The sequence below is a fragment of the Tachyglossus aculeatus genome, chromosome 2 (genome assembly GCF_015852505.1).
Source record: "Tachyglossus aculeatus isolate mTacAcu1 chromosome 2, mTacAcu1.pri, whole genome shotgun sequence".
NCBI classification, from domain to species: Eukaryota; Metazoa; Chordata; class Mammalia; order Monotremata; family Tachyglossidae; genus Tachyglossus; species Tachyglossus aculeatus.
Window position 1 is genome coordinate 134,022,151 of NC_052067.1, and position 71,192 is coordinate 134,093,342.

At 46.9% G+C, this 71,192-nt stretch overlaps 5 protein-coding genes, 1 non-coding gene and 1 pseudogene across 6 annotated transcripts; 2 read left to right on the forward strand and 5 right to left on the reverse strand.

The window, feature by feature from the left end:
- The first annotated feature begins 3,846 nt into the window (after positions 1–3,846).
- LOC119942405 (olfactory receptor 56A4-like) lies at positions 3,847–5,249 on the forward strand. Its single transcript, XM_038763201.1, has 2 exons — positions 3,847–4,779; positions 5,187–5,249. Exons 1-2 carry the CDS (start codon positions 3,847–3,849, stop codon positions 5,247–5,249), a joined length of 996 nt encoding a protein of 331 aa, XP_038619129.1.
- Positions 5,250–15,326: 10,077 nt separating this feature from the next.
- Positions 15,327–16,274, forward strand: LOC119942412 (olfactory receptor 56A1-like). Its single transcript, XM_038763215.1, has one exon. It carries the CDS (start codon positions 15,327–15,329, stop codon positions 16,272–16,274), a length of 948 nt encoding a protein of 315 aa, XP_038619143.1.
- Positions 16,275–22,339: 6,065 nt separating this feature from the next.
- LOC119942417 (olfactory receptor 52E2-like) lies at positions 22,340–23,287 on the reverse strand. Its single transcript, XM_038763229.1, has one exon. It carries the CDS (start codon positions 23,285–23,287, stop codon positions 22,340–22,342), a length of 948 nt encoding a protein of 315 aa, XP_038619157.1.
- A 4,607-nt stretch (positions 23,288–27,894) lies between these two features.
- On the reverse strand, positions 27,895–28,021 carry LOC119924667. Its single transcript, XR_005449367.1, has one exon. It is a non-coding gene; the product is annotated as a U6atac minor spliceosomal RNA (small nuclear RNA).
- Positions 28,022–33,123: 5,102 nt separating this feature from the next.
- On the reverse strand, positions 33,124–34,035 carry LOC119942426 (olfactory receptor 52L1-like). Its single transcript, XM_038763238.1, has one exon. The coding sequence runs from the start codon at positions 34,033–34,035 to the stop codon at positions 33,124–33,126; it is 912 nt and encodes a 303-aa protein (XP_038619166.1).
- Positions 34,036–34,174: 139 nt separating this feature from the next.
- On the reverse strand, positions 34,175–46,304 carry LOC119942434 (annotated as a pseudogene).
- A 4,345-nt stretch (positions 46,305–50,649) lies between these two features.
- LOC119942444 (olfactory receptor 52E5-like) lies at positions 50,650–51,600 on the reverse strand. The gene has a single exon (XM_038763261.1). The coding sequence runs from the start codon at positions 51,592–51,594 to the stop codon at positions 50,650–50,652; it is 945 nt and encodes a 314-aa protein (XP_038619189.1). The 5' UTR covers positions 51,595–51,600.
- Positions 51,601–71,192: the final 19,592 nt, after the last annotated feature.

A 71,192-nucleotide genomic window follows, 5' to 3' on the forward strand; every position in this document is an offset into this window, starting at 1 on the left:
TATAAAGGGGGATGAGGCGAGAGGCCAGGAGACTAGTGTGAAGTCATCTAAATGTGAGAGGATGGTAATTTGAATCAAGATAGTAGGTACTTCGGTGGGTAGGAAGGGGGTGGATCCAAGAAATTTTGCTGAGGATGAGTCAGCAGGAATTAGCGACTGACTGAACATGAGAGTTAAATGGCAGTGAAAAATCAAGGATAAGACCAAAGTTGAACACGGAGGTGCTGTCATCAGAGATGGGAAAGGTTGAAGGACTGGGACTGGAGTGAAGAAGAGGTCAGTTTTTGTTGTGTTGAGTGTTGAGGCTGGCAGAACACCTCTCAGATGTGCTGGAGGCAAGAGGAAATGTGAAATTGTGCAGCAGGGGAAAGGTTGGTAGATAGACTTGGGAGCAATACCCAAAGGGATGGTATAACTGAAATTATACAAGTGGATGAATGCTCCAAGAAAGTGAGTGTAGAAAGGGAAGAGTGAGGGACCCAGAACCCAGCTTTGAGGGGCATCCATTGCTGGGGGATCAGCAGGGGAAGAAGAATAGAAATTTGTCATCAGAGAAGTAGGAGGATTCCAAAGAGATAAAAAGGGCTATTTGTTAAATGCTCACTATGGGTCAAGCAACACTAAGTGCTGGGTTAGGTACAAGATAACCAGGTCAGATTTGGTCCCTGTCCCATGTGGGGCTCGCAGTCTAAGCAGGAGGGAGAACAGGTATTTTATCCCCATTTCACACACAAGAAAACTGAGGCACAGAGCAGTTAAGTGACTTGCACAAGGTCACACAACAGGAAAATGGCAGAGCCAGGATTTGAACTGAGGTCACCTGATCCCCAGACCTGTGCTCTTTCCACTAGGTATACTGCTTCTCATTTAAGAGATCTTTTGGTCCATTCTCTGCCTTTAATAATACTAGAGCCACCCATCCTAGACAGATAGGGAATCAGATAGAGCTTTAAAAACCTGTAGAGAAAGAGATTCTAGAATTCCCATCAGATCATCATTTCTGGGACTACCAACCTACCTTTAAGGAAGACCTTCCAGCACCGCCCAGATATTCATTCGATCGTATTTATTGAGCGTTTACTGTGTGCAGAGTACTGTACTAAGTGCTTGGAAAGTACATATTGTCAACATATGGAGACGGTCCCAACCCAACAACGGGCTCACAGTCCTGCAGCTATGGATAAGGTTTTTCTTTCAGGACTGCTGCATTGAATGTGAGAGATCATTCTAATCCCCATTCCTAAATTTGAATTCCTCCTGGTGCAGATCGAACCCTTCTGTCCTGAGTGGAACAGAAAATTACCTCTTATTGTCACTTGGATGGCACTTTTTATATTCTTGAGGATAGTTTTTATGCCCCCTTCAGTTACCCCTTCTCCAGAATCCATCACATATTTCCCTTACGTTGAACACAAGCCATCCTGGTAGCTCTTCTCTGAATAGCTCTAGATTCTCCTTGTTTGGCTCTTGGTGTCTTTGAAAGGCAACAGAATGTTCCTGCCCAAACCAAATGTAGTAGTAATACTAGAAGAGGTAGATGTAGTAAGAGTAGTAGGAATCACAGTAGTAGTAGCAGTGGCAGTAGTAATAATGGTAGTAGAAGTAGTAATACTAAATACAAGTGCTAAGTACAGTACTCTGCACACAAGCACTCATTCATTCATTCATTCAATCGCATTTATTGAGCACTTACTGTGTGCAGAGCACTGGACTAAGCCCTTGGGAAGTACAAGTTGGCAAAATATAGAGACGGTCCCTACCCAACAACGGGCTCACAGTCTAGAAGAGGGGGAGACAGACAACAAAACAAAACATGTAGACAGGTGTCAAAATAGTCAGAACAAATAGAATTAAAGCTATATGCTCATCATTAACAAAATAAATAGAATAGTAAATATGTACAAGTAAAATAAATAGAGTAATAAATCTGTACAAACATATATACAGGTGCTGTGGGGAGGGGAAGGAGGTAGGGCGGGGGGATGGGGAGGAGGAGAGAAAAAAGGGGGCTTAGTCTGGGAAGGCCTCCTGGAGGAGGCGAGCTCTCAGGAGGGCTTTGAAGGGAGGAAGAGAGCTAGCTTGGCAGATGTGTGGGGAGAGGGCATTCTGGGCCAGGGGAAGGACGTGGGCCAGGGGTCGATGGCGGGACAGGCGAGAATGAGGCCCAGTGAGGAGGTTAGCGGCAGAAGAGCAGAGGGTTTGGGCTGGGCTGTAGGAGAGAAGGGAGGTGAGGTAGGAGGGGGCAAGGTGATTGAGAGCCTTGAAGCCGAGAGTGAGGAGGTTTTGCTTGATTCTTAGGTTGACAGGCAACCACCAGAGATTTTTGAGGAGGAGAGAGACATGCCCAGAGCATTTTTGTACACAGATAATCTCGGCAGCAGAGTGAAGTATAGACTGAAGTGGGGAGAGACACGAGGATGGGAGATCAGAGAGGAGGCTGACGCAGTAATCCAGTCAGGATAGGATGAGTGATTGAACCAGCAAGGTACAAGTTCGGATAGAGAGGAAAGGACGGATCTTGGTGATGTTGCAGAGGTGAGACTGGCAGGTTTTTGGTGACGGATTGGATGTGTGGGGTGAAAGAGAGAGCGGAGTCAAGGACGACACCAAGGTTGTGGGCTTGTCAGACACGAAGGATGGTAGTGCTGTCTACAGTGACGGGGAAGTCAGAGAGAGGACAGGGTTTGGGAGGGAAGATAAGGAGCTCAGTCTAGGACATGTTGAGTTTTAGATGGTGGGCAGAGAGCCAGATAGAGATATCCTGAAGGCAGGAGGAGATATGAGCCTGGAGGGAGGGAGAAAGAGCAGGGGCAGAGATGTAGATAAATACAATGGCACTCAATAAATGCCATTGATTGGAGTGCTAGTAGTAATAATAAATATGGTATTTGTTAAGTGCTTACTATGTGCCAAGTGCTGTTCTAAGCTCCGGGGTAGAGGCAGGGTAATCAGGTTGTCCCACATGGGGTTCACACTTTTAATCCCCATTTTACAGATGAGGGAACTGAGGCACAGAGAAGTTAAGTGACTTGCCTGAGGTCATACAGCAGACAAGTGGCGGAGTCAGGATTAGAACCCACATTCTCTGACTCCCAAGCTTGTGCTCTTTCCACTAAACCAAAACAGTCATATCAGTAGTAGTAGCAGAAGTAGTAGTAGTAATAGTAATAGTAGTAGTAGCATTAGTAGTAGTAGTAGCATTGACATTTATTGAGTTCAATGCACTATTTTGATCGCTTGGTAAAGAATAACTGAACCACACATTTCCTGCCAACAAGGAACTTCACTCTACTGGGGAAGTTGAACACAAAAATATTTATAAATAGTGGAATCCAAACAAATAATTAAATGGAGAGTTAATAATAATAATAACAATAATAATGGTACTTGTTAAGTGCATACTCTGTGCCTCGGTTTCCTCATCTCCCTCCTAGTTAGACTGTGAGCCTCATGTGGAAAAGGGACTGTGACTGAGTTGATTGAAGGGAAGTAGCAGGCCTAATGGATAGAGCACGAGTCTGGGAGTTAAAAGGACCTGGGTTCCAGTTCCGGGTCCGCCACTTGTCTGCCGTGGGACCTTGGGCAAGTCGATGAGCTTCTCTGGGCCTCAGTTATCTCATCTGTAAAATGGGGATTAAGACTGTGAGCACTATGTGGTACAGGGACTGTGTCCCAACCTGATTAGCTTGTAACCACCCCAGCACTTAGAACAGTTCTTGACACATAGTAAGCGCTTAACAAATATCATTCATCATCATTATTATTGTTATTAGGGGACAGGCCTCTAACTTCCATCAGGACACATCTCGATTGGCAAGGAAGTAACCTTTGCAGCTCATATACTACATGCCTCCTACAAACAGCTCCTCCACCACAATCTCCGACTTCCTCCTGAATTGTTTTGTCGAGGCCGGGAGCCATCAGCTTGGGCTCTCCGTGGTCCTGGCCTTACTCTTGATTGTGGCCCTGGGGGCCAACGCTTTGCTCCTGCTGACCATCTGGCTGGAGGAGTCTCTGCACCAGCCCATGTATTTCCTCCTCAGCAACCTCTCCCTCCTGGACCTCGTTCTCTGTCTCACTGTCATTCCCAAGGTCTTGACCATCTTCTGGTTGGGCTGGCGGTCCATCAGCTTTGCAGGCTGCTTTTTGCAGATGTTCATCATGAACAACTTCCTGGCCATGGAGTCCTGCACCTTCATGGTTATGGCCTATGACCGCTACGTGGCCATCTGCCACCCGCTGCAGTACCCGTCCATCGTCACTGACCGATTTGTGGCTAAGGCGGCCATCTTCATCGTGGCTCGCAGCACCCTCGTCAGTTTTCCAATCCCCATCCTCTCCTCCAGGCTACACTACTGTCGAACAAATGTCATTGAGCACTGCCTTTGTGCCAACTTGCCCGTGTCCAGGCTGTCTTGTAGTGATAGCACCCTTGCCCGGTTGTACCAGCTCATCGGAGGCTGGACCCTGCTGGGCTCGGACCTGATCCTGATCACCCTCTCCTACGCCTTCATCCTGCGTGTGGTGCTGCGTTTGAAGGCCGAGCGGGCAGCGACCAAGGCCCTGAGCACCTGTGGGTCCCATCTCATCCTCATCCTCTTCTTCAGCACCATCCTACTGGTCCTGGTCCTCACCAATGTGGTCAAGAAGAGAGTCCATGCTGACATCCCTGTCCTCCTCAATGTTCTGCACCATGTCATCCCCGCTGCCCTGAACCCCATCGTCTATGGGGTGCGGACTAAGGAGATCAAGGAGGGGATCCACAGGATCTTGAGGAAAGTGAGGGGCTGAGGGTGGAATGGCTAGGACTGGGGGGCCCTGGGACCAGGGAACAGTTTCCTCAGACCAAATACAGTAACCCAGACAGGCTGTGTGGGAGGTCAGGATAACAGAATCAGGTCTCGACCATCCTGATTATCTTTGCAACTGAGCCCCACTCCTATCACCACTGTGTTTACTAGTGGGGAAGTGATAGCGTCCCTATAATTCAAGGATTGGTTTATGTAATCAAGTGTGATCAGGTCTTGTAAACTACCACTACCGAGGGGTTAGAGAAAAGCAGCTGCAGTGTGTCTTTGACACCCTCCACCACCAGAGAGACAGCCACGCTGCCTCCCCGGGAACCGACACAGCCTCTCCTCTGCTCCACTGAAGCGACTCAATCTCACCCTGCTTTCCACCAGCAGGAAAGAGAAGAACACCATCAGAAGGCCACAGCATCTCAGGAAGACCTGGGGCTGTGGCAGTAGTCCCCGTGGCTAAGAGTGTGTCCTGAACTCTGGTCCCCGGTGAGCCTGAAATTCTGCTCCTCTAGTCACAGGAGCCTACTGATTATGTTTTTATTTTGTGTATTTGTGTTTAATGTTTCATCATTCCCGACCTATATGCCTCCAGACTCTTCCCACGTTTACCCTTAGATTGTGAGCCCAAGGGACAGGGACCTGTGGATTCTCTCCCAGGGCTAAATACAGTGCTCTGCACACAGTCCAATCTTAATGAATACTGTTACTACTCCAGACTTCTACAGAATGTTATCCTCCCTTCTTCCAGAAGGACCCATTCTCCAGAGTTTCTTCCAAAACAACCTGACTGCCCCTCCCTGTAGCCTGAGCGGTGAGCTAGTTTACAAGACCTGGACGATCTGACTTGATTACACAAACCAATCCTTGAATTACAGGGACAGACATCACCTCCCCGCTAGTAAGCACAGTGGGTAAAACAAGAACCTGGGAGTCAGAAGGTCATGGGTTCTAATCCCTGCTCTGTCACTTGTCTGCTGGGTGACCTTGGGCAAGTCACTTCACTTCTCTGTGCCTCAGTTACTTCATCTGTAAAATGGCAATTGAGACTGGAAGCACCATGTGGGACAGGTACACAGTCCCAACCTGATTTGTTTGTAACCACCCCAGTGCTTAGTACAGTGCCTGGCCCACAGTAAGCACTTTACAAATACCACAGTTATTATAATTATTAAGATCTCAGACCCTGAGACCTATCACTCCCCTGGCTCCTCTCCCTCCTACTGCTCTCAGCAGCTCCCAGTTCTGCTCCCTGGAATCAGATCTGAGGCTAGCCCTTTGCGGAGGCTTTAATAATAATAGTAATAACAATAATGATAATAATGATAATGGTATTTTGAAGTGTTTACCATGGGTCAGGCACTCTACTAAGTGCTAAAATGGATACAAGAAAATTGGGTTTCACTCATTCATTCAATTGTATTTATTGAGCTCTTACTGTATGTAGAGCACTGTACTAAGCACTTGGAAAGTACAATATGGCAATAGAGACAATCCCTGCCCACAACGGGCATACAGTCTGGGGGGAGGGTGCGGGGGGAGGGGAATCCAGTCATCAAAACAAGTAAACAGGCATCAATATAACTAAATAGAATTATAGACATATACATATATACATAAGTGCTGTGAGGCACGGAGGGGAGGAGAGCAAAGGGAGCAAGTTGAGGTGTTGCAGAAGGTTGGGGGAGCTGAGGAAAAGCGGGCTTAGTCTGGGAAGACCTCTTGGAGGAGGTGCACCTTCAGTAAGGCTTTAAAGGGGGGAACATGGCTTGACACAGTCCCTGTTCCATGTGGGGCTTACAGTCTCAATCCCCATTTTGCAGATATGGTAACTGAGGCACAGAGAAGTGAAGTGACTTTCCCACACAGTTGCCAACTCATGGAGCTGGGATTAGAACTCATGTCCTTCTGAATCTCAGGCCTATGCTTTTTTCTCTATGCCCTGCTGCTTCTTCTTTATAGTCATAGCTCCCCTGGAACACCTCCCCACCCACTTCAGGTGCAGCTAATTTGAGCATCTTAGTGCCAGGGACTAAGGAACGCTTCTCCAGAGGGGCTGTCTTATATACTGGTCCTACAGGATGAAGAACTGGTTCTGAGCTAGACCCAGCTTGAAGAGGGGTGGTATCTGGTTCAAAGGCATCAGCCATAAGAATTTGAAGTTCTAGGGGAAAATGCAAGCTTAGGTGGAAAGGTAAAATGTATTTGACCAAAGTGCCAGCCACCTCTCCATTGCCACTCTAGGAGGTCTGATCTCAGTATGCTCTGTGCACCACAGGCTACCCATGTGGATTTAAGGCACCACTGGCCATGCCTCAGACACCCCCAGGTACCAGCCATCTGCACATGACAGGTCTCAGGGCCCTCAGCATCCTCCTCTACACACCACCATGCTGCCTGCACTAGATCTCTGCCCCATCAAGCAGGACTCCTCACCCTGACCTGCCTTCCACCACCCCAGTGGGATAGAGAAAAGTAGGCAAGCCAGACACCGCCTCCATAAAACCTCAGAAACATGGTGGCGACTGCTGCTGTTGTAGTGGTCACCCGTGGTTGTGGTGTGGGCTCTGAACCATAGGAGCCTGAAATTCAGCTCCTTTATCCTCAGTATCCTACCCTACTGATCTTTGTTTTTGTATTCATGTTGTCTTAATCACTTGTCCCCTCTCCCCGTTTTTATTTTCAGATTGTGACTCCCCTGAGGGACAGGAACTGTGTCTATTTCCCACTTATGTATTATTTCATAGTGCCTAATGCAGTGCTCTTCACATAGTAAGTGCTCAATAAATACCATTGACTGATTGTTTGGTTGTTTGAGGAGGGTTAAGAAACCGACGGAAAAGGGCACGGCTGGTCTAGGAAAGCCAGGGTTGGGTTACTTGCCTGGAGAAATAACCAAGGCAGAGCTTCCAACTGCTATGGACTCCAGAAGCGATTTCCCCCCTGCTGCTGGGGATCACCACACCAGAAAGACAAAATACAAAGGATTAGAAAGAACAGAGTGTGATGTCCATTGCTTTTAGGTCTTCTGCCTGATTTTCTCTGGGCCTGGTCTGAATTGTTTTAGAACAAGTGATTGGGAACAAATGTGTCGGCATATGGGGGTAGAGGAGGAAATCTTAGCAGAAAGAGCCCAGTCCTTAGCGTCAGAGGAGCTGTGTTCTAATCCCTACTCTAAGTCTTGTCCGCTGTGTGGTCTTGGGCAAGTCACTTAACTTCTCTGCGCTTCAGTTTCCTCACCTGTAAAATGGGGATTAAATATGTGTCTCCCTTCCCTAATCTGTAGCAGTAGTAATAGTATTTATTAAGCTTTTACTGTGTGCAGACTACTGTACTAAGTGCTGGGAGAGAACACCCAGGTAGGCTTTAAACGTGGTCCCGTCCCTCAGAGTTCTCACTATCAAAGAATCTTTGCTCAAGGAACAATAGCAGTGTACCAAGCTGATATCTCCTCAACAACTAACTTCCAGTTGTCCTCTGGAGTGCAGCATTGTCGGAGACTTTGTCTTATCTTGTCCTTAACATGTTTCTGCTGCCCTCCTTGCTTTTGGTTTCCAAATCTTGCTTTCTATCTAGCAGCTGTTTGCTTTCATTCATTTTCTTCACACAGCCCACTCAATGTAAGCAGCATGGCTTAGTGGAAAGAGCATGGGCTTGGGAGTCAGAGGTCATGGGTTCTAATCCCAGCTCCGCCACTTGTCAACTGTGTGACTTTGGGCAAGTCATTTAATTTAGAGTAGGAGCATGGCTCAGTGGAAAGACCACAGGCTTTGGAGTCAGAGGTCATGGGTTCTAATGCCGGCTCCGCCACTTGTCAGCTGTGTGACTTTGGGCAAGTCACTTAACTTCTCTGTGCCTCAGTTACCTCATCTGTAAAATGGGGATTAAGACTGTGAGCCCCTCGTGGGACAACCTGATCACCCTGTAACCTCCCTAGTGCTTAGAACAGTGCTTTGCACATAGTAAGTGCCTAATAAATGCCATTATTATTATTATTATTATTCTCTGGGCCTCAGTTAAATGGGGATGAAGACTGTTGTCTGTTAAATGGGGATGAAGACTGTGAGCCCCACGTGGGACAACCTGATTACCTTGTATCTATCTCAGTGCTTAGAACAGCGCTTGGCACATAGTAAGCACTAAACAAATACCATTATTATTATTACTATTAATATGAGAATATCTTCATTGCTTATATGTTGAGTATAGTTTGCAAATGACTTCGCTGGACCTGCTTAAAGTGGCGGAGGTGGGATTAGAACCCAGGTCCTAATGACTCCCAGGCCTTCTGATTCCCAGGATTGAACTCTATCCTCTAAGCCACGCTGCTTCTTGGTAGAGCCAGAGCCAGGCTATCCTGGGTTTAGCAAGGACAGAGCCAAGGTAGCCTCAGAACTGAGGATTCAGGCCAAACCCAGAGAAGACCCTGATCTCCTGGTTGGCTCACAACTGCCCTAGCTTCCTGGGCCTGGTTCCCAGAATCCCCATAAAACTTTGTGAAGAGAGCTGTGATCTTCCCTTACCATTCTCTCCTTTTAGAGATTTATTTGAATTATTCATTTTTCAGCCCCACCGATTAACTTGTAACTACTTCAGGTGTTATCAGGTGTTTCCCCTCTTTGGGATATCACAGTCAAAGAGGTTGGCTCTGAGCTTCACATACACTCAAGACTGTGTCCAAACTGATTATCTTGTATCTACCCCAGCACTTTGTACAGGGCTTGGAACATGATAAGTGCTTAACAAATACTATTATTATTATCATCATCATCATCATCAACAGCAGCATAAAGAACAGCAAAGATGAAATTCTCCTGTTCCCATTCCCAGTCCATCCCTGTCAGACGGACTCATCTCTGAAGCCATGATGCCCACACCCTATGACTGAGACTCTGACATCAATTCCCTCTTCTCCTCCTAAGACCCCAGGCCAGATGTGGATTATGCTCAGTTTTGTCTCTTGGAGGGAAAAGCACATGGGGCAGTCTCTAAAGAAGGGGGATGGTGCTTTGGTCCCCAGGGACAGAGCTGCAAAGCTCGCTCAGCCACCAGAGGGTCCCAACAGGGTCCAAGAGCCATAAATAACCTCGCAGTGGCCCAGCCACAAGCCTTGGCCCGGGGAGCAGTCTCCATCCCAGAGGTAGATGCTGGAGGAGAGCAGGTAAGTTTGCAGCAGATCAGCCTGCAACAGTTCAGCTGGTAGCAGAGCAGCTTGCAGTGTCAGTTTGCAGCAGATCAGCCTGCAGCAGGGTCATCCTGACAGCTGGCCAGCTTCAGCAGGTCAGCCTGGTAGCACAGCAGCTTGCAGCAGGCCAGCCCGCTGCAGCTCACCTTGCAGGAAGTCAGCTGTCAGGAAGTCAGCTTGCAGTTTGTGCATATGGAGCCACTACAGAGGTTCTCCTGGCCAGATGGGACAGAGGGAGTGAAGGGGATGACTGGGGCTTAGATGGGAGAAATGGCTAGGTAGTGGAACTGAGGCAGAGAGGACCTCCAGAGAAAACTGGCCAGAATGGTTTAGAGACTGGAAGAAACAACCAGACCATTCAGCACGAGCTGAAAAGCACAATTCTGGGTCTCCTTCAGATGGAGGGCTCTCTTTTGGACTTTTCTCATGCCCCTGCCTCTGGGCAGCCAAGCCTTAGTCCTGTTCAGACAGAACAAGAATTGTAACCTGGAATCTAGAGGCAACAATGAGCCTAGGCTTGTTGCCAGTTGTGATGGTGGTAGGAGTTCTGAGGGCCGCTCAGAAAAACCAGAGTGGTCAATCAACAATCACTGGTTTATACTGGATACTTACTGTGTGCAGAACACTGTACTAAACACTTGGGAAAGTACAATAAACCCGTGGTCCACCCCCTCTGCAGATTCCAATTCCCCATTATAATTCATTCATTCATTCAATCGTATTTATTGAGCGCTTACTGTGTGCAGAGCACTGTACTAAGCGCTGGGGAAGTACAAGTTGGCAATATATACAGACAGTCCCTACCCAACAGTGGGCTTACAGTCTAGAAGGGGGAGACAGACAACAAGACAAAACATATTACCAAAATAAAATAAATAGAATAAATATGTACAAATAAAATAAATAAATAAAAAGAGTAATAAATACATACAAACATAAATACATATATGCAGGTGGTTTGGGGAGGGGAAGGAGGTAAGATGGAGGGGATGAGGAGTGGGAGGAGGGGGAGAGGAAGGAGGGGGCTCAGTCTGGGAAGGCCTCCTGGAGGAGGTGAGCTCTCAGTAGGGCTTTGAAGGAAGGAAGAGAGCTAGCTTGGCGGATGTGCGGAGGGAGGGCATTCCAGGCCAGGGGGATGACGTGGGCCGGGGGTCGATGGTGGGACAGGTGAGAATGAGGCACAGCAGAGAGATTAGCGGTAGAGGAGCGGAGGGTGCGGGCTGGGCTGGAGAAGGAGAGAAGGGAGGTGAGGTAGGAGGGGACAAGGTGATGGAGAGCCTTGAAGCCGAGGGTGAGGAGTTTTTGCCTGATGCGTAGGTTGATTGGTAGCCACTGGAGATTTTTGAGGAGGGGAATAACATGTCCAGAGCATTTCTGGACAAAGACGATCCGGGCAGCGGGTATTATAATGGCAACAATCTCCAGGATATCTCTCACCCCTTCTAGGGACCTAAAGTGCTAACTCAATCAAATTTATTGAGCACTTACAGTGTGCAGAACACTTTACTAGGCACTTGGGAGAGTACACTATAACAATCAACAGATACCCACCCTGGATCTCACTTGACCTGGAATGGAGAGATGAGGGGGTGCCAAGGAAGAAGTGATGAAAAAAGGGAGAGGGAGGGGCAGAGTTTATTTGTTCCCAGTTTACAAATTGCTAAAACTGGTGTACAAAGAGATAAAGGGAATCACCCATGGGCACCCAGTGAGTCAGAGGAAAATCCCTGCTCTTTTGATTCCTAGAGGCTCAAGATATTGTTTTTCCGAAGTGCAGTGAGGATGAGTGTGCAGGGGAAAGGAAGAGGAGATTCCTCTCCTGGAGTCCCCTCAGCAGAGGAGAGCTACCTGACCTGGAGAAGGGACTGTCCTGTTTGGAGGCAGGGGACTGGATAAGATGCCCACAGGTGGGCCAGTCAGCCCAAGGACTCTAGGAGTTTATGTTCGAATGAGAAGCAGAGTGGCCTAGTAGATAGAGCACAGGCCTGGAAGGTAGAAGGACCTGGGTTCTAATCCCAGCCCCACCACTTTTCTGATGTGAGACCTTGGGCAAGTCACTTCACTTCTCTGTGCCTCAGTTACTTCATCCTGTAAACTGGGTGTTAAGACCCTGAGCCCCATGTGGGAAAGGGACTGTGTCTGATTAGCTTGAATCTACCCCAAGGTTTAGTATAGAACCTGGCACATAGTAAGCGCTTAACAAATATCATTGAGAAAACGACATAGGTGACAGCTGCCTTTCCTCTTGGACACCATCTCTACCCCACTCTCATGTCTCCAGGCAAAGAGACCCAAGGCAAAGGCCCTGGAACTGGGCTCCTATTCCCAGGATTGAACCAGCCGTGGACAAGAGGTACATTTCTGCTGCTGTTCCGCCTCCTCTTCCTCCTCCTCCTTTCCTCCTCCATTTCGACCTTCCCTTTTCTTCCTACTTCTCTTTCTCTCCTCTTCCTCCTCAATCTTCTTTTCTACTTATTCCTTCCTCTCCTTCCTCCTCATCCTTTCCCCCTTCCTGCTGTTTTTCCTTCTCCAGAATGCAGTTGAGCTCCCCACCCCTTTCTCCCTTTCCCCCAACAGGAAAGAACCTGCTTCCAAGAATGAACTCAGGCTGAGAGGAGATGATCTTAAGAAACCCCAGGCAGAAGTGAAAGTCCAGCCAGGCCATTTCAGAGAGTGGCAGTCAGGGAAGCCTGACTCAGAAAGTGAAGGGCCAAGAGGAGAGAGGCTCAGAGGTGAATGGGCTTGGGACCGAGACTTGGGAAGGGAGAACTGCAGAGAAATAATAGTGGTACTAATTCAGCACTCTGCCTCATGGGTCTGTTCTCTTTCCACTAGGCCATACCACTTCCCTTTTGTTTATACCATTATTTATTAAGTTAATTTATCCCAATATATTTGCACTACTACCCTTCTTCCCACCACCACTCTCTGTAGTAATTTTTGTCCATTTCACTCCCTCAGTCAAAGCTGAGCAGTTTGAGGGAAGACAACACTTGTCTAGCCTCTGCTGTGCTCTCTCAGGTGCTTAGTATACACTCTGCAGTAAATAGGCCCTCCACAAATATCAATGATTAATTGATTGATGATTGATCAATTCTAAACTAAGATTGCTGTGGGCAGGGAATGTGTCTACCATATCTGCTGTATTGTGCTCTCCAAAGTGCTTAGTTCAGTATTCTGTGCACAGTAAGTGCTCAATAAATCCCATTAATTGATTGATTGATTACCTGTATTTTAAGCAGGAGAGGTTTCTTTTCCATGCTGAGTCTGATATTTTTAAATTTAGCCAGTTGAGCTAAAAGGAAGCAGAGCCAAAAAGCTAGCAGGGTCCAGTTGAAGGGAGTTAAGGTCTGTGTAGTTGGTTCAATCATGCTGAAGAGAAGCTAGTTCCTTAATCTGCTTCAATAGCTTTGTGTTTGCTCGCTAATAAGCTTTCCTATGAGTTATATCTGAGGGCAACCACTGGAAAACTGCTGAATAGGTTTCTCTGGTTCTGGACTCATAAGAATGAACAATTTTCTTTATGAAAAGTTTCTGGACTGTAAATTCATCCCTCTACACTGTAAGCTCATTGTGGACAGAGAGCACATCTACCAACCCTGTTGTACTGTACCCCCCCAGGTGCTTAGTACAGTGCTCTCCACACAGTAAGTACTCAATAAATACCATACTATTAATAATAACTACTACTAATAATAACTGTAACATTTGTTAAGCACTACATTCCGGGCACTGTAGTAAGCGCTGGCGTGGATGCAGTGCTTAGAACAGTGCTTTGCACATAGTAAGCACTAACAAATACCATCATTATTGTTATTATTACAAGAAAATTGGGTTGGACACAGTCCTTGTCCATGTGGACTCACAGTCTCAATTCTCATTTTACAGATGAGGTAACTGAAGCACAGAGAAGTGAAATGCCACCAAGTGTGCAGTCATCTTATTAGTATAATAGTGAGATTCAATCATTCTTTTAGAAGACTGTGGATAAAAGTTTGGAGGTATGCTAAGCGCCAAGGTGACACTTATAAAGTAGGAGATTCAGGCAGCACCTCTCTGGGCCCATGACTTTTCAGGGAAGGAATTTCTCATTTCTTAGCCTTCCTTTTCTTCATTAGCATCACTATTTACTGAGCACCTACTGTTCTGTACTGAGTGTCTAGTGTGTGCAAAGCACCCTCCAGGGTGCTTGAATCTGCTAAGTGCAGAACACTGACTTGTCTTATGCCATCATGTAATCTCCGACCCATAGCGACTCCATGGACACATCTCTCCCAGAATGCTCCTCCTCCATCTACAGTCGTTCTAGTAGTGTATCCATAGGGCTTTCTGGGTAGAAATATGGAAGTGGTTTACCATTTTCTTCTTCCGCATAATAAACTTGAGTCTCCACCCTCGACTCCCTCCCATGCCCCTGCTGCCCAGCACAGGTGAGTTTTGACTTGTAGCAGATTGCCCTCTAGTCGTTACAAGCCTAGGAATGGGTATGCCTCTCAATCAATCAGTCGTATTTATTGAGCGCTTACTATGTGCAGAGCACTGTACTAAGCACTCTCCCTCCCATAGCTAAAACTAGTAGAGTACTTGAAACTCTCCAGGCACAAACTTGAGGGGATGCAGAACACTGTACTGAATATCTATTGTGTGCAGGGTATTGGGCTGAATGTCTACATCTACTGTGTGTAGTGCACTGGATTCAACACCTCCTGTGTCTACCAATATGTATATTGCATATTATGTCTATTGTTATATTGCACTCTTCCAAGTGCTTAGTACAGCTGTATCCATACAGTAAGCACTCTCTAAATGCCATAATACTAATAATAAATAATAATAATAATAATTGTGATATTTAAGTGCTTATTATGTGCCAGGTCTTGGGTTGGGCAGGGTCCCTGTCTCACATGGGGCTTACAGTCTCAATCCCCCAATTTACAGATGAGGTCACTGAGACCAAGAGAAGTGAAGTGACTTGCCTAGGGTCACACAGTAGATGTGGCAGAGCTGAGATTAGAAACTATAACCTCCAGACTCCCAGGCCCATGCTCTTTTCACCATGCCATGCTGCTTCTCAAACCATTGATTGATTGACACTGTGTGCCAAGCACTGTACTGGTAGACACTGTGTGCATAGCAAAAGGAGTAAATACAATATGAGTTAGAGATACAATGTTCAGGAACCAAGGAGGGAGTTTCTGTGGAAGATTCAGCCTGGGCACAGGAAACCCTGGAGCAGGAGTGGGCGAGTCACTTGTTTGTGGCTACGGCAGATGAGGAACTTACATCTGTCTCTGCTCACCCAGGTTCTCAGGAAGAAGCCTGCTCCATTCAGCTGTTCCACCATGTCATCTCTCAGCAACAGCTCCTTCACTCAGCCCTCTGAATTCCACCTCATGTGCCTCCCTGGGGCCCGGAGCCATCAGCTCGGGCTCTCCATGGTCCTGGCCCTGCTTTTAATCGTGGCCCTGGGGGCCAACGCTTTGCTCCTGCTGACTGTCCGGCTGGAGGAGTCTCTGCACCAGCCCCTGTACTACCTCCTCAGCCTCCTCTCCCTCTTGGACCTCGTTCTCTGTCTCACTGTCATCCCCAAGGTCTTGGCCATCTTCTGGTTGGGCTGGTGGTCCATCAGCTATGCAGGCTGCTTCTTGCAGATGCTCATCATGAACAGCTTCCTGACCATGGAGTCCTCTACCTTCCTGGTTATGGCCTATGACCGTTATGTGGCCATCTGCCACCCGCTGCGGTACCCATCCATCGTCACTGACCGCTTTGTGGCTAAGGCGGCCATCTTCATCGTGGCTCGCAACTTCCTCCTCACGGCGCCTATCCCCATCCTCTCTGCCCGGCTACACTACTGTGGGAACACCACCATTAGGAACTGTATTTGTGCCAACCTTTCTGTGTCGAAGCTCTCCTGTGGAAATATTACCCTCAACCAAATCTACCAGTTTGTGGTGGGCTGGACCCTGCTGGGCTCGGACCTGGTCCTCATCACCCTCTCCTACGCCTTCATCCTGCGTGCCGTGCTGCGTCTGAAGTCCGAGGGGGCAGCGGCCAAGGCCCTGAGCACCTGCGGGTCCCATCTCATCCTCATCCTCTTCTTCAGCACCATCCTGCTGGTCCTGATTCTCACCAATGTAGTCAAGAAGAGAATCCATGCCAACATCCCCGTCCTCCTCAATGTCCTGCACAATGTCATCCCCGCTGCCCTGAACCCCATTGTCTATGGGGTGAGGACCAAGGAGATCAAGGAGGGGATCCACAGGGTCTTGAGGAAGGCTAGGGGCTGAGAGGGTTGGGAGGACACCCCTTGATAGCCAAAAGCAAAACATCTGGACAGATGGAGAGGGGGAAATTCAGGGGGATCAGTCTTCTCATCCTTTCCCTGAGCCTGACAAACTCTGTGGTCCTGGACGAGAAGCTCTCCCATTCAGTGCCTATGGTCTTACCATGTGGCTCTTCTTAGATTAAGTACTTACTCTGTGTCAAAAACTGCTTGGACCTGGGATTGATTCAAGATAATAATAATCATAACTGTGCGATTTGTTAAGTGCTTACTATGTGCCAAGCAGTGTACTAGGCTCTGGGGAAGACACAAGGTAATTGGGCCCCACAAGGGGCTCACAATCTAAGTAGGGGGAAGAACAGGTATTGAATTCCCATTTTGCAGATGATGCAATTGAGGCAAAGTGAAGTTAAGTGACTTACCCAAGATCACATAGCAGGTAAGTGGCAGAGCAGGAATTAGAACCTAGGTCCTCTGATTCTCAGGTCCAGGACTTTTCCACTAGACATCTTTGCTTCAGGATAATCAGATCAGCAGACAGGACACCCTGGGGTCACAGTCTAAAAGGGAGGGAGAGTGAGCAGGTATCATATCCCATTTTCCATATGAAAGTATTGATGCCCAAGGAGGGTAAATGATTTGTCTGAGTTCACACAGCCGGCCGGGGGCAGAGCTAGATTAGAACTCAGGTTTCCTAAGTATGAGTGTCTGTTATTTCAAGTTGCCCACCCAGTACTCCCCAGGCTTCACTCTCAATTCCTTCCAAGCTTAACTTTTTCTGGTGTCTCTCGCTCTCGACTCTCCTGACCCTGACACCTTTCTCACACCCTCTCCCCTGCCTGGACTCCCATCCTCCTTCAAATCTACCAGATCAAAGCCTTCCCCATCTTTGAAGCCTGAAATTTCAACTTCTCCAGGAAGCTTTCCCTAATTAATTTCCAGCCCCTGGATCATGTCAAGACAGAAGTCACTTATGCTAATACAACAGCCCTCGACCTTTTAGTATATATTACTTCATTCCTCCTTTATTCGCCTTTCCATTCTCCTGCTATTACCATTTGTAGCATTGTTGTCTCAGTCAATCCATCAGTGGTATTTATTGAGCACTTAGTGTGTGTAGAACACTGTACTAAATCCTGGAGAAAGAACAGTACAGTAGAGTTGATAGACAAGATTCTAGCCCACAAGGAGCTTACAGTCTACAGGGGTAGACATTGAGATAAAATGCAGACAGGGGAAAGAGTATGAGGTTATGCAGTGCTAAGCACTTAGTACAGTGCTATGCACACAGTAAGCACTCAATAAATACGATTGAATGAATGAATCAGTGCTGTGAGACTGGGGTATGTGTAAAAGTGCTGAAGGGAATCACAGCCAATTGCACAGGTGACACAGAGGGGAAGGCTCATTGGGGAAATGAGGATTTAATCAGGAAAAGCTTCTTGGAGAAGTGATTTTAAGAGGGCTTTGAAGCTGGGGAGAATGGTGGACTGTTGGATATGGAGGGGAAAGGAGTTCCAGGTCTGAGGAAGGAAAAGGGCAAGAGGTCAGTGGCAAGAAAGAGGAGATCGTGGTTTGTGTTAGATGAGTGAAGTGTACTGTTTCCCTTACTTTCCTGGAAATCAGGCTCTGTGGCAGATTGGTGAGCTCCAGGCTGCTTCCATCATGGAGCTGACACTGGTCCCTGCCCCCCACCTTCCTGTACAATGTCTGAACCCCAGGTATCACGGAGCCATGCACGGAGAGCTCAGTCTGCCACGGCGTGGTGGGAGAGGTGTCCCTGGGTCTGGTCCACTGGTGGAAACGAGGCAGGTGCCATCACCACACAGAGACCCTGGGCTGCTGTGGGGCTGGCACCTCCTTCCCTTCTCATCAGATATTTGAACGCTGCTTTTATCCTCCCTTTATCCCTTTTCCCCCACTCCATGTGTACTGGAGCCAGGAGTCTCAGTTCTCAATAAATATGATTGTATGAAAGAATGAAGTCTCTCCCAGTCTTCCTGCCCAGAACCCTGCATGGGACCCGCTTCAAGATGCCTCTGACATGGTGGCTGTCCCAGATGACCCATCAGTAATAACGACACAACATCAGCTCTGCTCTATTATTCTATTCCAAGCAACTAGTACAGTGCTTGGCACAGAGTAAGCACTCAATAAATATAATTGATTGATTGATTGACCCAGACTGCAATTATGGAACTGAACAAGTTTTCTTGATTCCAATCAATCAGTGGAATTTATGGAGCACTAACACAATCTGCTAGGAATAATACTAATAAACATAATAGTGATGATATTTGCTGAACACTTACTAAGTGCCAAGCATGATCCTAGACGTTGGGGTAGATACGAGATTTCTGGACTATGACTTTCATTGTGAGCAGGAATTTTGAAATTGGGCATTGTCATATTATAAGACTTAACAATATCTCTGCCGAAACTCTGTCCAGGGTTACAAGCCCTCATCAGGACATCCCCCCTGGGAACGTAGCCTGCACATTTGGGTGATTTATCCTGCTGCACATCTCCACTGGCCCCAGTGTTGTGTCTAAGCAGTCAGAGTACTCCCTTAAACACCCAGCGATCTTTTCTTCCCTCATTAGCCAACTATCTTTAATATTCCTGCTAAATCTGTCCACCACGTGAGATGCACTATGTGGCTCTTTGGTCAGAAGACTTCACCGCTGATGACCCAGCCCCAGAAGACACTCTCCTCCCTCTGGCTGTCTCAGCTCTTCCCACTGTGGTGAGATGCTGATTGGACCGCTTAATTTATGGGAATGGTGCCATTAAACAACTGACATGTGACCTGACGTGTGACCTAACAGTCCATCAGCAAAGAAACAGGATACGGTCTCAGGGCTGGAGAGAGCAAGTGAGAATGAAGCCGATTTGAAACACACTTTTATAATGTCACTTTTGTTGTTTTCTACAATGAAATTCTACCACTTCCACCGCCTAGGTGGAAGGAGAGCAGTCCTTAACCCCCTTTACTCCATGAGTCATAGGTTCTTCCAACTCATTTTTTGCCATTCATGGATTCCTTCAGGAGCCTAAACCCTCTGACAGGTTGGTTCACATCTCTGTACCTCAGTTACCTCATCTGTTCAATGGTGATTACGACTGTGAGCCCCATGTGGGACATGCACTGTGTTCAATCTGATTACCTTGTATCTGTCCTAATGCTTAGAACAGTGCCTGGCACATAGTAAGCACTTAACAAATACCATAAAAAAAGAGAACTAGTTGTCTTTGTTTTTATTTTCTGGAATTGATTAGGGGGTGGGGGATTCACAGTAGGTCAGGAGCACTCCAGCACTCCATCACCTTGCCCCCTTCTACCTCACCTCGATTCTCTCCTTTTACAACCCAGCCTGCATACTTCACTCCTCTAGTGCTAACCTTTCTCTCTGTGCCTCCATCTCTCCAGTCTCGCTGCCAACCCCTGGCCCACCACCTGCCTCTGGCCTGGAATGCCCTCCCTCCTCAAGTTCGATAATTACTCTTCCTTCCTTCAAAGCCTTCCCATCTCCTCCAAAAGGCCTTCCCAGACTAAGCCCCACTTTTCCTCATCTCCCACTCTCTTCTACGTCACTCTGACTTTATCCCTTTGTTCCCTGTGAGCTCTTTGTGGGCAGGGAACGCCACTGTTATTGTTATATTGTACTTTCCCAAGCACATAGTACAGTACTCTGCACACAGTAAGTGCTTAATAAATATGATTGATTGAATGACTGAATGAATGAATGAATGAATGAATGAGTGCTGTGGTTCAAAAACTTCCCACTGATACCATCTTCTATTCCCCTCCAAATCAACCTTGGGCTTTTAATTTGATTTTGTTTTCAGTTGTTGCTCCTCATCCCCTAGCCAGTCATCCAGCACGCAAAACAGGTGTTGCACCCCAGTGTTTAGCACCCCAGTGTTTAGCACAGTGCTGGGCACAGAGTAAGCACTTATCAAACATTACAATTATCATCATTCTTCTCACTCTGGATCTGGGTATGTCAGAGGCAAGTTTTTTTTATAGAAGCAGCATGGTGTGGTGGATAGGGCATATAGGCCTGGGAGTCAGAAGGTCATGAGTACTAAATTCCAGCTCTGCCACCTGTCTGCTGTGTGACCTTGGGCATGTCAATTTACTTCTCTGGGCCTCAGTGACCTCATCTGTAAAATTGGGATTGAGACTGTGAGCCCCACGGGGGACAGGGACTGTGTCCAACCCGACTGACTTGTCTCTACCCCAATTGGCTTGTTTCCACCCCAGCATTTAGTACAGTGCTTGGCACATAGTAAGCACTTAATGAATACCACAGCTGTTATTATTATTCTACTAGTGTTTCTCTTAGCATTTGTAGGGAATGGTTGGTGGTTGACAGAAAGAATTTCCTCTTCTAGTCAAAGCCAGCTCAACTCTATGCAACAGGGCTTCCATACATACATTTGACTCAGCATCCACAAGTGATCAGAGTACAATATGTCATACGTATTTTAAGATGGGCAGCAATAATTTCCAACTTGGGCAATTTTCTGCCATGATTTGTTCTCCTGGAGATCAAATACTACTGATAAGTGGGCCAGGGGTCCTGACTTCACTATAGGAGGAGCAGCTTCATCCTGTCATGAGTTGATATGCTATTCTTCCTGATAAAACAGGCAAAATAGACACAGGGAAGAGGCTATGTGATGTGCCTATCTTGAATAATCCATTCAGCAGTACTTAGTTTTCTTGTTTTGAGGCAATCAAGTGGGTCTAGAGGTGAAACAGCTCAGAGGGGAAGGTCAGAGAGAGAAGGGGGCAAATGCAAGGTCTGATCCCTCTACTTCCACACTGCTGTGTGGCTTCTTTCAAAGGTGGCAAGGCCGATGCTCTTCTCAAAAATGTCTCTTTTGTGACTTCTCTCAAAGATGCCATGATAGTGGGCTTTTCAAAGATGGTTATTGCATAGTTTCTCTCCAAGATGGCTTGATGGGTGAGGTGGCCTTGGAGGAAAATCTTCCGCAAAGTGTCACACATGACATCACTGCATTACATTTCTGGTGCAGTATGATATGGTGGTGTCATGAAGAATGTGGGGGTGGTGGATCATCTGAAACTGACCCTGGGCTAGAGTTCTTGCCTTCAAGTCAAACGCCCTTTCTTCTGGACTTGAGGAGGACTTTCAGGACCCAGAAATATCCTCCAAGGTATTTCAGTTCTGCCTGGTGTGATCTCTGTGGACTCAAAGCAGGTGATTCCTCTCTGCCTATTGGGTCACTTGCCTCCATTTAATTGTAGTTAGACTGCAAAGGCCTAAGGATTCCTGAGAAATTGTTTCCCTGAGTCATCTCCCTTCCTCGAGCAACAGCCAATTTCTGGGACCTGATAAAAAGTTCTTTCCTTTCTCTCCACCACCATCACCACAGGCCTCATCATTCTCTCTTTCCAGAATGTGCACTCCCCTCCCAACCACTTATTGGCAGCTGGAAGAACCAAACATAAGACTAAGATGGAAGGAAAACTTTTTTTTTACTAACACCCTCTCCTCCAATGATCAGGGAGCCTCTTCTTAGTGCTTGTGGGTCTGCGGCCACCCCTAGAGTGGGGGCTGCTAGAAGGGGATCCCTGTGAACCTGTGTATTATCCCCATGATTGGACTGACTTTCCAAAACCAAACACATATGTCCTCGCTGCTAGAACACCACTAGGTATCCACCGGGAATGTGGAACATAACCATCTTGGTAAGTGCTGGAAAGTCACCACAAAGTCACAGTTCAGAGGGGGAAACACAGGAGGAGGGAATGGAGGAGGGAAGAGAAGGAACAGCTGGAATGGCAGGGGTAACAAGGAGAGGGGGAAGGAGGTTGTAATTTTTACCACAGGAGATGAGTTTCCACAGATTGCTGCAACCTCTAGATAGGTCTCAGCTATGTAATGTAAGTCCTCCAGTGGCAGGTCTTCCCTCACTTCCTCTGAAGTTCTTCCTATATTCCTACACACACACCCATCTCCCTTCGCTCATCCGCATACTCTCCTACATCCACCTTCCCCAGAAGGCAGACAGTCAGTGAACCTAGTGGAACTGAAATTAGTTGCTTCTCTTCTTCTGGAAAGTTCTCAGGATGCTCTCACGAATCTGCTTGGTTTTCACACCATAGATGATGGGGTTGAGCATGGGTGGCAGGACAACATAGAAATTCGCCAGCAGGATGTGGACAAAGCGGGGGACGTGGTGGCCGAAGCGGTGGGTCAGGAAGGAGAACAAGGCTGGAGTGTAGAACACCATCATGACGCCGACATGTGAGCCACAGGTGCTGAAGGCTTTGATCTGGGTGTCTTTGGTGGGAAGTCTCAAGACTGCCCGGAGAATCAGGGAATAGGACAGCCCAATAAGGACTAAGTCCACGGCAAGGATCAGCAGGGCTCCAGTTAGTCCATATACAACATTTACTTTGATATCCGAGCATGCCAGCTTGGCGATGCCCATGTGCTCACAGTAGGAGTGAGGGAGAACGGTGGCTTTGCAGAAGTGTAGTCGCTTGATGAGCAAGACACAAGGAAGGATGATCAGCAGAGACCTCACGAGGACTGTCAGTCCCAGCTTGACCACAAGCCCATCAGTCAAGATCACTCTGTATCTCAACGGGCGGCAGATGGCTATGTAGCGGTCGAACGCCATAACCACCAGGATCCCAGATTCCACTGCTGTAAACAAGTGGATGAAAACCATCTGGGCGATGCAGGAGTCGAAGCTGATCTCTCTAGCCTGGAACCACATGATGGCAAGCATCTTGGGGATGGTCGCTGAAGACAGCAAGATGTCGGTAGTGGCCAGGAAGCAGAGGAAGAAGAACATAGGGGAGTGGAGGCCGGGTTCCCTCTCGATGACCAGGAGCATGATACCATTGCCTGCTAGGGCCGTGATGTACATGAGACAGATGGCAAAGGCGATCCAGATGTGGGCTGCCTCCAGGCCCGGGATGCCCATCAGGATAAACGAGGTTGGGTGGTGGCTGCTCTGGTTGGGAGCCGACATGTCGGGTGCAGAGGTTCCCAAAGTCTCTCCTGTTTCCTATAATAATTATGGTACTTGTTGAATGCTTACTGTGTGCCAAACACTGTTCTAAGTGCTGGCATAGATATAAGTGCATCAGGTTGGACACAGTCCCTTTCCCACATAGGGTTCATAGTCTCAATCCCCATTTTACAGATGAGGTAAATAAGGCCCAGATAAATGAAGTGACTTGCCCAAGGACACACAACACACATTTGGCAGAGCCTGGATTAGAGCCCATGACCTTCTGCTTCCCAGGTCAGAGCTCTATCCACAATGCATCTGGTTCTGTTTGTCAGGCCCAGATTCATCAGTCAATCAATGGCTTTTATTAAGTGCTTGCTGTGTGCAGAGAGCACTATACTTAGCGCTCGGGAGAGCACAGTACAACACATCTGGTAGACATGTTCCCTGCCCACAAAGAGATTCCAGTCTAGAGGGAGAATTCATGTTACCAGATGGTCAGGCTGGGTCTTCTGGAGATGACCTTTCTGTCCCAGGGGCCCATCTCAGACTGCCTCTGTCAGCCTAGCTCCGATTGGGAATTTGGAGGTGCAAAGCAGTGCCGTCTGGGAGAGAATTTTTCCTGGGTACCAGGCTAGGGGCATCTAGGGTGCCCCTTTGCTTCAACTTCAACCTTGATCTCTCCCTCCTTTATCTCCCTCCGGCCCCACCTACTCTTTCCACAACTTTCCTTGGCCCTCTCCCGCAATCCACATCTCTGGAAGGATTATGACTGCCTTGCCCAGCTGGCTCCTCCCTGAGCCTGCAATCATGTAAAATTAATTCAGTCTTTCCTCCCTCAAACTCAGATAGCAACTCCTCCTCCATTTAGCTCCACATAACCCACTCCCAACCAAAAGGTACCAAATTGTTAAATATATTTATTTCCCAATCGCTAACTGACAACCCCTCACCTTTTCATTTTAATTTTCCTGAGCCCTGCAGGGCACACTGTTTCAGGCAGGGGCTTAGAGAGGAAGGAATCCATTCTGGGCAGAGGGTTGTCAATTCCTCAACAAATTCAAAGCCATGTCAACTCACAATCCCACTGCTACCACATTAATCCAATCAGTTATCCTAACCCTCCTTGATAACCATACCTGCCTCCTTGCTGACCTCCCTGCCTCCTATCTCCCCACTTCAGTCCATACTTCACTCTGCTTCCCGGATCCTTTTTCTACAAAGATGTTCAAGCCACCCCCACTTCTCAAGAAACTCCACTGGTTACCCATCCATCTCCACATCAAAAAGAAACTCCTCACCAATGGCTTTAAAGCACTCCATCACCTTGTCCCCTCCTACCTCACCTCGCTACCCTCCTACTCCAACTCAGCTCACACACTTCACTCTTCAAATGTTAACCTTCTCATTGTTCCTCCGTTTTGTCTCTCTTGCCAGTGACCTCTTTCCTACACCCTGCCTCTGGCCTGGAATGCCCTCCCTCCTCATATCTAACAATTACTCTCCCCTCCTTCAAAGCCTTGTTGAAGGCACTTCTTCTCCAAGAGGCCTTCTCTGACTAAGCCCTCCTTTCCTCTTCTCCCCCACCTTCTGTGTCACCCTGACTTGCTCCCTTTATTCATCTCCCCTCCCAGCCCCACAGCATTTATGTACATATCTGTAATTTATTTATATTAATGGCTGTCTTCCCCTCTAGTCTGTAAGCTCACTGTGGGCAGAGAATGTGTCTGTTATATTGTTAAATTGCATTCATTCATTCATTCAATCATCATCATCATCATCAATCGTATTTATTGAGCGCTTACTATGTGCAGAGCACTGTACTAAGCGCTTGGGAAGTACAAATTGGCAACATATAGAGACAGTCCCTACCCAACAGTGGGCTCACAGTCTAAAATCAATCATGTTGATTGAATGCTTACTGTATGCAGAACACTGGAATGAATTGGGCCTGGAATGCCCTCCCTCTGGCCATCCGCCAAGCTAGCTCTCTTTCTCCCTTCAAGGCCCTACTGAGAGCTCACCTCCTCCAGGAGGCCTTCCCAGACTGAGCCCCTTCCTTCCTCTCCCCCTCGTCCCCCCTCCATACCCCCCATCTTACCTCCTTCCCTTCCCCACATCACCTGTATATATGTATATATGTTTGTACATATTTATTACTCTATTTATTTTACTTGTACATATCTATTCTATTTATTTTATTTTGTTAGTATGTTTGGTTTTGTTCTCTGTCTCCCCTTTTTAGACTGTGAGCCCACCGTTGGGTAGGGACTGTCTCTATATGTTGCCAATTTATACTTCCCAAGTGCTTAGTACAGTGCTCTGCACATAGTAAGCTCTCAATAAATACGATTGATGATGATGATGAACACTGTAATAATAATGATGGTATTTGTTGAACTCCTTGTCTTCCCTCTCAGACCCTGCCCTCTCCCTGACTTTCCCATCTCTGTTGACGGCACTACCATCCTTCCCGTCTCACAAGCCCGCAACCTTGGTGTCATCCTCGACTCCGCTCTCTCATTCACCCCTCACATCCAAGCCGTCACCAAAACCTGCTGGTCTCAGCTCTGCAACATTGCCAAGATCTGCCCTTTCCTCTCCATCCAAACCGCTACCCTGCTCATTCAAGCTCTCATCCTATCCCGTCTGGACTACTGCATCAGCCTTCTCTCTGATCTCCCATCCTCGTGTCTCTCCCCACTTCAATCCATACTTCATGCTGCTGCCCGGATTGTCTTTGTCCAGAAATGCTCTGGGCATGTTACTCCCCTCCTCAAAACTCTCCAGTGGCTACCAATCAATCTGTGCATCAGGCAGAAACTCCTCACCCTAGGCTTCAAGGCTCTCCATCACCTCGCCCCCTCCTACCTCACTTCCCTTCTCTCCTTCTACAGCCCACCCCGCACCCTCCACTCCTCCGCCACTAATCTCCTCACCATGCCTTGTTCTCGCCTGTCCCTCCATCGACCCCCAGCCCACGTCATCCCCCGGGCCTGGAATGCCCTCCCTCTGCCCATCCGCCAAGCTAGCTCTCTTCCTCCGTTCAAGGCCCTACTGAGAGCTCACCTTCTCCAGGAGGCCTTTCCAGACTGAGCCCCTTCCTTCCTCTCCCCCTCTCCATCTCCCCCATCTTTCCTCCTTCCCTTCCCCACAGCACCTGTATATATATATATATGTTTGTACATATTTATTACTCTATTTATTTATTTATTTATCTTACTTGTACATATCTATTCTATTTATTTTATTTTGTTAGTATGTTTGGTTTTGTTCTCTGTCTCCCCCTTCTAGACTGTGAGCCCACTGTTGGGTAGGGGCTGTTTCTATGTGTTGCCGACTTGTACTTCCCAAGCTCTTAGTACAGTGCTCTGCACACAGTAAGCACTCAATAAATATGATTGATTGATTGATTAATTGATTGTTAAGCACTTACTTTGTGCAAAGCACTGTTCTAAGCGCTGGGGGGGGAGACAAGGTGATCAGGTTGTCCCACGTGGGGCTCACAGTCTTAATCCAAATTTTACAGATGAGGGAACTGAGGCACAGAGAAGTTAAGTGACTTGGCCAAAGTCACACAGCTGACAATTGGTGGAGCCAGGATTTGAAGCCATGACCTCTGACTCCAAAGCCCGTGCTCTTTCCACTGAGCCATGCTGCTTCTCACTGTACTAAGCACTTGGGAGAATACAATAAACAGTAAACAGACACATTCCCAAGTGCTTAGTATAGTGTTCTGCACACAGTAAGTTTTCAATAAAGACAATTGACTGTCTGACTGATTGAATCCCCTTCCCTGGACTCTCCCAGTTGAAGGAGTTTCAGAGCCTTACTTCAACCCCAGAATCTTCTCTCTCTATATCACTTTGTCTCCCCCCATCAGTGTGGCCTACTGGAAAGAGCGCGGGACTAAGAGTCAGAGGTCATGGGTTTTAATCCTAGCTCTGCCACTTGTCAGCTGTGTGACTTTGAGCAAGTCATTTAACTTCTCTCTGCCTCAGTTACCTTATCTGTAAAATGTGGATTTAGGGCTGTGAGCCCCACATGGGAAACCTGATTACCTTGTATCTACCCAAACACTTAGAACAGTGCTTGGCACATAGTAAGTGCTTAATAAATACCATCATCATTATTATTATCATCATCATCTTCATCAATATCATTAATTGAATACTTATTCTTGACCGGTCACTATGATCAGTATTTACTGATCCCCTACTATGTGCAGCTTATTGTACTTGGTGCTTGCGGGTAAACAATAAAGATTGAAGATGTGGTCCTTGCTTTGAAGGAGCTAATAGGGTAAAAAGGGAGACTGAAATTGTGTCCCGGCAAAAGAAATAATAGTAAAATATTGATGTCAATGGTAAAACTAAAAGTCAACAGAAAAATGAATAAATAAAGCAACCTCGCCAAGTGGCTAGAGAACGGATTCTAATGCCGGCTCCATGTGTGATCTTGGGATTAAAACTGTGAGTCCCATGAAGGACTCACATTCATTCATTCATTCAATCGTATTTACTAGGTGCTTACTGTGAGCAAAGAACTATACTAAGCCCTTGGGAGAGTACAATAAAACAACAGTCACATTCCCTGCCGACAATGAGCTCACAGTCTAGAGGGCTAAAAAAACTTGGTTAGATGCCTTGAAGAAGGTAGCAATGCCTTAACCTTATATGTGTTGTAAAGACCACTAGGATCTCTTCCATCCTTCTTAAGGGGAGTCTAATCTTCTCTCTTTTCATACTACTCATTGACCGTGTTCAACATAATAATCTTGTTTCTACTCTAGAACTTAGTAGAGTGCCTGGCACATAGTAAGCATTTAACAAGTACCCTAAAAAACATAGATAAATGGAATACATAAATCAACACATCAGTGTTAAACATGGTTGATGGATTGGTATGATCTGTTGGGGGATGGAAGATTATTCAGGGGATAGCTCCTGGAGGAAGCATCCAGAAATGTGTTGATCATGCAGACTCTGAACTACTTGTTAGGCCTAATGGTTTCTTACATCAGAGAAGCGGCCTCCCTCTAAAGCTCTAACTCAGAAGTCTTTCCAGGTTAATTATAGAGGCTCTGTGATAAGAGATTTAGAAAGTGGGGCAAACTATGGTTTGCCAGTTTGAGGGGCGAGAAGGTTCCATGAATGACATGAACAACAGATTGAAGAAAGGTGACTTCAAAGCAAAGTACAACTAGCAGGTGAGCTAGGGTGGGGGAAAGAATCATTACTGGGATGGAGTAGAAGAAGAAGGGGGAGAAGTGAGAAAGAAACAGATGGGAGGGAGTCTTACATGAAATAATCAGGAGTTTTTGTTTGATTTAGAGAAATGTGGATAGCTACCAGAGGTAGTACTAATAATAATGATGGTATTTGTTAAGTGCTTACTATGTGCCAAGCACTGTTCTAAGTGCTGGGGTAGATACAAGGTAATCAGGTTGTCTCTTACGGGGCTTTCAGTCTTAATCCCCATTTAACAGATGAGGTAACTGAGGCACAGAGAAGTGAAGTGACTTGCCCAAAGTCACACAGCTGATAAGTGGTGGAGCTGGGATTAGAATCTGTGAGCTCTGACTCCCAAGCACATGCTCTTTCCACTAAGCCAGAAGCACAGAGTGTTGTTTTGTTCTGAATACTATTTCAGGAAGATGATCTGAGCAGTAGAATCTAGACTAGACTGATGAAGGGAAAAGCTGGAGGCAAGGAAACTGGGAGGTGATGAAGATTTGGACCAGGGAGGGGAACATAAAGGTGAAGAGAAAGGGATTGCTCCATCTAATATTGTGGAGGAAAATGGCAGGAATTAAAGACAGGCTGAATATGAAAAGTGAAAGACAGAGGGAAGTGACAGATTTTGAAAACCCTCCAGGGCAGGGTCTGTGGCTAATTCCTACTTGCATGTTCTTTCCAATGCTTAGCACAAGGCTCTGCATACAGTGAGCACTTAATACATACTATGACTCCTACTAAATCAACAGTGACATCAAGGTTGCGAGCTTTGGAGACAGAAAGGATGGAGGTTGTGGTGTCTGTGATGGGAAAGGTAGGAGGGAGTTGCTCTGCGGGGGCAAAGAAAAGTTCAGTTTTTGCCTTTGTAATCTATTTCAATGTCTTTCTTCCCCTGTAAATTGTAAGCTCCTTGTGGGCAGGGATTACAACTACTGACTCATTTGTGTTGTACTTTTCCCAATGCTTAGTATACTTCACTGTACACAATAAAGAGTCAATAAAGAGTCAACTCCTCACCCTGGGCTTCAAGGCTGTCCATCACCTCGTCCCCTCCTACCTCACCTCCCTTCTCTCCTTCTACAGTCCAGCCCGCACCCTCCACTCCTCTGCCACTAATCTCCTCACCGTGCCTCGTTCTCGCCTGTCCCGCCGTCGACCCCCGGCCCACGTCATCCCCCTGGCCTGGAATGCCCTCCCTCCCCACATCCGCCAAGCTAGCTCTCTTCCTCCCTTCAAGGCCCTACTGAGAGCTCACCTCCTCCAGGAGGCCTTCCCAGACTGAGCCCCCCCTTCCTCTCCCCCTTCTCCCCCTCTCCATCCTCCCCACCTTACCTCCTTCCCTTCCCCACAGCACCTGTATATATGTTCGTACATATTTATTACTCTATTTATCTTACTTGTACACATCTATTCTATTTATTTTATTTTGTTAATATGTTTGGTTTTGTTCTCTGTCTTCCCCTTCTAGACTGTGAGCCCACTATTGGGTAGGGACCGTTTCTATATGTTTCCAACTTGTACTTCCCAAGCACTTAGTACAGTGCTCTGCACACAGTAAGCGCTCAATAAATACGATTGATTGATTGATTAATTAATACCAGTGATTGACTAAAGAGTGAGAGAATGAAGAAGAGCTAAGAGAAGGGTCTGAGAAAGAGGAGTCAGAGAAGTAGGAAGTAAAGCAGGAGAGAGTCATGCCAGTGAAACTAATTCTGAACAGGGTGTCTGAGGGGAGAGAGTGGTTCACGCGCACCCACACACACAACTGCACACACATACACACATACACAATGGCATACATACCCCACAAGAGTGCTCTAACCCTAGCCACGCTTCTTCCTCACAGAGGCCAGATAAGCAGTGTCTTCTTTCAGCTGGGCCCTCTGCCCCTGCTCTTGGGAAGATCGTCTTTCCTTGGGGCTCTCTTTGATCTAGCGTCTTGTCTAACATTCCACTGAGAAGGACTCACATCAGCCCTCCTTTCAGTTAAGCCTTCAGCAATATTCGAAATATCCTGGAACCATCCGGACAAACAAGTTCTACTCCAACTCTTTCACCCAAATCCATACGCTTCTGAGCTGCACTTGGCCCTATTCTGGTTTTTGTCCCTCACCTGACTGGTCCCAGACTGACCTGCTGAGATATGAGGGGCAGGAGAGGGTGGTTGAGTCAGACTGGAGCCGGCATCACCGCACCCAGAACAAATGGGAAGGTTTATAGAGCAACTTTGAATTGTCAAGGGAGGAAGGTGACCACAAGGGAGCATAATCCCTTCCCACAGTGCTCAGGAACTGAGAAGGAAAGAAGGAAACAATCCGAGTTGGGTGGGGGGAGGAGTGGGGGAAACCAGAAAAGAAGGTTGGCTCAGTGGAAAGAGCATGGTGCTGGTAGTCAGAAGATCTGGGTTACAACCAGCTCTACCACTTGTCGGCTGTGTGATCTCGGGCAAGTCACTTAACTTCTCTGTGACTCAATTGCATCATCTATAAAATGGGGATTAAAACTGTGAGCCCTATGTGGATCAGGGACTGTGCCAAAACCGATTATCTTGTGTCTACCCCAGTGTTTAGTTCAGTGCCTTCCACATAGTAAGCGCTTAACCAATACCATAAAAAAATGGGGAGCACAATTCCTTCCCCCAGTGCCCAGGGACTGAGGAAAGAGAGGAGTAGCCAATCAGAGATAGTGAGGCCAGAGAGAAATGATGCAATGTGTTGGTTGGTAGGGGCTCTATTCCAGGGGCTCTGTTCACTAACCACTCCTGCAGGAAGGTTTCCCAGCTAGCACAACCCAAGAAGACTCAAGTAAATCACTGCCGTCACCATCCCCTAACTTACAGTGAGACCTCCCTGCTGCCAAAGGTCTGATCTCTGCCCCTTCCCCCCATACCTTATTTGATTGGCACGGAGGCCAGGGACACCTTCTGTATTCCTGGCCTGGGCTGTCAATCTAGCCATTTGGGTTGTAGGGTTGGTGTCCCACCCACACTTCCAAGTTCCACTTTGCTGGCTTGGGCAGTCACAGGATAGCATTTGACCTTGAGATGTTGGGTACCCCGGTTCACCTTGGAACAGATGGATACAATCAAATTGGGTTGGACACAGTCCCTTTCCCACATGGGGCTCACAGTTTTAATTTCCGTTTCACAGATGATGTAACTGAGGCACAGAGAAGAGAAGTGACTTGCCCAGAGTCACACAGCAATCAAGTGGAGGAGCTGGGATTAGAACCCAGGTCCTTCTGATTCCCAGGCCCATGCTCTATCCACTAGGCCAAGCTGCTTCTCATCATGTTCTTCATTCCACTGAACCTCACTTTCTAAACACTCCTCACTCTCCACTCTCCTGCCCGCAACCTTTCACTTGTGCAGTTCCCCCCTCCCAGAACTCCCTCCCTCCACGAATCCTCCATATCACAACTCCTCCTAAAAAAAAAAACCCTCATCCTGGAAGTCTTCCCTGATTAATTCACAACGATCCAGTCCCAACAGCCCAACACCAACCACATCATTTATAAGTACTTTTATATTATTCCTCTGCACAGTACTCATGTGTCGATTTCAATTAATTATTCAGCTATCTCATCTTGATTCGTTTCCAGTACTTAGTACAGTGCCCCATTGCTTACTACAGTGCCTGGTACATAGTAAGCACTTAACAAATGCCATATATTTTTTTCTTTTTCTCTACACCCTGTTATATCCTTATTCTTCCTCTTGGTTGCACAGTTTGAAACTTATTTTGGTTTATCTGTTCACTCCATTCGATTGTAAGCTCCTCGAGGTAGTGATAATGTGTCTTCCTTCTGATGTACTCTTCCAAGTGCTTAGTACAGTGTTCCACCCTCGTGGTTTCTCAGCAAGTGTAATGATAATGATGATATGATGATGATGATGTTATGGACAGGGAATGTGTCTGCTAATTCTACTTTTCCTTCTCTCCCAAGCATTTAGTACACTGCTCTGTACATGGTAAGTGCTCAATAAATGCCATTGATTGATTAACTGATGATGATATGATGATGATGATGACCACATGCATACACACAAACACACTTAAACATGAACTAACACATACACAGACCCCAACCCAAATGACATAATTCCACCTGTATTTCTAAACCCAAATCCTCATTGTAGAGTAAATCCTTGACCTATCTAGTTGTTCATATTGGAAAACACCACTGATGATGAGATTCACCTCTAAGTATGTATGTGGCTAAAGAGGCAAATGCAGGACATGTAATTCCAGACACATTCGGTACACAAAAGGGGTGTCCCTTGTTATGTTGAAATCCTCAAATAATAATAATTTTAATTATGGTATTTATTAAGCACTTACTATGTGCCAGGCACTCCAACTAAACCCAGCTCTTATAATGATTACATGACAAGGGTCAAGGTGACTCTAACCTTAGCTCTGAGACTTATGGCTACAGTTCTTATTCCCAGTAGCTGATATAGTGAAGGGCTGGCAAGGGCTGAATTGACACCCTGGTCCCAGATCCCCTGAAATCAGAAAGGTCAACTCAAGACAAGCCTAGAGGAGGAGGGCTGGATGGTCCTCCGGGACCTCAGATGTGGATCGGGGACCCTGGGGTGAGAGTAGGAAGTCAACTCTACCTTTGGACAGAGAAGGTTCTGGCCAACGTCTGGTGGATCTGCTTGGTCTTGATCCCGTAGATGATGGGGTTGAGTGAGGGTGGAACCAGGAGGTAGAGGGTGGCCAGCAGGACATGGATGTGGTGGGGGATGTTGTGGCCAAAGCAGTGGGTGAGGATGATGCAGATGTGGGAGCCGCAGGTCCCCATCGCCTTGAGCCAGGCATCCTGGGAGGGGATGCGGAAGATGACCTGGAAGATGAGGATGTAGGAAGCCACGATGGCCAGCACGTCCAGCCCCACCACCAGCAGGGCCACCATCAGCCCATAGAAGCGGTTCACAGTGGAGTCAGAGTAGGACGGCTTGACCAAGGCCATGTGCTCACAGTAGGAATGAGTGACGACGGTGCCCTGGCAGAAGGAGAGCTGCTGCAGGAGGATGGGGAAGGGTGTGATGAGGACCAGGCTCTGCCCCAAAACCACCAGTCTAATCCACCCAATCACCATCGTGTTCAGGATGGCAGTATGCCATAAGGGGTGGCAAATGGCCATGAAGTGGTCCAGCGCCAGGGCCACCAGTATTCTGGACTCCATGGAGGAGAAGGCATGAATGAAGAGCATCTGGATGAGGCAAGCATGGTACTCCATCTCCTGGGTGTGGGTCCAGAAGATGGCAAGCACCTTGGGCATGGTGGAGGTGGGCAGAACAAAGTTGATGACGGCCAGCATGTTCAGGAACAGGTAAATGGGCTGGTGCAGGGTTGGGTCAATTTTGATGATGAAGAGGATGATGCTGTTGCCCAGCAGTGCCAGGATGTACCTGATGCAAAAGGGCACCACCACCCAACACAGAATGTCTTCTATCCCAGGGATGCCAATCAGGAAGAAGGACCGTGATCTCGAGCTGGAGTTACTGCCGGCCACAGTCATGATATGTGAGGTGGTCCCACTGGGAGATGGAGGCATTAATTTTCTGGCAAGGAAAAAAGAAGGCTGAAGAAGGAAGTCACAGTGATATACCAGCTAGGAGGGTCTCGGAGCAAAAGGACAGGAAACCTCTATGGGGAGATTAAAAGGGAATGAACTTAAACTGCAACAGAAAGGATTTAGTTTGACGCAACCTTGGTCCTTGGATCCTTTTGCTGATCTGCTGGGTTTTGATACTGTAGATGATGGGGTTCATCAGGAGAGGGAAAAGGATGTAGATGTGGCCCATGAGCACGTGGACCAGAGGAGTCAGATGCTTTCCGAAACGGTGAACCATGCTCAGGCCGACAGTGGGAATATAAAAGACCAAGATGGTGAGGATGTGGGAGGTGCAGGTCTGGGGAAACTTCAGCCATTCCCCGCATGAGGCCACAGTCAGCACGGTCTGGAAGATCAGGATGTAGGAGGCCAGAATAAGCACAGAGTCCAAGATGAGAATGATGATCATGAGCCCAAGGGCATAGAAACTGTTGAACTGAGTGTCAGAACAAGTCAAGCGGAGCAGGTCCTGGTGCAGGCAGAAGGAGTGAGAGAGGACATGGGGGCGGCAATAGAAGAAGAATCTCAGGCGAATGATCACGGGAAGGGTCAATAGCTAGCTCCTGGTTAAAACAATTGTTCCAATTTTGATGATTGATGAGCCAGTTACTAGGCAAGTATAGTGCAAGGGGTTGCAGATGGTGAGGAAGTGGTCCCAAGACATGGCCAGCAGGACACCAGACTCCACACCGGACAGTCCGTGGATAAAGGACGATGGGGCGATGCAGGCGTCAAGGCTGATCTCCTGGTGAAATCCCCACAGGTTGCCCAGAACTGCGGGCAGCATTGAGAGTCCCTAACTGAAACATGGCTGTCGCCGGACGACACGGTCTCTTCTGCTGCTCTCTGCAGTGCAGGCCTCTTCTTCTCCCACTCCCCCAGACTCACCGGAAAAGGAGGAGGTGTCGGTTTCCTTCTCGCCCCCCAATGTCGCTTTCGCACTATCCCTCCTTCCCCTTCCCTTTCCTTCCCTTCCTTTGAAGCCCACATTATTCGCCTCTACCACCCCCTCCAGATTCTTGTAGCCGTCATCTACCGCCCTCCGGGCCCCACTTCCAACTTCTTTAACGACTTTGACCCCTTCCTCACATTCCTTCTCTCCTTCTCCATGCCCACTCTGATCCTCGGAGACTTCAATATCCACATGGATATCCCTAACGACTCCTCTGCCGCCCGCCTTCTATCTCTCCTTGACGCTGCCAACCTCTTCCTCCACCCCACCTCACCCACTCACCAACTTGGTCATACCCTCGACCTCATCATCTCCTACCGCTGCACTGTGTCCACCCTCACCAACTCTGTGATCCCTCTCTCTGATCATAATCTTCTCACCTGCCTCCTCACTCACACTCCTTTCCCCTGTAAATCCGTATTACTCCCTCACAGAGATCTCCGCTCTCTGGACCCCACCCATCTTTCGGAACGCCTCACACCCCACCTCGCCGCCCTCTCCTCTCTACCCAGTCTTGATGATCAGATTACTGCTCTCAACTCTACCCTTTCTACTCAGCTAGACTCGCTCGCTCCCCTTTCCCTTCGCCGCTCTCGCACCACTAACCCACAGCCCTGGATCACTGCCACTGTCCGCCTCCTTCGCTCTTATGCTCGAGCTGCCGAACGCTGCTGGCGAAAGTCTAAACACCATGCCAACCTCGTTCACTTCAAGTTTATCCTTTCCTGCCTTAACTCAGCCCTCTCTTCTGCCAGACAAAACTATTTCTCCTCCCTTATTGACACCCATGCCCATCACCCCCGCCAGCTCTTCCATACATTCAACTCCCTTCTCAGGCCCCCGGTTCCTCCCCCTCCTCCTTCCCTCACCCCCAACGATCTGGCCTCCCACTTCATTAACAAAATTAAATCCATCAGGTCCGACCTCCCCAAAGTCTCTTCCCCCCTTTCTCCAACCCCCCGGCTCTCAACATTCTCTGCTACTCTCCCATCCTTCCCAGTGGTATCCTCAGAGGAACTCTCCTCCCTCCTCTCAAGTGCTACTCCGGCCACCTGTGCTTCTGACCCCATTCCCTCTCATCTTATGAAATCTCTCGCTCCATCCCTTCTCCCCTCCTTAACTTCCATCTTCAACCGCTCACTCTCCACTGGTTCCTTCCCCTCTGCCTTCAAACATGCCCATGTCTCTCCCATCCTAAAAAAACCCTCTCTTGACCCCACCTCACCTTCTAGTTATCGTCCCATATCCCTCCTACCATTCCTTTCCAAACTCCTTGAACGAGTTGTCTACACGCGCTGCCTAGAATTCCTCAACAACAACTCTCTCCTCGACCCCCTCCAGTCTGGCTTCCGTCCCCTTCATTCCACGGAAACTGCGCTCTCAAAGGTCACCAATGACCTCCTGCTTGCCAAATCCAACGGCTCATACTCTGTCCTAATCCTCCTCGACCTCTCAGCTGCCTTTGACACTGTGGACCACCCCCTTCTCCTCAACACGTTATCTGACCTTGGCTTCACAGACTCCGTCCTCTCCTGGTTCTCCTCTTATCTCTCCGGTCGTTCTTTCTCAGTCTCTTTTGCAGGCTCCTCCTCCCCCTCCCATCCTCTTACTGTGGGAGTTCCCCAAGGTTCAGTGCTTGGTCCCCTTCTGTTCTCAATCTACACTCACTCCCTTGGTGACCTCATTCGCTCCCACGGCTTCAACTATCACCTCTACGCTGATGACACCCAGATCTACATCTCTGCCCCTGCTCTCTCCCCCTCCCTCCAGGCTCGCATCTCCTCCTGCCTTCAGGACATCTCCATCTGGATGTCCGCCCGCCACCTAAAGCTCAACATGTCGAAGACTGAGCTCCTTGTCTTCCCTCCCAAACCTTGTCCTCTCCCTGACTTTCCCATCTCTGTTGACGGCACTACCATCCTTCCCGTCTCACAAGCCCGCAACCTTGGTGTCATCCTCGACTCCGCTCTCTCATTCACCCCTCACATCCAAGCCGTCACCAAAACCTGCCGGTCTCAGCTCCGCAACATTGCCAAGATCCGCCCTTTCCTCTCCATCCAAACCGCTACCCTGCTAATTCAAGCTCTCATCCTATCCCGTCTGGACTACTGCACTAGCCTTCTCTCTGATCTCCCATCCTCGTGTCTCTCTCCACTTCAATCCATACTTCATGCTGCTGCCCGGATTATCTTTGTCCAGAAGCGCTCTGGACATATCACTCCCCTCCTCAAAAACCTCCAATGGCTACCGATCAATCTGCGCATCAGGCAGAAACTCCTCACCCTGGGCTTCAAGGCTCTCCATCACCTCGCCCCCTCCTACCTCACCTCCCTTCTCTCCTTCTACTGCCCAGCCCGCACCCTCCGCTCCTCCACCACTAATCTCCTCACTGTACCTCGCTCTCGCCTGTCCCGCCATCGACCCCCGGCCCACGTCATCCCCCGGGCCTGGAATGCCCTCCCTCTGCCCATCCGCCAAGCTAGCTCTCTTCCTCCCTTCAAGGCCCTGCTGAGAGCTCACCTCCTCCAGGAGGCCTTCCCAGATTGAGCCCCTTCTTTCCTCTCCCCCTCGTCCCCCGCTCCATCCCCCCGCCTTACCGCCTTCCCCTCCCCACAGCACCTGTATATATGTATATATGGTTGTACATATTTATTACTCTGTTTATTTATTTATTTATTTATTTTACTTGTACATTTCTATCCTACTTATTTTATTTTGTTGGTATGTTTGGTTCTGTTCTCTGTCTCCCCCTTTTAGACTGCGAGCCCACTATCGGGTAGGGACTGTCTCTATGTGATGCCAATTTGTACTTCCCAAGCGCTTAGTACAGTGCTCTGCACATAGTAAGCGCTCAATAAATACGATTGATTGATTGATTGATTGACTTCCTGGATACAAAAACTGCTAATTGCTAGGATAGATTCTAAAACCACGATGTGCAATCTCCTGCCCTGTAGGGCCTATGGCTATTTGGGATGATTAAGGATTTAAGAGCCAGTCCAGAATGGAGGCAGGCAGATGACCTTAGTGAACTTTGAAAGACCATTCTAAGCCCTTTAAAGAGTCTTCACTACTAAAATTTAATAGTGCCGACATGAAGGCATGTTTGTGCCTGTACATAAGACAACCAAATTCTGGTGATCATCTGGAAAGGTTTCAAAAAGAAAACAAAAATAACAGAGTTTTACCATGGTACAGAAGCAAAATTTGCACCTTGAATGCCACTAGCAGGTCTGCTTGCCTCATCTTTGGAAAGATGTGGATAGCTGGAGAAGGCACAGGGAAAGATATGGGGGAAGGCCAACCATCGCTGTCACCATGGCAACAGAATGACTACTGGATCCTTGCTGATAAGCAATCCCCCACAGTCTGTCAATTGAGTGATTCAGCCAAGAGCCCTCTGCCACTATCTGCCAGAACTCTTCTGTATATACAACATGGCACCTCCATATTTAGGCTCCAAATCTTTTGCATGCAAGAGAGTCCTGTGGACTGTAAGCTCATTGGGGGCAGGGAACATGTCCACCATTTCTGTCATATTGTACTCTCCCAGGTGCTTAGAACAGAGTACTCAGCACAGAGTAAGCACTCAATATATACCATTGATTGATTGATCGATTGATTGATGCAGGACCCAACCTCCTCCTGGGCATGATATTACACATTTTTGTACTTGCATTATTTATATACACTTTAAATTGATATATCATAACACCAAACAACACCCTCTACCCATCATGCCTAATGAACTTCTGAGCATTCCCATAGACTACCAGCTCCTTGATCCTTGATCACCTCTACCAAGTCTACTATAGTGAACTCTCCTCTCCCCAAGGGCTTAGTGCAGTGCTCTGCATGCAGTAAAATTGATGATCATAAACATTTTAATTCTACTCTCCTTCAGCCCCTTCAGTTACTGAGACTGTCTGTCTGGGAGCCATAATTTTCTTATATGAATGAGAGTACGGGACACAAGACCTCACTGAGGCTTCCAGTGTCCTAACTCTAATGTTGTGCTATAGTTGTATTGGTTTATTATCCAGTTGGGCTGGTCTCATCTGGGTTGCTGCCCTACGTAGGATATTGTACGTGACCTACTGGGATTTTTCCACATACAATAGGCATGGTTCATGTTGCCCTGTGAATGTGTTGCTTGACTCTTCTGCTCACTTCCAAACACTGGCATTGATCTATGCCTCTATGCCTCTAGTCTTCACCCTTTCAATTTTCCATTACTTCCTAACAAAAAGTTACCAAATTGATCAAGGGGATGGAGTAGCTTCCTTACGAGGAGAGACTGAAAAAATTACACTCTTTCTTCCAGAAAGATAGTGACTGAAATATAATTAAATTGAAATTGCTCCTTATCTAGCGCTTAGGTTTATATGTATGTTCAATTTTGCATTCAATTCTTTGTTTAGATAATTCTGGAAATACTGTTAATGTCTATTTTCCTCAGAATGTAAACTCCTTGTAGACAGGGAATATGTCACTTACTTGACTTGTACTTGCAGAGGACTTGTACAATGCATTAGTAGGTTTTCAATAAACAATTTTACTACTACTACTACAACTACTATTATTATTACTACTACTACAACTGCTATTGCTACTACTGTTACTACCACTACTTTAGAGAGGTGGACCCAAAATTATTATTTACCAAATCCCATTCCCTTAATAAAAGGGACACTCATTTAAGCTAGAAGATGGTAGGTTCAAGACATATCGTAGGAAACAATTCTTCAAGCAGTGGTGGGAAGGTTTGGATTTATTCCTGCAGGGTATCAGTCAATTTATAGTATTTATGGAGTATCCACAGCATGCAGAGCATAGTGCTGAACAATTGGGAGAGTTTGATAGAGGCAAAAGACACAATCTCTACCCTTAAAGTGTTTAGAGGTTGAATGGATCATTGATCTGAGTCAGAATGACATACTTACCTGAGTATAAATGCATAAACATGCAGGTATCTGTGTTATGTTCATGTATGATTTCTGCGTGCAAGTGTAAATAGGTACATGTGTATGTGGGTCAACATTTGAATCAGGTGAAACAAGAGACTGTGGGAGCCATACACCACCTTACTAGCTCCCTGCCTGAGCAGTGTAGAACGTTTTGTTGGTCCCATGTTTGTCTTTTCGGTCACAACTAACCCCCTTCCCCCACAAAACCAACATGATGACTCGGTTGTTATTATTATTATTATTATTATTAATAATAATAATAATAATAATAATAATAATATTTGTTAAGTGCTTACTATGTGCCAAGCACAGTTCTAAGTGCTGGGGTAGATACAGGGTAATCGGGTTATCCCATGTGGGGTTCACAGTATTAATCCCATTTTACAGATGAGGGAAGTGAGGCAAAGAGAAGTGAAGTGACTTGCCTAGGGCCAAACAGCAGACTAATGGCAGAGCCGGGATTAGAACCCATGTCCTCTGACTCCCAAGCCCGTGCTCTTTCCACTGAGCCACGCTGCTTCCAGTGCCAACCCTGTATTAAATGGAGAAGCAGTATGGCCTAGTGGAAAGAGCCTGGGCCTCCGAGAGTCAGAGGACCTGGTTCTAATCTTGGCTCCACCACTTCTATGCTGTGTGGCCTTAGGCAGGTCACTTAACTTCTCTGTGCCTCAGTGACCTTATCTATAAAATGGAAACTATGACTGTGAGCCCCATGCAGGACCTGGATGGTGTCCAACTAAATTATCTTAAATCTATCCCAGAGCTTAATATAATGCCTGACACATAGTATGTGCTTAACAAATACCATTAAAAATACCACACAAAACAAGGACAATTGTATGTGTGATTGTAAATATATATTTGTGTGTGTGTCTATGTATGCATGTTCAGTCAATATGAAAAATACCCTCTTTATCTGAAGATTCTTGAGTGCTCCCCTCTCCAGTTCACTATACAGTGCAGACAAACCCGGGGTCTGAGAGCTTCCTGACCCTATTGCCTCTTAGCACCAGAAATTGCCAGACTTCCTACCCAGCTGTCTGTCTGGGAAGAATTTCATGGACTAGAGAGGATTTGCAAGGAAGGCAGGAATTCCTCTTACAGAAAGCACTTTATCTTTTCCTCAAGAAAAGCTGGGCTCTCTGACCCTAAACTTAATTATCGAGTCCACAAATTTGTCAAGGATACGAGAGAGACTCACCAGTCTATAATTCTGAAGACCACCTCTAGGTCCTCACATGGGCAATCCGCCAGTCTTCTGGCACATTGCTGTTCAAGCAATGAGTCACACATGTTCACCATGTGTAGCATGTGTTCCAAATGTTAACATGTTTGGAAGGGAAATTCCAAACATCTCCAGAACTCTTGGCTAGATGCCATCCAGGTGGCAGGTAGAGAAGCGGCGTGGCTCAGTGGGAAGAGCACGGGCTTTGAAGTCAGAGGTCATGGGTTCGAATCCCAGCTCTGCCAATTGTCAGCCGTGTGACTTTGAGCAAGTCACTTCACTTCTCTGGGCCTAGTTGCCTCATCTGTAAAATGGGGATTAAGAATGTGAGCCCCACGTGGGACAACCTGATCCCCTTGTATCCCCCCAGCGCTTAGAACAGTGCTTTGCACATAAGTGCTCAATAAATACGATTGAATGAATGAATCCAGGTGGGTGCCATATGGTTCAGGTGAGTGGTTTATATCGAGTTTATCAATTGAGTCTAGAATACCCTGTGCATTAACCCAATTTGAACTTTTGCCCTATGGGGACACCATCTTCCAAGAAGCTGCATGGCTCAATGGAAAAAGCATGGGTTTAGGAGTTAGAGGTCATGGGTTCTAATCCCAGCTCTGCCATTTGTCTGCTGTGTGACCTTAGGTAAGTCACTTAACTTCTCTGTGCCTCAGTTACCCTCATCATAAAATGGGGATTGAGACTGCAAACCCCATGTAGGACAACCTGATTACCTTGTATCTACCCCAGTGCTTAGAACAGTGCTTGGCAAATAGTAAGTGCTTAACAAACACCATCGTCATTATTATGAGAAGCAGTGTGGCTCAGCGGAAAGAGCATGGGCTTTGGAGTCAGAGGTCATGGGTTCAAGTCCAGGCTCTGCCAATTGTCAGCTGTGTGACTTTGGGCAAGTCATTTAACTTCCCTGTACCTCAGTTACCTCATCTGTAAAATGGGGATTAAGATTGTGAGCCCCACCTGGGACAACCTGATCACCTTGTATCCTCCCCAGCACTTAGAACAGTGCTTTGCACATAGTAAGTGCTTAATAAGTGCCATCATTATCCAGTGCTTCCAGGGCAAAAGAAGGCTTTTATATTCCACAACAATTTTCAAGACTTTGTTCTACAAAACATTAGTGAAGTGTGATTCTTCAAGATGACCCCATTAAGCAGCTAGCAAATGGGGAAGTGGTGAAGTGGCTTTCCTAGCCACAGGAGGCATTTTGGATGATGTATATGCAAAATGATCACCCTTACACTCTCTCCAAACTCTCCTCCACCTCACTTCAAAACATCCAGAAGTATGTTCTGGTCCTGCTATGTCCAGATGCTCTTTTCAGGTTCTCTCTAATCTGGGCTCTCCTGGGCAACCTTAAAGTCTCCAGTAGCCCCTTCTCAGTTCTGCTTACCACTACTTGCCTGCCCTCAACATGGGCCCCCTATAATTCCTAATTGTGGCAAAGACAGAATTCCACATATTGCCATCGCCACTCATTCTCTTGTTCACCTCACTTTGTTGGACTACGCACATGGCAGACTTCCAATCCCAGCATCTCAGAGTTGTTCCTGATTCCAGATAGGCCTCCTCCTCCCCCTACTCCTCTTCCTTCTGCTCCTTCTCTTATTCCTCTTCTTCCTTCTCCACCTCGTTCTATTCATCTTCCTCCGCCACCTCCTCCTCTTTCTCCTCCTCTGGCAATGTTTCCACTGGAGCAAAGCAACAATTTACTTAGCTCCTCTCAGGGCAGGGGGCCCAGGGAAGTTTTGAAATGCACCCAGATATCAACCCTCCTCCCTGTCCCTGCTGGTGTTGCTAAGCATGTCCCTGGCAGCACCAGAGGTTATGAATGTCCAGAAGCAGAGGTAACAGATCTCCTAGGAGGCCTGGATGGAGGCACACACTGGCAGAAGAAAGGCTCAGGCCCCACAAGACCTTCAGCCTGCTGTTTCTGCCTCATATACCTGGTGGCAAATCCTGAAATTTATTTCTAAGACTCTAGTCACCATCCCTTCCTCTGTGAATTGCCACCAGATCTGGGGGCACCAGAGCAGCTGTTTGGGAGAGACCCAAGGAGCTGCCCTGGAAGATTTCTTGCCTACGCTGGGATTATTCTTTCTGAGAGGTAGTGTGACCAAGGGGAAACAACAATAACGATTTTGATCATTTGTTAATGATCAAATATAATATTTATTATATGCCAAGCACTGTATTAAGCACTTGGGTAGCTATCCAATTCAAACATATTTATTGAGAGCTTACTGTGTGCAGAGCACTCTACTAAGTGCTTGGGAAGTACAATTCAGCAACAGGGACAATTCCTGCCCACAAAGGGCTCACAACCTAGAAGGGGGGAGACAGACATCAAAACAAGTAAACAGGTATCAGTAGATATAAGATGAGAGCCTGTGTCTGGGATTCAGAGAGCTTGGATTCTAATCCTGAACATGGCACTTACCTGCTGTGTGACCTTGGGCAGGTAACTTAATTTCTCTGTGCCTCAGTTTCTTCGATTCATCTCCAGATAAAGCTCTCTTCTTCCCTACTCCCTCTCACTTCTCTGTCACCTTTGCACTTATAATAATGATGGAATTTATTAAGCACTTACTATGTGCAAAGCACTGTTCTTGTATCTGTACTGTATCTTGTATCTGCACTTGTATCTGTACTATTTTAACTTGATATTCACCCCGTCCTCAGTCTCACCGCACTTATGTGCATATCCATAATAATTTCTATTATTGTCTGTCTCACCTTCTAAACTGTAAGCTCCTTGTGGGCAAGGAATGTGTCATCAACTCTGTTGCATTGCTCTTAGTACTAGTGCAAACAGTAAGCACTCAATAAATGCCATTGATTGATTGATTGATTTATCTGTGGACTAATTTGCTCATTTATTCATCTCTCCATTCAGAATTTGTTTGCCTCTATGGCTTTGATCTGTCTGCTGCGTCAGGGCTGCCCACTTCTGTACATAAAAGCAGGAGGGTGCCCATGAGATTACCTGTATATGGCATCCAGCAGTGTCCCGTGTACAGAGCTGGGCTAAGGAAACCCATGGGTGCTGGTTAAGTGATGATGGATTCAAAAGGGAGCCGTAGTAACTAATAGTGGCATTTACTGAACTCCCACTAGATCTGATGCACCCTACTAAGTTCCTGGGAAGTCCAGAATGATGAAGTTACTTCTTCCCTGCCTACCAGGAGCTTACACTCTAATAGGCACAAGTAAGATCTCTAAGGATCCACTTAGAGAAGAATTCAGGGGAGTCACTTTGGTGAAGAACAGTTTTAGAGGATATTCTGATTTCTCAGGTCCACTTCCCTTGGTTGTATCTCAGAGTTATCTCTGTCCGTTGCTTGAGGCAGGGACAGGTGGGGCGACGTGCCATACTTAGAGGGTGTGCTAAGGGAGAAAGCCCGTACAGATTTTAGGGACAATAGTAATAATGTCTGGAATTGTATAGAACTTTGATTGCCTCAGAGCATTTTGACACTACATCATTTTGTCTTCATAACATTTGCATGGGATAGGTGAAGAGAGCTCCGTTCTTCCCATTCAAAAAGAGGGAACTGAGGCACAGAGAGGTTGGGTGACTCACTGCAGAATAGCAGCAGGTCTGGGACTTGAACTTGGAACTCCTGAATCCCAGCTTCACACTCTTTCCCGGAGACGATGCTCCTTCACTAGAGGAGGCATTGTTGGATGTATACTGGGATGGATGGGTGTGTGTCGGCTGTGGGAGCTGGCCAGCAGAAGGACCAGTTCAGCTCGGACACTGGTCATGTGAGGAGGAAGAGTGGTGGAGATGGTGGGGGGGAAGCTGGGGGTGACCTCGAGACAGTAGAAAAATTGATCAATAGGAAGGCGAGTGGAGAGAGATATGAGATTTTGGAGTAGAGGAATTCCCGGGATTGGAATGGACTCAATGTTGTCTGGGAGAGGTGGTGGAGAGATGACTGGATTGTGATGTGACCCTTGGGGAAGGGAAGTGGGCTGATGGAAGAAGTGGATGGCGGTGATGAGTGGAGGCTTCATTTTGTGAGATCACTGAATGTGGTAGCTGAGACCTCTGAGGTTCCATGAGGGGGACACAAGGGCAAAACATTTGCCATCCCTTCGTCAGCAGGGCTGGGTAGGCATTTCTTCTGAGGTGCTACAAAGATGATGAATATTATTTCCTGAGCACTTTTATTTTTCCAAAATGCCTGCATATCAATTATTCCTTTTCACAATCACAACATACCTGTGAGATAAGGAGAGACAACATTTGCTTTCTCCATTTTACATGAGGAAACTGAAGTCCACAGGGGGCAAGTGACTTGCCCAAATTGATGCAGGAGATTAGGGACAGAGTTGGGACTAGAACCCAGGTTTCCAGACTCTCAGATCATGTGTCCTTTTGAGGAAACAACTCTATCTCTCCATCTGTGTACTCAGAGGCAGGGGAATGGATTTGATGACCACATTATTATTATTATTATTGTTGTTTTCAGTAGCAATAATAATAATAATGGTAATAAAAATAACTGTGATATATTTGTAAGGCTCTTAGTATATGCCAAGCACTATACTGAGAACTGGGATAGATACAAAATAATCAGGCTGGACACAGTTCCTGTCCCACGTGGAGCTCACACTCTAAGTAGGAAGGGAGAACAGGTGTTTAATCCCCATTTTATGGAGGAGGAGACAGAGGCACAGAGAGGTTCAGTGACTTGCCCAAGGCCACGCAACAGGCAAGGAATAGAGAGCCAGGATTAGAATCCAGCTTCTCTGACTCCCAAGCCAGTGGTCCGTCCACAAAACCACACTGCCCCCTCCCAGCTATGTGGTTTCCCAAGATCTGAGACAGCTGTTCCTCCATCCATTCACCTCCCCTTGGAGATGTGTTGGGAAACAAAGCCACTGTGTCTTGTCATCAGGGAGCCTAGGTGTTTTGTAGCAGGAATACCTTGGTCTGTTTTTCACTGAGTGGACGTTGGGATGGGCACAACTGTGAACCATCCTTCTGTGCCCCTTCAACATCCATCTCGGGTCCAGAGGGACCACTATCATGCCCCCTACCCCCCACTCCCACTTCCCCCCAGGGTTACATCGGTGTCTTCAGATGAATAATAAATAACAATGGTGTTACTTCTTAAGTGCTTCCTGTGTGCCAGGGACTAGCACTCAGGGACTATTGAGAGCTAGGGTAGATAAAATTTAAACAAGTCAAACATAGTTCCCATCCCATAGTCTAAGTAGGAGGGAGAACGGGTATTGAACTCCATTTTTCAGATGAGGAAACTGTGGCACAGAGACTTAACTAAGTGACATGCTCAAGGTCACACAGCAGGTAGGGGCTGATCTGGGATTAGAACCAGGCCCTCTGGCTCCTGGCCCATGCTCTTTCCACTAGGCCATGTTGTGTCCCTGGTGGGGGTTATCATGGTGGGAGGGTTGCAGTGATGAGTTTTACCCTCCAGTCCCAACTCCTCCTGCAGAAGCTTTGAGTGTGTATGGCCAGCCACGCCTCTCCCTAGTGGTCACAAGTTAAAAATGAGGAGCCCGAGGGATTAGTGAGCCAATTCTCCTGAGGAGCTTGCTTGACCTGGGAGGCGGGGCCTCTCCTGTCAGCAGAAATCCTTCCTGGAGAGTGTCCCTCCACAACTCCAATCCGGGCTTTCCTGCTCAGAGCAGTGTTGAGCCCTTGGGGTCCAGTCTGACCAGAATTTCCAGGTCTAGGGATTTTCCCTTGTCCATGGATCGGTTTATACTCAGGCACAGAGATGCAGCTCGATCACTGATGGCCGTGGAAAATTGAGAAGGAAAAGGGAAAGAGATCTCTTCAAGGTCTCAAATAGACCAACAAAACATCATTCCCCTCCTCCTCCTCCTCCTCCTCCACCTCCTCCTCCACCTCCTGCTCCACCTCCTCCTCTCCCTTCCCCTCGTCCTCCTCCACCACCCCCTCCTTCTTTTCCTCCTCCTCTTCCTCCTCTTCCTCCTCTTCCTTCTTCTTTTTCTCCTCCACCACCTATTTCTCTTCCTCCTCCTTCTCCTCTTTGTCATTCACTTCTTACTTTTCTTCCACCTTTCGCTCCTCCTTCTCCTCTTTCTCCTTTTACTCCTTGTCCTTTGCTTTAACTTCTCCTAAACCACTGTTATCACTGCCCCCCACCCCCACTTATAGCCTGACCATCTACTTTGTTGGTAGAATTGAAATCAATAGGCATGAACTTTCCCAAATCTGCTAATCATTCCTTCAACATTCCTGCTCCCTCATCTTTCTCCTGCTTCTCAGCAGTTTCTCAAGAGGAAATATCTCACCTACTCTATAAGGCTATCCCTTTTACTGGTACCTCTGACCCTCTTTCCCCTTACATCTTACAATCACTCCTTCCTAGTCTCCTCCACTTCCTACTTGCCATTTTCAGCTTCTTACTCTGATGATTCCTTTCCTTCAGCCTTCAAACATGTTCCGGTTTTCCCCATTCTAAAAAAAGTTCTCTTGAACTCTCAGGCTCTTCTCATTATTGCTCCATCACCTTTCTCCCATTCCTATCCCAACTCCAAAAATAGATCAGATACACTCGATGCCCTAATTTCCACTCCACAATTCCTCTTCTCGAGTCATTGCAGATAGGTCTTTGATCCTTCCACTTCCTGAAACTGGCTTTCTGAGATCTTCATTGACCTCCTTATATAGTCAAGCCCAAAATAATTTACTCCATCCTGATCCTCCTCTCAGTTGCTTTTGATATTGTTGCACACTCCCTCCTCCTCAAAACATTCTCAAACTTCAGTTTCCCTGGCACAGTAATAACCCAGCTTTCATCCTACCTTTCTGACTGCTCTGTTTTTTTCCCTGCCTCTCGACCTTTTACTGTAAATGTCCCATGAAGGTCTGTTCTGGATCCCCAAGTCTTCTCACTCTATACTCCCTCTCTTGGGGAGCTCCTCTTCTCACAAGGCTTCAGCTGCCATCTCCACAAGGATGACTTCCACATATATTTCTGTAGCTATGACCTCTCACCTGGCCTTCACCTTCACCTGGCCCACTTCTTCTCTTCCTCTAGGATGTCTCCACTTGCTGACCCCTCAAACTCCATAGGTCTAAAACAGAACTAATTATCTTTCTCCCTAAACCCACTCCTCCTCCTACCCTTCCCATTTCAGTCAACAACCCCACCATCCTTCCTGTACCAGAAGCCCACAACCTCAGTGTCAGTCTTGATTCCTTGCAGTCTTTCAGCTCTCACGTTTAGTTTACTGCCAAATCCTGCAATTTCTTCCCACACACCTCCCTAATTTTCCCCTTTCTTATCCACAACATCTGCCACTCTGGTACTAGCACCTGACTAGAATATTGCATCAGCCTCCCAGCTAGTGTCCCGGCTTCCATCCTCTCCTCACCACAATCTATGCTACCTGGTGCTAGGTGGATCATCTTTTTAGAACTTCATCTCTTCTCTCCCAAACCCTTCAATGACACTCCAGTATCCCTCTGCATCAAACCAAAAGTCCCCATAATCAGCTTCAAGACTCCACCAACACTTCCCACCTTACCTAGCGCTCTCTTCCCCAACTCGCTCTTTTCATTGTTTCCAGTCAGGCTTCTCACTGCCCCTTGCCCTAGCCTTCCTCCTTCCACCTTCCACCTCTTCACTCATGTTATCCCCTTGGATTGAAATTTTATATGACCCCAAGTCATTAGGACATTAGGATTCTGTCCTAATCCTCCTCGACCTCTCAGCTGCCTTTGACACTGTGGACCACCCCCTTCTCCTCAACACGTTATCTGACCTTGGCTTCACAGACTCCGTCCTCTCCTGGTTCTCCTCTTATCTCTCCGGTCGTTCTTTCTCAGTCTCTTTTGCAGGCTCCTCCTCCCCCTCCCATCCTCTTACTGTGGGGGTTCCCCAAGGTTCAGTGCTCGGTCCCCTTCTGTTCTCAATCTACACTCACTCCCTTGGTGACCTCATTCGCTCCCACGGCTTCCACTATCATCTCTACGCTGATGACACCCAGATCTACATCTCTGCCCCTGCTCTCTCCCCCTCCCTCCAGGCTCGCATCTCCTCCTGCCTTCAGGACATCTCCATCTGGATGTCCGCCCGCCACCTAAAGCTCAACATGTCGAAGACTGAGCTCCTTGTCTTCCCTCCCAAAGCTTGTTCTCTCCCTGACTTTCCCATCTCTATTGACGGCACTACCATCCTTCCCGTCTCACAAGCCCGCAACCTTGGTGTCATCCTCGACTCCGCTCTCTCATTCACCCCTCACATCCAAGCCGTCACCAAAACCTGCCGGTCTCAGCTCCGCAACATTGCCAAGATCCGCCCTTTCCTCTCCATCCAAACCGCTACCCTGCTAATTCAAGCTCTCATCCTATCCGGTCTGGACTACTACACTAGCCTTCTCTCTGATCTCCCATCCTCGTGTCTCTCTCCACTTCAATCCATACTTCATGCTGCTGCCCGGATTATCTTTGTCCAGAAACGCTCTGGACATATTACTCCCCTCCTCAAAAACCTCCAATGGCTACCGATCAATCTGCGCATCAGGCAGAAACTCCTCACCCTGGGCTTCAAGGCTCTCCATCACCTCACCCCCTCCTACCTCACCTTCCTTCTCTCCTTCTACTGCCCAGCCCGCACCCTCCGCTCCTCCACCACTAATCTCCTCATTGTACCTCGCTCTCGCCTGTCCCGCCATCGACCCCTGGCCCACGTCATCCCCCGGGCCTGGAATGCCCTCCCTCTGCCCATCCGCCAAGCTAGCTCTCTTCCTCCCTTCAAGGCCCTGCTGAGAGCTCACCTCCTCCAGGAGGCCTTCCCAGACTGAGCCCCTTCTTTCCTCTCCCCCTCGTCCCCCTCTCCATCCCCCCGTCTTACCTCCTTCCCTTCCCCACAGCACCTGTATATATGTATATATGGTTGTACATATTTATTACTCTATTTATTTATTTATTTATTTATTTTACTTGTACATTTCTATCCTACTTATTTTATTTTGTTGGTATGTTTGGTTCTGTTCTCTGTCTCCCCCTTTTAGACTGTGAGCCCACTGTTGGGTAGGGACTGTCTCTATGTGATGCCAATTTGTACTTCCCAAGTGCTTAGTACAGTGCTGTGCACATAGTAAGTGCTCAATAAATACGATTGATTGATTGATTGATAAGCTCATAAGCTACCTCAGCACTTATGAACATACTCATACCCAGTGCTTATTCATTGGTACATTTAATGACTCATTCTGACTACTCTAGTTGCAAATATTTGAGTCTCGCCAGTTGGTGTGTAAGCTCTTTGAGGGCAGGGAATATGTGTCTTCCTTCTGTTATACTCTCCCAAATACCACTGATTGACTGGTCAGTCGTTGTCCCTTGGGGATCAGGAATCTTTTGCATGGAACATTCTCAGCACCCGCTCCAAGATCTGCTTGGTCCTGACCCCATAGATGACAGGGTTGATGGCGGGTGGGACAACAACGTAGAGGTTGGCCAGGAGGATGTGGATGTAGAGAGGGATTTTCTGGTGTCCAAAGCGGTGGGTGAGGAAGGAGAAAAAGGCTGGGATGTAGAAGGCTAAAATGACACAGACGTGGGAGCCACAAGTGTTGAGAGCCTTGAACCGGGCGTTCCAGGATGGGAGGCGGAAGACGGCCCGGAGAATCTGGATGTAGGAGAAACCTATCACAGAGGTGTCAAAAAATCTCACGGAGAAAGCTACGAGGCCATAGATAATGTTGGTTCTGATGCTGGCGCATGCCAACCGTGCAATGCCCATATGCTCACAGTAGGTGTGTGGGATAATGTGGTTCCCACAGAATGGCAGCCTGAGGATGAGAAAGATGAATGGTGTTATGAAGACCAGTGATCCAACCACGCTCATTGCTCCTAAAACAGCCACCACTTTGTTATGGAGGATCGCGGTATACCTCAGCGGGTTGCAGATGGCGACAAAGCGGTCAATAGCCATAATGGATAACACCACAGACTCCAGGCTAGTGCAGACGTGAAGGAAGAACATCTGGGTGAGGCAGCCCCCAAAGCTGATCTCCCGCAGGCCGAGCCAGAAGATACCCAGCATCTTGGGAATGGTGGTTGTAGACAAGCCCAGGTCGATGGCGGCCAGCATGGCCAGGAAGTAGAACATGGGCTGGTGGAGGCTCCGCTCGGTCTTGATCACAAACAGGATGGTGCAGTTCCCCACAAGTGAGATCAGGTAAGCGGCACAAATGGGAAAACCAATCCAGATGTGTGCGGCTTCCAGCCCTGGCAACCCCAGCAGGAGGAAGGAGGAGGGGTGGAACTGGGTGTGATTGGGAGGGAACATCTTTCCAAGGACCGTTGGCAGTGACAGTAATCATAGACTTTTGTTCCCTTTATTTGATGCTGGCTTCAGTCATGTCATCCTGCCTGGATCCTGAGAAACAAAGGGTACATTGTTTACATCCATAACCCAGTGCGAGAAACATGGGAAGAGGAGATGTTAGAAATTATTAAACGGGTTCACTGACAAAGCCAATTTCTTATCTGTGCATATGAGTGTGACTGCAGTTATCACCATCTATTGCAACTTTGCAGTTAAGAGAATTTTCATCAGTGTTGTTGATGATCATGACGACTGGGATGATGCTGAGAATGACAAAGATGTTGCTGATGATACAGCTCCCCTTCTACGTAATGATGATGATATTGATGATGGAATCTCCCCTAGAAAATGGTGAATCACGGGTGAACCTTGGTCTTGAGATATCAGGACTAAGAATCTGAGCCAAAGAATTGATTCTAGTGATAGTGGGTTGGTAAGGGCCACTTGCACACTCTTTCTCCTGTCACTCATTTTTCCACTGTGTATGAGTTCAGTGCAGTGAGCCAGCAGCTGGGTAGGGGTGCAGCTCACTGGGAATTGTGTGCAAAGATCTAGTGAGGCTGTGGTTGGGTAAGGAAGGAGAAAAAGCCTGGGTTATAGAAGGCTAAAATGACACAGACTTGGGATACACAAATGTTGAGATCCTTGAACCAGGTGTTCCAGGATGGGATGCAGAAGATGGCCCAGAGAATCTGGATGTAGGAGAAACCTACACTGTGGTTGAAGCTATCCAGTCCAACACTTTGGCTAAACACTTCTCCTCCAAGAGTCTTTCCCAGAATAAGCCTTCACTTTTTCACTCCCTTCTGCATCACCATTGCTTTTGGACTTGCAACATTTATTTTCCCCACCCTCAGCCCCACTGCATTCATTCGTTCATTCAATTATATTTATTGAGCGCTTACTGTGTGCACAGCACTTACTAAGTGCTTGGGAAGTACAAGTCAGCAACATATAGAGACGGTCCCTACCCAGCAACGGGCTCACAGTCTAGAAGGTGGAGCACAGCACTTGAGTGCATATCCATAATTTATTGATTTATATTAATGCCTATCTCCCCCTCTAGACTGTAAGCTTGTTGTGGGCAGGAAACATGTCTACCAACTTTGTTATATTGTACTCTCCCAAGACATGAATATAAATCATTAATAATAATAATAATAATAATAATAATCAATTGCATTTATTAGGCTTTTGCTGCATAACACTGTACTACGCAGCTGGGGAAGTACAGTACAATCAAGCTGGTAGATGAGATCACAGCCTTTGTGGAGCTTAGAGTGTAGTTGGGAAGATAGACATTAAAATAAATCAGAGACAGGGAAAGCAGCAGAGCATGAGGATATGGACATAACTCCTATAGTTCTGGGGGTGGTATACTTAATCAGAGTAATTAAGGGTACATTATTAAGGGTACAGGCCCAAGTGCTTAGATGACACAGAAGGGAGGGAGAATGGGATGAGAAAATGGGAGGTTAGTCAGGGAAGGCTTCTTGGAGGAGATATGATTTAAGTAGGGCTACGACAATGGGGAGCATGGTGGTCTGTCAGATATGAGTAGGGAGTTCCAGGACTGAGAGAGGATATGAGCAAGGGGCCATCAGTGGGAGGTTCAGATCCAAGAACCGTTCATAGCTAGAAGTGTGTGGGATGGGCTGTAGTGGAAAATTGGTGAGGTAAGAAAGAAGAGAGAGAGCTGATTAAGTGCTCGAAAGCCGAGGCCGAGGAATCTTTGGTGGATGGGCAACTCATGGAGATTTTTGAGGTATAGGGAGATGTGGACTGAAATGTTTTTAGAAAAATGATCCGGGGAGCACAGTGAAGTACCGGCTGAAGAGGGGAGAGACAGGAGTCAGGGAGGTCATTGAAGAGGCTGATGCAATAGACAGATGCAATCAGTACTTGAATGTGTGGTAGCAATGTGGATGGAGAGGAAATGGCAGAAAGACAGAATCGATAAGATTAGGTGACTGAATAAGTGTGTTGAATGATGGAGATGAGTCAAGGATGATACCCAAATTAGCAGGCTTGCGAGACAGCGAAGCTGGTGGTGTAATAATAATAATAATAATAATAATAATAATAATAATAATAATAATAATAGCATTTATTAAGCCCTTACTATGTGCAAAGCAGTGTTCTAAGCACTGGGGAGGCTACAAGGTGATCAGGTTGCCCCACGGGGGGCTCATAATCTTAATCATAATCTTAATTCCCTCCTAAACCCTGCCCTTCCCTTCCAAACCCTGCCCTCTCCCTGACTTTCCCATCTCTGTTGATGGCACTACCATCCTTCCCGTCTCACAAGCCTGCAACCTTGGTGTCATCCTCGACTCCACTCTCTCATTCACCCCTCACATCCAAGCCGTCACCAAAACCTGCCCGTCTCAGCTCCGCAACATTGCCAAGATCCGCCCTTTCCTCTCCATCCATACCGCTACCCTGCTCATTCAAGCTCTCATCCTATCCCGTCTGGACTACTGCATCAGCTTTCTCTCTGATCTCCCAACCTCGTGTCTCTCCCCACTTCAATCCATACTTCATGCTGCTGCCCGGATTGTCTTTGTCCAGAAACTCTCTGGGCATGTTACTCCCCTCCTCAAAACTCTCCAGTGGCTACCAATCAATCTGTGCATCAGGCAGAAACTCCTCACCCTCGGCTTCAAGGCTGTCCATCACCTCGCCCCCTCCTACCTCACCTCCCTTCTCTCCTTCTACAGCCCACCCCGCACCCTCCGCTCCTCTGCCACTACTCTCCTCACTGTACCTCGTTCTCGCCTGTCCCGCCATCGACCCCCGGCCCACGTCATTGCCCGGGCCTGGAATGCCCTCCCTCTGCCCATCCGCCAAGCTAGCTCTCTTCCTCCGTTCAAGGCCCTACTGAGAGCTCACCTCCTCCAGGAGGTCTTCCCAGACTGAGCCCCTTCCTTCCTCTCCCCCTCGTCTCCCTCTCCATCCCCCCATCTTACCTCCTTTCCTTCCCCACAGCACCTGTATATATGTATATATGTTTGTACATATTTATTACTCTATTTATTTATTTATTCATTTATTTTACTTGTACATATCTATTTTATTTTGTTAGTATGTTTGGTTTTGTTCTCTGTCTCCCCCTTTTAGACTGTGAGCCCACTGTTGGGTAGGGACTGTCTCTATATGTTGCCAACTTGTACTTCCCAAGTGCTTAGTACAGTGCTCTGCACACAGTAAGTGCTCAATAAATATGATTGATTGATTGATTGATTGATTAAGTGACTTGCCCAAAGTCACACAGCTGACAATTGGAGGAGCCAGGATTTGAACCCATGACCTCTGATTCCAAAGCCCGGGCTCCTTCCACTGAGCCATGTAGTTATGGGTAAGTTGCAGGGAGGAGAGTTTAGGTGGGAAGCTGAGATTATGATGATGAGGATGATGATGATGATGCTCTGGGAACAGTTAGAAAATAGAGGCGGGTGGGGAAATGGGGCAGTGAACATTAGGGCAGGTTGAGCATGGGAATCAAACACATGCTTCTAAACTCTCTACCAGCAGAGTTAGTGAGAGTGGAGAATACAAAACATGTTGCACAAACAAAATCACGGACTCACGACCAAGATAGGGGTGCTAGTCTCATCTCTACTGCTTTACCTAGAGTCTAAATTCTCTTATTCTCATTAATCTCTCCCCTCACCTTCCCCCGCCTCCTCCTCCTAACCCCTGAGCTTTACTTCACATTCTCCCACGTGCAGGCAATAGCCTCCATTTTTGTATATGCAAATCCCACTCATTCCCTTCCTTCTAGACTCAGTTCTGAATCCATTCCTTTGTAATATCTTCCCCATAATTCCAAACAACACGCAAGCATTAACTAATCTCGCCATCACTGGAAACAATTTCTCCATTTTCCAGGTGCTTATTTTCCAGGCTGTAGATTTTCCAGGCAACTTTTGCTGCTCTCTGATCTGCTCTATGCCTTGTGGATATTTTATTGCTTACTACCCAGAGGATGAGAAGAGACCAGAGAGAAGAAGCCAGAAGGAAAGACTGAGTGAAGAAGAGTTTGACAGTGCATAGTGAGGTTTGAAGATGACTGGTCAACTATCCAAGTTTATCTGGTTCTTTCTGGTCTGGGATCAATAAGAGGTTAACTGTGTCATTATGTTAATGGAAGGCCAGTTAATCAGTCAGGACAGCACTTATGTCCATATCTGTACTTTATTTCTATTAATGGCTGTCTCACCCTCTAGGCTGGAAGCTTGCTGTGGGCAGGGAATGTGTCTATTATGTTGTTGGATTGTACTCTTCCAAGCACTTAGTACAGTGCTCTGCACACAGTAAGTGCTCAATAAATATGATTAATCCTGTCTCCCTTCCAATGATAAGTTCCTTAAAGGGAATGACTTCACATTTTCTGTAAGGGAAATCATGCCTCACTAATCTAATGGAGCTCTTTGAAGGGGTCTGTAAGCATGTGCAGAGAGGGGAACCAGTCGGCTAAACATTTACAGATCTTCAAAAGGCTTCTGACAAGGTTCCACACTGAAGGATTTTAAAAACTGAGTGACTGTGGGACATCTGTAATGGTTAGCTGCTTTCTTAAAAGGTGGAAAGTGAGTTGTAGGGCTCGATAAGTATTATCTTTTGGGGTTGGACTGTGAGCCTGTTGTGAGCAGGGATTGTCTCCCTTTGTTGCTGAATTGGACTTTCCAAGAGCTTAGTAGAGTGCTTTGCATGCAGTAAGTGCTCAATAAATACGATTGATTGATTGATTGATTGAATGAATGAAGTTAGGAGGGAAGTATCTAAGGAAGTAGCATGGCTTAGTGGAAAGAGCCCGGTTTAGGAGTCAGAGGGCATGGATTCTAATCCCGGGTCTGCCATTTGTCTGCTATGTGACCTTGGACAAGTCACTTTAATTTATCTGGGCCTCAGGTACCTCATCTGTGAATTGGGGATCAAGATTGTGAGCCCCATGTAGGACAACTTGATTACCTTGTATGTACCCCAGCACTTAGAATGGTGCTTGGCACATAGTAAGCGCTTAACAAATACCATAATAATAATAATATAATATTATAATATTATATAATCCAATTATTAATGATTAGAACGGGTAGGAATCAGTGCTAGAAGTGATTTTGTTTAGCATTTTATCAAATGATTTGGTAAGAAAATGCTCAGTGATGTTTTTCCATTAGCAGATCAACTCATGATATTTAATGAGCACTTGCAGTGGGCAGACCACTGTAATAAGCACTTGGGAGAGTACAATAAAACAGATTTGGTAGACCCATTTCCTTCCCACGAGGAGCTTATGGTCTAGAGAGGGGAGAGAGAAAGAGGTTGGATGGAGAGCAGTTAATGCTATCCTCTCTTTGAGGATCAAATGTTATGGGATAAACTGCTGGAGGCATCATAAACCTGAGCGAGTCACAGAAAAGTGACTTCATTTTGAGTAAGTGCCAGGAAATGAATCTAGGAAAAAGTCATTCCAACTCATACTTTGTGTAAATAATTTTTGTCTCTCTTCTCAGTTAGAGTCTGCTTCTTTTTACCTTTTGAGGATCCCAAAATAGTTTCCTCTACCCACAATACCCTTCTGAGCTTTGTTTTAGTCTTTATGTTATCTGAGTGTTTTGTTTAATCTCGTCATATGTTCTATCACCTGTCCCCTGTTGCCCTACTTATCTTTAAGTTATGAACCCCCTGATGGCCATATCCACCAGCATATTCTTTCCCAGTGCTTACTGTAGGGTTCTGCATAAAGTAAGCACTTGATAAATACTGTCACTACTACTACTCCTTTTAAGCTCTTACTACAGTGCTTCACCCCTCTCAGGGTCACACCTGGAGAGTTCCCAGTACTCTACAAGTCTCGACTATGACAGGGAGAGTCAAGCAGAGGCATATCCATTCCATTCCTAGCTTGGACAGTGGCTAGCAACTGGAAGGCAATCTAGGAGAAGCAGCATGGCTTAGTGGAAAGAGCACGGGCTTTGGAGTCAGAGGTCATGAGTTCAAACCCCGGCTCTGCCAATTGTCAGCTGTGTGACTTTGGGCAAGTCACTTAACTTCTCTGGGCCTCAGTTCCCTCATCTGTAAAATGGGGATTAAGTCTGTGAGCCCCCCGCGGGACAACCCGATCACCTTGTAACCTCCCCAGCACTTAGAACAGTGCTTTGCACATAGTAAGCACTTAATAAATGCCATTATTATTATTATTATCATTATTATTACTACAAGTCAAAATTCACCCATTCTGGGCAGCAGCTGCATGGAAGAGAGTCGAGGGTGGAAACTCAAGTTTACTGTGCGGAAGGAAGCAATGGTAAACCAAGTCCATATTTTTGCCAAGAAAAGGAAGCAATGGTAAACCACGTCCATATTTTTGCCAAGAAAACTCTATGGATACACTACCAGAACGATTGCAGATGGATGTAGGACTTTCTGGGAGTGATGTGTCCATGGCATCGCTATAGGTCGGAGATGACTCGACGGCATAAGACAAGATAAGACACTGAAATCTGGATTTGATTTGGAGTCACCTCAGCCCAGAGCTGTTGGGATCCACAACTCCTTCCCTGGCCCTTCCTCCAGCAGCTCCTTTGCTCTCTGTCCCTCTCCTGCCTCCTCCAAGGTGATAAAGAAGACAGGGGCTTGAGACCTTTCCCTTCCAGATGTGGGGTGCAGAGGACAACAGATAATAATAATAATAATAATAATAACAATAACAATAATAATAATAATAATAATAATAACATTTGTTAAGCTCTTACTATGTGCAAAGCACTGTTCTAAACGCTGGGGGGGTTATACAAGGTGATCAGGTTATCCCCTGTAGGGCTCACAGTCTTAATCCCCATTTTACAGATGAGGGAACTGAGGCTCAGAGAAGTTAAGTGACTTGCCCAAAATCACACAGCTGATAATTGGCGGAGCTGGGATTTGAACTCATGACCTCTGACTCCAAAGCCCGGGCTCTTTCCACTGAGCCATGCTAATGCAATCTGTTTTTAGAGTGTGTCTGCTAGATTGTGTGGGAATATGTAGGACCCTATGAGAGTGTGTGCATGTGTATGTGTGTGTGTGAGAGAGAGAGAAAGCAAGAGAGAGAGGGACAGAGAGAGAGAAAAAAAAAATAATGCATCTCTTCATTTGCCATCTCTGGACATTTATGGGTGAGTGTGACTCTAAATGATCCTCTTTGTACCCTGATTCATTCATCAGTTAATAGTATTTATTTAGTGCTTACTGTGTGAAGAGCACTGTCCTAAGCGCTTGGGAGAGTACAATACAACAACAAATAGACACATTCCCTGCCCACAGCGAGCCAGGGAGTCTCCTCAGTCAGACAGTAACACTTACGGCTTCCTTTCCTGTCTCTGGAAGAGGCTGGCACTGTTGCCCCTCCATGACCCCTTTCCCTTCCCTGGATTGGTGGTCCCAATCCCCACCTCTGGGCTCCCCACCTGACTCCCCATACCTCTTGCACCCCAACCTAGCCGGGAGCACTCACCTTCCTCAGCTGTGGACTTGGGATTCCAGGGGCAGAGGCAGATTCCACACCGTCTGGCATCTGTCTGGGTTCCATGCCTGCCCAGTCCAGGCTAGGGTGGTTTATATGACCGGGGCCAAGGCTTGGTGAAGTTAGTTATCTCCACTCCAGCTGCTCCCCAGGGCCTGGTGCCTGGGGACAGGGGACCACTGCATCCCTGACCCTGACCCTGTTGCTCTGTGGTTTCAGGGGGTGGAGGTGGGCACAAGTGCTGAGGAACAATGCCCAGTGGATGCTGTAAGTAAGCATCAGCTACTTGTGCTGGCTGATTTCTCATCCTGCCGTGAGCTGGTCGGAAGGAAAACAGAAGGAGGGGAGCTGGGGGCTTCAGAGTTGACAAACTGTTTGGCAGTTAGTGATCTCCAACACCCTCACCTCAAATCCTCTCCCAAAATGTGACCCTTCTCAGAGTCATGGCCTCCCATACAGACTCCTCTACCCTCCCCACCCCCACCCCCATCCCACCAACCTCACCTAGCACAGGCCTGGGGGTCAGGAGACCAGGGTTCTGATCCTGGCTCCACCGCTTGCCTGCCATGTGACCTTGCCTCAGTTTCCTCATCTGTAAAATTGGAATTAAAAACTTGTTCTTCCCTCTCAGACTGTGAGCTCCATGTGGGACAGAGAATGTATCTGAACTGATTAGTCTATATTTACCCCTGCACTTAGAAGAGCTTGGAACATAGTAAACACTTAATAATAATAATAATAATAATAACAATAATAATAAGTAATAATAAGCACATTATCATCTGCATTCATGACAGTGGTGCCGTATGAGGATTAACTTGTTAGCTCCTTGAGATGGGGTTTCATTGGATGGATTCCCCTAGATGGATTGCTTAGTATAGTGCTTAGTACATTGTTGAGTACAGAGCTCTGAACACAATAAGCGCTCAGTTCATTCATGCATTTAATCATATTTATTGAGTGCTTACTGTGTGCAGAGCACTGTACTAAGCACTTGGAAAGTACAAGTTGGCAACATATAGAGAAGGTCCCTACCCAACAGTGGGTTCACAGTCTAGAAGGGGGAGACAGAGAACAAAACATATTAACAAATAAAATAAATAGAATAAATATGTACAAATAAAATAAATAAATAAATAGAGTAATAAATACATACGAACATATATACAGGTGTTGTGGGGAGGGGAAGGAGGTAAGGTGAGAGGGATGGAGAGGGGGAGGAGGGGGGAGGAAGGAAGGGGCTCAGTGTGGGAAGGCCTCCTGGAGGAGGTGAGCTCTCAGTAGGGCCTTGAAGGGAGGAAGAGAGCTAGCTTGGCGGATGTGGGGAGGGAGGGCATTTCAGGTCAGGGGGATGACGTGGGCCTGGGGTAGATGGCGGGATAGGTGAGAACGAGGCACGGGGAGGAGATTAGTGGCAGAGGAGTGGAGGGTGCAGGCTGGGCTGTAGAAGGAGAGAAGGGAAGTGAGGTAGAAGGGGGCGAGGTGATGGAGAGCCTTGAAGCCCAGGGTGAGGAGTTTCTGCTTGATGTGTAGGTTGAATGGTAGCCACTGGAGATTTTTGAGGAGGGGAGTAACATGTCCAGAGCGTTTCTGGACAAAGACAATCCAGGCAGTGGCGTGAAGTATGGATTGAAGAGGGGAGCGACAGGAGGATGGGAGATCAGAGAGGAGGCTGATATAGTAATCCAGACGGGATAGGATGAGAGCTTGAACGAGCAGGGTTGTGGTTTGGATGGAGAGGAAAGGGCGGATCTTGGCAATGTTGCAGAGGTGAGACCGGCAGGTTTCGGTGACGGCTTGGATGTGAGGGGTGAACGAGAGAGCGGAGTCGAGGATGACACCAAGGTTGCGGGCTTGTGAGACGGGAAGGATGGTAGTGCCATCAACAGTGATGGGAAAGTCAGGGAGAGGGCAGGGTTTGGGAGGGAAGACAAGGAGTTCAGTCTTGGACATGTTGAGTTTTATGTGGCGGGTAGACATCCAGATGGAGATGTCCTGAAGGCAGGAGGAGATGTGAGCCTGAAGGGAGGGAGAGAGAGCAGGGACAGAGATGTAGATTTGGGTGTCATTAGCATAGAGATGATAGTTGAAGCCGTGGGAGTGAATGAGGTCACCAAGGGAGTGAGTGTAGATCGAGAACAGAAGGGGACCAAGAACTGAACCTTGACGAACTCCTACAGTAAGGGGATGGGAAGGGGAGGAGGAGCCTGCAAAAGAGACTGAGAATGAACGACCGGAGAGATAAGAGGAGAACCAGGAGAGGACGGGGTCTGTGAAGCCAAGGTTGGATAGCATGTTGAGGAGAAGGGGGTGTTCCCAAGTGTCGAAGGCAGCTGAGAGGTTGAGGAGGATTAGGATAGAGTATGAGCCGTCGGATTTGGCAAGCAGGAGGTCATTGGTGACCTTTGAGAGGGCAGTTTCCGTGGAATGTAGGGTACGGAAGCCAGATTGGAGGGGGTCGAGGAGAGAGTTGGCATTGAGGAATTCAAGGCAGTGCGTGTAGACGACTCGTTCATCTACAATCAATTAATACTATTGATTGATTGCTGGCTCAGTCCTCAAGAGGGTTTTCTTCTTTCTTATTTAACCAAACCACCCGGGCCACAAACAGGCTGGGAACAGGCAAGCTTCCACTCCTCCACTAGCCCCAGCGTGCTGGTTACAACTGACTTTTAATTCAGAAAACTTTTAATGGGCTTCAAGTCACTAATCCAACCTGGGGAGGCTCCTCCCTCAGCCCCGCAACACCTATGTGCATATCCACAATTTATTTCTATTAATGTCTTTCTCCTCCTCTAGTCTGTGAGCTTGTTGTGGGCAGGGAATATGTCTACCAAATCTGTTTTAATGTTTTCTCCCATGCACTTAGTACAATGCTCTGCACATAGTAAGCACTCAATAAATATGGTTGATTGATTGATCCTGCCTCTTGCTTCTTACTGCTGGGTTTGGGGGGAGGGAGGGTGACCCCCTGATCCAAGGATGCACCCTAGTTCCTTGTGGCCGCCTACACCCCTGGCTTCCCGGGTGCCTCCCTGTGGTGCCCATCTGGAGGAAGAAGAAGCCTCTGTGTGTTGGGGAGGTAAAAATAAAATAAAACATAATAAAAAGTATGGTACTTGTTAAGTGCATCCTATGTGCCAAGCTCTGTTCTAAGCACTGGGCTAGCAACAAAGTGATCAGGATGGGCACAGTCCCTATCCCACATGGGGCTCACACTCTTAATCCCCATTTTACAGAAGAGGCAATGGAGGCCCAGAGAAGTGAAGTGACTTTTCCCTTCTAGACTTTGAGCCTGTTGTTGGGTAGGGATTGTATCTATTTGTTTCTGAATTGTATTTTCCAAGCACTTAGTATAGTGCTGTGCACACAGTAAGTGCTCAATAAATATGACAATGAATGAGCTGCAGGGACCCTCCCCCTGCCCTTCCACCACTGGACTTATGTTGCCATATGTTGCCAACTTGTACTTCCCAAGCGCTTAGTACAGTGCTCTGCACACAGTAAGCGCTCAATAAATACGATTGATTGATTGATTGATTGACTTGATGGGACATTCAGGGAAAGTATTGTGCTGCTCAGAAATGGGCACAGCTTCTCCAGAAGCAGCTTGCATAGTGGTTAGATCTCATGCCTGGGAGTCAGAAGGTTATGGGTTCTAATCCCTGCTCTGCCACTTGTCTGCTGTGTGACCTTGGGCAAGTCACTTCACTTCTCTGTGCCTCGGTTACCTCATCTGTAAAATGGGGATTAAGCCTGTGAGCCCCATATGGGATAGGGACTGTGCCCAACAGAATTTGCTTGTATCCACCCCAGTGCTTAGTGCAGCACCTGGCACATGATAAATATGATTGAATGTAAAGTAAGGGCTTAACAAATACCATTATTATTATTATTAAGTTATTAAATTTCACAATTCATGTTCAACAGCAGAATAGTATGACACCCAACTGGCTCCTAGTAGAAAGAGCCCACACTGGGTGTCAGAGGACCTGAACTCTTATCCCTGCTCTGCCACTTGCCTGCAGTGTGACTTGGGTAAGTCAATTCACATCACTGTGACTCAGTTTCCTCAACGATGGACTCAGTTTCCTCAACTGTTCTCTCTCCTTCTTAAACTTCATGACTTAAACTTAAACTTAAACTTAAACTTCAAAATCCATACTTCATGCTGCTGCCCAGATTATCTTTGTCCAGAAACACTCTGGGCATATTACTCCCCTCCTCAAAAATCTCCAGTGGCTACCAATCAATCTGCACATCAGGCAGAAACTCCTCACCCTGGGCTTCAAGGCTCTCCATCACCTCGCCCCCTCCTACCTCACCTCCCTTCTCTCCTTCTACTGCCCAGCCCGCAACCTCTGCTCCTCCACCGCTAATCTCCTCACTGTACCTCGTTCTCTCCTGTCCCGCCGTCGACCCCCGGCCCACGTCATCCCCCGGGCCTGGAATGCCCTCCCTCTGCCCCTCCGCCAAGCTAGCTCTCTTCCTCCCTTCAAGGCCCTGCTGAGAGCTCACCTCCTCCAGGAGGCCTCCCCAGACTGAGCCCCTTCCCTCCTCTCCCCCTCGCCCCCCCTCCATCCCCCCATCTTACCTCCTTCCCTTCCCCACAGCACCTGTATATATGTATATATGGTTGTACATATTTATTACTCTATTTATTTATTTATTTATTTATTTTACTTGTACATTTCTATCCTATTTATTTTATTTTGTTGGTATGTTTGGTTCTGTTCTCTGTCTCCCCCTTTTAGACTGTGAGCCCACTGTTGGGTAGGGACTGTCTCTATGTGTTGCCAATTTGTACTTCCCAAGCGCTTAGTACAGTGCTCTGCACATAGTAAGTGCTCAATAAATACGATTGATTGATTGATTGATTGATTAAACTGTGTATACCTTGTGAGACAGGGACTGGGTCCCATCTGATCACCTTGTAACTAGCACTAGCACAGAGCACTGGACACAACTTCAGTGCTTAACAAATACCAAAATTATTATTATTAGTTATGCTACAATACTTTCTACCATGCCCATCCAGGGTACCACCCACGTGGAATCAACAACAGTTAGGCTGATATGTAGGGAACGAAAATCAATCAATTAATCAAGCTATCAATGGCATTAATTGAACACTTAGTTTCTGCAGAGCATTGTACTAAGCAGGAGGAAGAGTACAACACAATGGGTTGGCAGACATATTCCCTGACCAAAATGAGCTTATAGTCTAGTGAGGGAGACAGATATGAATAAAAATAAAAAATTTAAATATAGAATTTACAATTTATTGATAAGGTGGGCCGAAGAAGCACTTTAAGAAGGCACAACCTCAAATAATGTGATGCCAGTAATATGATCTCCTTCTAGTTACTGAGCTTGCTGTAGGCAGGGAATATGTTCACCAATTCTGTTCTGTTGTATCCTCCCAAGCACTTAGTATAATACTCTGCACACAGTAAGTGCTCAATAAATATGATGGATGGATGCAGATAACAAACTCTTGGGGTTCCTCTTGTGGGGAGCCCAAAACAAACTGCATTTTTAGTGACTGTTTGTGATCCCGTGAACAGCAACAACAACAAGGAAGAGACTTTGCAAAGACACCGAGGCACTCTGTTCGAGGTCCAGTAACGGGCTTGGGCAAATCACTCACTGCTACATAAACCCCAGCTGTGACTCCTTAAGGCAGATAAAAGCCGCTAGCTTTGACTTGTGAAGTGACACCTGGAGGCAGCATGGGATCATGAGAAGTAGAAGCATGCAGAGGAGTAAGAAGGAAGCGGCATGCTGAGAAAAGCAATTGACAGTAGCAGAAGCACTTGGAAGCAGAAAGAAGAAGTATTGGCAGAACGGGCTCTTTTGACCACAGACTGGTATTGGACCCTTGGCTGGTGGAGTGAGTAAGTGTATGAATGTGTCACTCCCTTGCATGTTGGTGAAACTAAGTAAAAAAACTTTTCACAGCAGTCTTGGTAATCAAAGGGGTGGTTTGAACTCCTCTATGTATAACTGAGGCTCCCCTGATCCAGAAAGGTCCTGGTGGGTTTGAACAGGGGGCTTGTGACACCTCTAACTGTTCTGCTCTAAGCTGAGGCTGGTAGCTCTCCCAAAGGACTGATTGACCTTGCTTTCGAAATGTAATGATTGCATGCTTTCCTCTGCCTGACTTTCCCTCCCCAACAGTGGGTGGACCACTTCTCCACATGATGCAGGATCTGACAAACCAATCATTCACTCATTCAATTGTATTTATTGAGTGCTTACTGTGTGCAGAGCACTGTACTCAACATGTCCAAGACTGAACTCCTTATCTTCCCTCCCAAACCCTGCCCTCTCCCTGACTTTCCCATCACTGTTGATGGCACTACCATCCTTCCCGTCTCACAAGCCCGCAAACTTGGTGTCATTCTCGACTCTGCCCTCTCGTTCACCCCTCACATCCAATCTGTCACCAAAACCTGCCAGTCTCACCTCTGCAACATTGCCAAGATCCGCCCTTTCCTCTCCATCCAAACCGCTACCTGCTCATTCAAACTCTCATCCTATCCCGACTGGATTACTGTATCAGCCTCCTCTCCAATCTCCCATCCTCCTGTCTCTCCCCATTTCAAACCGTACTTCATGCCGCTGCCCGGATCATCTTTGTGCAGAAAAACTCTGGGCATGTTACGCCCCTCCTCAAAAATCTCCAGTGGCTACCAATCAACCTATGCATCAGGCAAAAACTCCTCACCCTGGGCTTCAAGGTTCTCCATCACCTCGCCCCCTCCTACCTCACCTCCCTTCTCTCCTTCAATAGCCCAGCCCACACCCTCCACTCCTCTGCCACTAATCTCCTCACCGTGCTTTGTTTTCGCCTGTCCCACCATCGTCGACCCCCAGCCCACATCATCCCCCTGGCCTGGAATGCCCTCCCTCCGCACATCCGCCAAGCTAGCTCCCTTCAAAGCCCTACTGAGAGCTCACCTCCTGCAGGAGGCCTTCCCAGTCTGAGCCCCCTTCTTCCTCCCCCCTTCCTCCCCCATCCCCCCTGCCTTACCTCCTTCCCCTCCCCACAGCACCTGTATATATGTATATATGTTTTTACATATTTATTACTCTATTTTACTTGTACATAGCTATTCTATTTATTTTATTTTGTTAATATGTTTGGTTTTGTTCTCTGTCTCCCCCTTCTAGACTGTGAACCCACTGTTGGGTAGGGACTGTCTCTATATGTTGCCAGCTTGTACTTCCCAAGCGCTTAGTAGAGTGCTCTGCACACAGTAATTGCTCAATAAATACGATTGAATGAATGAATATGATTGAATGAATGAATGAATGTACTAAGTGCTTGGAAAGCACAATTTGGCAACAGAGACAGTTCGTACCCAACAGTGGGCTCACAGTCTCACAACTTCTCTTCAACTTTCCAACCCTCCACATCCCTAGACTCTCAAAGGCCCCCCAGTGTGGAGTTGTCAGTACATAGCACCTTGAATGTCTATGCCCTAACCCCTTTTTTTAATAATAATAATGGAATTTATTAAGCACTTACTATGTGCAAAGCACAGTTCTAAGCGCTGGGGAGGATACAAGGTGATCAGGTTGTCCCACAGTCTTCACCCCCCCATTTTACAGATGAGGGAACTGAGTCCCAGAGAAGTGAAGTAACTTGCCCAAACTCACACAGCTGACAAGTGGCAGAGGTGGGATTTGAACCCATGACCTCTGACTCCAAAGCCCATGCTCTTTCCACTGAGCCATTAAGCACTTGCCATGTGCCAGGCACTGTACTAAGTGCTGGGATAGGCACAAGTTAATCAGCTTGGATACAGTTCCTGTCCCACACGGGGCTCTCAGTTTAAGCTTTTATTTTCTGAAGCACATCACAAATTCTACCCAATTCTATCAATCAATCAATGGAAATACTGAGCACTTACTGTATGCAAAGCACTGTACAAAGAGTTTGGGAAAGTATAATGCAACTGAGTTGGTAGACATGATGTCTGACCACAAGAAGCTTATAGTCTGGAGTTGCTTAATTGTATTTGTTGCTAAACTGTACTTCCCAAGTGCTTAGTACAGTGCTCTGCATACAGTAAGTGCTCAATAAATCCAACTGAATGAATGGATGGAGTCTACTCTAAGGTGAAGGTTATGTTCTTGTGAAACCAGACATTAAGGAGAATTGTAGTTTTCACCTGTTCCAATGCCCTGGTATTATTTCATAACACGCCAAATAGGCTGTTACTGACTGAGCTTTGCCTCATTCCTTGATTGTGCTCTTGTATTGAGCACATACATTTTTGAGTGGTCCATTTTATTTTCCCCACCATCCCTGGGAGGTTGAGAAAGGCAAAATTGTCATTTCCATTTTACAAAACTGAGGGCCAGAGAGGGCAAGTTGCATGCCCAAAGTTACCCAGCAGACCAAGAAAAGAACCTAAGAGTGTCAGAATGGAAACCAGCAGATCATGTTTATTCATATAGTCACCTTCCTGGAAAACCCTGGGAGTTTTGATTTCTTCCAGAAAGGGGAATTGGAGGAAGTGTTGTCTATGCATTTGGATTTGTTACCTATGGACACCTGACATGTCCCACAGCACTTTTATACACAGCTGTAACATTTATTTATATTCATGTCTGTCTCCCTCTCTGGGCTGTAAGGTGGTTGTGGGCCTGGAAAGTGTCTACCAACTGTGCTTATTGTACTTTCCCAAATAATTAGTATAGTGCACAGTAGTTGCTCAATAAATACTTGACTGATTGATTGAAGTATGGGGTCAGGGAAAGAAAGAGCAAGAAGGTTTGGGGACTTGACACTCCTTGGTTCTCTGGAGCCTGGGCTATCTTCAGTCAATCAATAATCAATCATATTTATTAAGCACTTACTGTGTGCAGAGCACTGTGCTAAGCACTTGGAAAAGCATGATGCAATAGAGTTGGTAGAGCCATTCCCTGGATGCAGTGAGCTTGCAGGTTAGAGGGGGAGAATGTGTGGATGGTGACCAGATGCAGCTGGTGATGGACAAAGATGATACAGTGGTGGAAGCTGCCAGGACTTGTAAATTATCCACACTGCCCTCCTGGGGATGGGGGAAGCAGGAAGGTTCACTGCTACTTCTACCTCAGTGAATTAAGCAGATCATTCACCCAAATTTGTGTAATCCACTCTCCAGTAATCATCATCATCAGTGGTATTTATTAGTAATAATTTGGTATTTAAGTGCTTACTATGTACCAAGCAAGTGCTCACTTTATGCAGAGCACTGTACTAAGCGCTTGAGAGAGTACAGTGTAGCAGAGTTGGATGTGTTCATTCATTTATTCAATCATTTATTCAGCACTTACTGTATGCAGAGCACTGCCTACAAGGATCTTATTGTTTAGAGGGGTACATAGACAGTATTATAAATTACAGATATATACATAAATGCTGTGGGGCCTCGGAAGGGGTGAATGAAGGGCACAAATCCAAGTGTAAGGGCAACAAAGAAGGAAGAGGGAAATGGGGAAATGAGGACTTAATCAGGAAAGGTCTCTTGTAGGAGCTGTTATTTTAATAAGGCTTTGAAGATGGGAAGAGTGATCACCTGTTGGATATGAAGTGGGAGGGAACTCTAGGCCAAAGGCAGCACAAGGGTGAGGGGTTGGTGGTGAGATAGATGAGATTGAGGTACAGTGAGTAGGTTGGTGCTAGTTGATAGTAGGAAATTAACAAGGTAAGATGGGAGGAGGCAAGGTGATTGAGTGCTTTAACGTAGTTGTTCAGGAGTTTCTGTTTGATAGGAAATTAGATGGGAAAACTACTGGAGGGTCTTGAGGAGTGGTGAAACATGGACTGAATTTTTTTTATTTAGAAAAATGATCTAGGCAGCAGAGAAATATGGACTGGAGTGGGGAGAGACAGGAGGCAGGAGGTCAGCAAGGAGGCTGGTGCAGTTAAGGTGTGATCAATGTGGTAGCATTTGCATGGAGAGGAAAGGGCAGGCTTTAGCGATGTTTTGAAGGTAGAACAGATAGGATTTGGTGGCACTGAATATGTGGGTTGAATGAGAGAAATGAATCAAGGATAATGCCAAGGTTATGGGATTATGAGACATGGAGGGTCATGATTCTATCTGCATTACTGGGAAAGTCAGGGAGAGGAGAGGGTTTGGGTGCCAAGATGAGGAATTCTGTTTTGTAAATGTTAAGTTTGACATGACTGAGTGGAGTCAAAGTCATGGATTCTAGTCCCTGCTCCACTGCTTGTCTGATATGTGGCCTTGGGCAAGTCACTTCACTTCTCTGTGCCTCAGCTACCTCATCTGTAAAATGGGGATTGAGACTGTGAGCCTCACATGAGACAGGGACTGTGTCCAACCATATTTACTTGTATCCACTCCAGTGCATATTGCAGTGTCTGGCACGTAGTAAACACTTAAAAAATACCACTATTACTATTATTATTTCTGTGGGACAAGTAGAGATGTCCTGAAGGCAGAAGGAGATATGAGACTGTAGAAGAGAAGGACTGTAGAGAAGCCTTTCCAACTAGCCTGTAAGGTCATTACAAGGCAGGGAATATATCTGTTAATTTTGTTGTATTGTACTCTCCCAAGCACTTGGTACAGTTCTTGGCACATAATAAGCACTCAGTAAATATGATTGATTGATTGATTGATTGGAGATGTGAATTTGGGAATCATCTACCTAGACATGGAAGTTTGAAGCCATGGGAGCAAATGAGGTCTCCAAGGGAGTGGGTGTAGATGGTGAATATTAAGGGAACCCAGAACTGAGCTTTGAGAGTTTCCCACATTCATTCATTCAATCGTATTTATTGAGCACTTACTGTGTGCAGAGCACTGCACTAAGCACTTGGGAAGTACAAGTTGGCAACATATAGAGACAACAGTCCCTACAAAGTGGAGGCAGAAGATATAATAATAATAATAATTTTAATATTTTTTAGAAAAAAGTATTATTATTATTGTTAAGTGCGTGTTCTGTGTCAAGCCCTGTAGTAAGCACTGGGGTAGATGCAGGATAATCAGGCTGGACACCCCCATTCTTCTCCCACTCCCTTCTGTGTCACCCTTGAATTTGGATTTGCTCCCTGTATTCATCCCTTATTCAGCCCCATAGAATTTATGAGAGGCTGCGTGGCCTAGTGGAAAGAACACAGGCCTAGGAGTCAGAGGACCTGGGCTCTCTGCCACTTGTCTGCCATGTGACCTTGGGCAAGTCACTTCATTTCTCTGTTCCTCAGTTTCTTCATCTGTAAAATGAAGATTAAGACTGTGAGCCCTACATGGGATAGGGGCTGTGTCCAACCCGATTATAGTAAGCACTTAAAAGTACCACAATTATTATTATTATTATATCTGCAATTTATTTCTTTATATATGCCTGTATTCCACTCAAGACTTGTTGTGGAGAGTTGGGCTAGTTGTGGTCAGGGAACCTAGCTATCAACTCTGTTATATTGCACTCTCACAGGCACTTAATACAGTGGTCTGCATAAAATACGTACTCCTCAAAAAAGATTGATAGATACAGTTTCTGTCCCATATGGGGCTCACAGTCTAGGTAGGAGGTAGAACAGGTGTTGAATCTCTATTTTACAGCTGATAAAATTGAGACACAGAGTAGTTAAGTGACTTACTCAAGGGCACAGGACAGACAAGTTGCAGAGGTGGGATTAGAATCCAGGTCCTTTTACTCCCAGGTCTGTACTCTTTCCACTAGGCCACACTGTGTTTCATTATTTAAAGCCCTCTGGGACCCTCCAGGCTGTGGTGGGGGATCGTGTCTGGAGCATAGGCCCCAAGGAGACACTCTCCAAGACCTCAGAATGGAAGGGCTGCTCAAGAAGCGGGTGGCTGCAATCAGAAAATGATGAAGACTGCCTGGTCCTCTGGGAAACCCAGGGCAAAGCTTCTCATGCTTCCCACCAGGCTGGGTGTTTGGGATGGATTTGAATTACTCAGTTTTCTGTCTCTCACATCTCACTTCAGACTGTCTTGTCTCCTGAGGTTCAGTGCCCAGCTCCCAACTGATGCCTGAAAAAGAGAGAAACTCAGAGGAA

Bases quoted from the DNA above. Each gene is read 5' to 3' on its own strand.
- LOC119942405 (XM_038763201.1), top strand. From the start codon at position 3,847: ATGCCTCCTACAAACAGCTCCTCCACCACAATCTCCGACTTCCTCCTG. The intron at 4,780-5,186 runs GTGAGGGGCTGA...TTCCACCAGCAG, and splicing joins TCCACAGGATCTTGAGGAAA to GAAAGAGAAGAACACCATCA.
- LOC119942412 (XM_038763215.1), top strand. From the start codon at position 15,327: ATGTCATCTCTCAGCAACAGCTCCTTCACTCAGCCCTCTGAATTCCAC.
- LOC119942417 (XM_038763229.1), bottom strand. From the start codon at position 23,287: ATGTCGGCTCCCAACCAGAGCAGCCACCACCCAACCTCGTTTATCCTG.
- LOC119942426 (XM_038763238.1), bottom strand. From the start codon at position 34,035: ATGACTGTGGCCGGCAGTAACTCCAGCTCGAGATCACGGTCCTTCTTC.
- LOC119942444 (XM_038763261.1), bottom strand. From the start codon at position 51,594: ATGTTCCCTCCCAATCACACCCAGTTCCACCCCTCCTCCTTCCTCCTG.